Below are 69,662 nucleotides of genomic sequence, written 5' to 3'. Positions count from 1 at the left end.
GCTGTGCCTACACCAGTGGGATGCTATGACATCCCTGGGGCTGGCCTAGGAGTTCCCAAAGCAGGCCCAGCAGCCCAGGCTGCCGCTGGCTCAGGATGATTACACAAGTCCCCCAGATTTCTTCATTCTTGTTTCAAAAGCAGTCGCTCGGCAAGCAAAATGCTGTGAAGAGCAGGGAAGCTGTGTGGCACTGAACAGACAGTGAGTGCCATCACAGGGGTCACACAGGCTGCGTTTCACTTTCTGCTTCTCAGAGAACATCGAACTGCTCAACCCTTGTGGTTTCCCCTTTGGCCAAGTGCCCTTGTTCTCAGGCATCCAATGGGGAGAGCCGTGCAAGGAAAGTCGGCTGCACTGCAAGGAACAGAGGGGCAGCATAGCAACAGATTATTAAAAAAAGGACTGCCCAGATTAACCTTTAATCCAGCCAACACATGCATGCAAAAGGACAAGCTGTTTCTAGTACCAGCCAGCCTCTGCAGCTTTGGCAGAGGTAGGAAGACACAATCTCCAGAGCAGGCTTTCCCGGAACTCTGCACTGCAGTTTCTTACAACTTCACCTGACCCACTAGCTGCTGCCAGAAAGTAAGTGGCTGGCTGGAGTCCTGCTCTGATGCCATCACTCAAGTCCAGCTTCCCTGGCTCAAGGCAAGCATGCTGACGGCCCTTTGGTAACACAGGCAAGACCTAACCACACTGCCTTCAGCCAGGACTGACTCAGGAAACTCACCCCATCCCCCTCTGCTTTTGCTCCACTTGTTTTTGTGATTGATGCCATAGCTGCATTCAGGTGCAGGGCTCACCCTCACATTACATCTATTAGAGGTATCTCAGACAGCCCCCTTCTCTTGGCCAGGTACCTTGATAAACACCTGGCCTCCCCCTCCACAGGGGATGGAGTGGGACACACCTTGAAGGAGCAAACCAGGCACCCAAGTGAGCTAAATAACATTTGGGATTTCCTCCGTGCACTATCAGCAGTTCCAGGACTCGAGCTCCTTGGCTAATTGGCTTATTGTTTCTGAGGTGAACTGGGGGCCAAACTGTACCCAGGAGCAGCTGTGCTCCTAAAGAGGTCCCTGGAAGCCTTGCTGGCCAAACCACTGGAGGCTTTGGCTTGGAGAGAACTGCTGTCCTGCTGGCAAGCACTGCAGAGCATGCTTGGCAACCCAGGCCTCACCTCAGACTTTCTGCATTCCAATGAGATGCGGGATATGGGGCCCACCAGCACTCTCCTGGTGCTGGCAGAGCTGTCCTGGCACTGCAGTCTCATGCAAGGATGTAGAGAACTCCCTAAACCCACAGCAACAGCCACCCTGCCATCAGTGCTCTCCTCTTCAAATTATAGTCCATCAAAGACCAGTCATCCCAGGTCACCCCCGGACAGCTCTAACTTACCCAGTGGGTTAAAAATTCATAAAAACTTGACCTCCTCCAATCAAAGTAACGAGTAATGTCAGAAGCAGCCTTTTACAGGCTCCATTCTTCATCAGTCCTTCTTTACTGATCTTCCCCATGCACACAGGCATGTTTTCCATTCTTTTTCCAGCTGCACTGCATGTTTATACACCAATAGTTGTGACTGTTGGAAAACAATTTAGCTATAGAATTCAAAGAAAGGGGGGGTAAATGACCACACAAACATACCATGAGGTAAATGTCAGTTCTCATATTTAATATTTTAATAATTTTGTTTGCAACATTTACCACATAAATCATCTAAATAAATAGATGCTGTACAGTCTCTTATCCATATCAGTACAAAAATAAAACCACACTTTGTGTCAAATTATACTTGAGCCTGCCCTCCCTTTGCTATTACAATCTCCTTTTACAGCACATACTTGCTCAGAAAAGGCATTATACTCTGATTGGTTTGTTTGGGATTGGTTTACTCCCTATGTCCCCCCCTCCCCAAATACATTCAATTAGTCTGTACAAAAGCTAGAAGCTCATTCTGTGCAAAAGGAAGCTTTCTGTGTGCAAAGACTCCAATACTCTAGCGTGCTGACGGGAACAACAGCAACAACTGAAGAGACAGGAACAAAAAGAATCAGGAACCCTCCCCTCTAACTGACCCCACTGTCCCCCATCTTCCCCCTGCAACAGAAAGGGAGCACACCAAATCAGGTGAGTCAGTGTGCAAAAGCGTTCTTAGGATGTGCGTCCACTGAGGGAAAAGGCTGGTGCTGAAAACCCAGCGAGAGATCTGGGGTGTTGACCCCCATGCTGTAGAGCTGACTAGGTGAGGGAAAAGGGCTCTCTGCCCTAAACCTGCTCAAAAGGTTCTTGAGATACACAGAACAAAAGCTTCATCTAAATTATTTTAGCTCTTTTGTTGCTGATCTGTTGGAGATGAGGTGAGGAAACAGCCTCTGGAAAAATCCAGCAGCTACTGAAGACAGCTCCTGGTTCACCCTCCCTTCCTCTTCCCCACTCCCTGCAGAAGGACAGACATCTCCTCGTTCCTCAACTAAGCTAATAAGGTGCAATTTTTCAGACAGGAAACTCTATAAAAATGTCTCCAGAGCTGGAAGAAACAAACATTGTTCCAGACTAGGACCACTCACTGAAACTCAACTTCATTTTCCCTTTCCTCGATCAAAGGAGGTGGGGAGGGAGGGAGCCAACCTGTGCCCCAAACGCAAGCAAAGGATTTAGCAGGTCTCCTCTTCTCCCTTAGGGAACCCTCTGCTCCTGGCATGGTGCAGTACACTCTCCCCCATGGGAGGGAGGCAAAGGGATGGGTGGCAGCTCTGGAAAAATGAGAAGGAGCAGCCAGCGGCCTGAAACAGATACATCTTTTGCTTTGCAAATGCCACTTTTAGACAGACGATAAGGAGTACTTAGCACTCCTAGTGCTTTGCATTTCCAAAGTGCTTCAAAACATACTTCAGATTTAAAAGCAAAAAAAAAGCTGCTTAACATTTTGACAGATTTGCAAAAAGCTTCTTTGTGCTGACACTACATTTTCTGGTTAAAAACCAACAATAATAATAAAAAAAGGTTTTCCACCTCCTCCTCCTCCAAAATTCCCCTCCCAGCCAAAACTTTGATATCCCAGTAATGAGATAAACTGTGATGGAGGTTCGAATTCTTAGGAATTCTACCCCATCCCAACTTTGTAGCAATCCACAGCAGCCCCAATGCTCTCACCACAGTTAATTAGGGATCATCTCCTGCACGTTCCCTGCACTTCAAGAAGTTAAGAGGGAAAGAGGTGGAAGGGAAAAAGGGGTCATCACTACAGGAAGTGCTAGTTACAGGAAAGAATTTGAAGGTTCTGAATTCCATTTTAAGTGATTGCTTCTCTCTCCTTCCAATTGTCCTGGGGCTGTTTTATAAGCCTTCCTATCTTGACCACCTTTGTGTGTGCAGTCCAGGTGGTTTGACACCCAGAAACTCACACTTTCTCTGAGAAGACAGTAAGTTCAGGCACAGGACATATGTTGATCATAAGCTACTATCTCAAAACAAGCTTATCATGCCCTTGGGGAAAACCTTTACAACAGGCATGGCAAAAGCAATGTGTTCCAATGCTATACATTTTCATGTAGCAATTACCCTATGCAAGTTGTCAACGTACACATCTCCCTTGCATTCCCAAATGGCAGAAGACTGAGACATAAATGCAGCACTCCCCTCTTTGCAGGCCCATTCAGAACTCACGGATGCAAGGGATCAGTTTCACTACAAGTTCTTTGCTTATAACACACCTTCTCTCTCAACTGCCAGCTGACCCAAAAGCCCCTCCTCAACCACCTAGTGAGAGCAGTTCTGAGGCAACTCTGTCCCTCCCCTCTCCTCCCAGTATTTGTCTCTATTATTTTCCCAGAAAGGCCCACCACCCTCTTCTTCCTAGGCTGCAGGAAAACGAGGGAGGAACAGAAGATGGGTAGATACCAACTCACTTTAGAAAAGGAGGTTTTTGTACTTTCCCTACTTCTGAAAACAAAAGCTCAAAGCTTGAGAGGAGAGGAAGAGGTGGAGAGGTGGTGGCAGACTTTGCTTTGCTTAATACATAGATGTGGCTGGCAGCCCCCACTGCCTTCCACACCCCGGCCTCTGTTGTGGCTACCTTGGAGGGACTTGCCTGAGCTACCCTGCTTATTTTTGACCTGTGTGAGGCCTCCCTTCTCTATTCCAGTGAAACCATCAAGCAGCACTAGCTGGCGTACAGCATGAAACAGTACTGGGACCGAGGGCCCCCTGTGAGGTGAACAAACAATTTTATACATCCAGTCACAAAACACCAGAAGAACAATTCTGGACAGTTTCACAACACTAATAACAAAAAAAGCCATTCATTTCTCAATAAGCTTCTCTATGTCTGAGCTCTGACATAAACAAGAGTCAATTCACTAACAAATTTGGGCTTATTTTGGCAAATGGAACTGTTTCTGAGTGTTCTCACAACAATATCCTGGTCTTGCTTTGAAAAAAAATAAGATAAAGAGGAAAAAAAAAATCACCTTAGTCTGACTTCACAAGCAGAAGGGCCCCTGAGCAAATGCAAGACAATAAGGAGCATGCAGGAGGCTACTTAATGCCACTATTTACGTGTTAAAACTTGCTGTTCCAAGGCATCACTTGTATATCAGAGCAGTAACATCTAGTTTATAACCATCCAGGAACAGAGGCAGCTCTTTCCACACAGATTTTTTTTTTTAAACACAGTGTTAACAAAAAAGGCTTTCCAGTCTCATGAAGTCCCTCAGGTCTATCACACATACAGTGAATTCACTGCAAGATCTATGAAATAAACACTCTGTCTCCCAACACTGCTGGTAAATTTTCACATGGAAACAGTTCTAAGAATGACTATTAGAGCAGTTCTCTGAGAAGGTTGTTTCTTGTGTACAGTTCAGTAATTTCCACTGGCTGAAGTTTATTTTTCTTGTTTACAGCCATGGAGCCAAACAAGGTATGGGAGAGTTAGCCCATTTCTATTCTCGGCTTGTGCTTCAAATAGAATTATTAAACTCAGCTTCAGCTGGATGCTATTTTGGCTCTTCTAATCAAACGGAATGCTTAACAAAGATCCAAACACAGCATCTGATTTTCATGATATGTTAGCACAGGAGGTCCCAATTCAACTGCCAGGTTTTGGGTTGAACTGGCAGGTGGACAGTACTGGGGAGAAGAGACAAACCCAGACAACCTGTCTTTCCATCACTAGTAAAACCCTCTCCACACCTGCAGAAGTGGAATAAAGCTAATTTTAAAGTCCCTGAAGACCAGCTCTACCAAGGAAGTTTACAGTGATATGTCAGCAGACAATGTGGAACAGAGCCACATTTTAAAAAGATCAGGATAAAAATCTTCTTGAAAAGTTCTTTGAGATAAACAAGAATTCATGAATGTCAAAAAAGAAAGTCCACGCCAACGAAGTAACTGCTTAGTTTTCTACCACAAACTCCTCTTCACACCCTCCCCTCCAAACCCACGCACATGCAGCTTGTTGTGTCTTAACCCCATTATGGTGAGCTCCTCATTGACACAAAGCAGCATGGCAGCCAGGTATTTTGTTCTACACTTTGTGTAGCAAGATGATTAGTCACCAGCAGAACACTAGATAGCCTGATCCAAAAAAATGATTAAGATATGAAGCTGTGGGTGGATCTTCTTTGAAAGACCACCACAGGTCTTTGAAAACTCCACTTCAAGAAAAAGAAAATACGTTTAAAGAAAAATGCCAAAACAAAGTGTTGAGAAGTGTCAGGTGAAGAGTGGAGAGAAAAGGAGAGGATGGAAATCTAGTTTATTAGGACAAGCTCTTTCCTGCTGCAGGATTGATACTGCTTCCAATGTCAGCCAAAGCCAGGAACTTAGTAAATAGGAAGCTTTTTTTGGTGCATTTGTACACTGAGATGAAGACATGACAAAGGCAGCAGTTGCTGCATTAGAATAAAGAAAACAGATCCTAAAAATGCCATGAAGATTTAGCAGGATGAGCTGCAGTTCAAGACTTTTTTAAAAATAAGCTAAAACACTATGCTTTTGCAACCATCACTACCTGACCTGCTCCAACCCACAAGAGTGGACTGGGCCACATGGTGTGTCCACTGGTCACAACAAAAGAGAGATGCAGGTATTCAGCATATTTGGCAGGTGTCAGGAAGAGGGGGTGTGTGGGTGATGGTAACAACACTGTCTGACCCCACATCCTGCAAAAAAGGCTGCAACTCCAGACACAGAAGCCTCGCTCTGGACACCCACGTTCAACAAACATCCTGCGCCTGCATGCTTACCTCATCAGCTTGCCCTTGCTAGCTATTGCAAGCTTCTTTCCCACTCACTCTTCCTCCCACCACATAATTCCCCCCACCCCAGCTTCCACTTCTCACCCTCTCAGATTTCTCCACAATAAAACTCCCATCTTCTTTGAAAGACAAAAGGTCAGTCCAGAAATTCAAGATCTTCCCAGCGATCCTGAATCTGCTCTGACGGCATGAAAGACAGACCTGCTTCAACAGCTCTGAGATGGAAGGGAAAATCCTAAATCTACACTGAGCTGCCATATCCTAAATGAGGTAAATGCTTCTGGTAAAAACCCATAGTGGCAGTCCAAGTACTTCATAATAAGTAGATATTTGGAGGACCAGAAACCCTAGAGCTCCCAAATTCTGCAGGCCAGGAGTCAAGCCCCTCAAACAAACACATTGAGGATTTCCACAGGTGTCTTTACCTCAGAGCTAAGAAGGCCCATGGCTTCATTTTGAATAAATACAGCAGATAAGAGATGCTTCAGGTGGGGTGGAGTAAGGAAACATAATATTTGAGGACAGTAATCATGACAGTAGCCAATGTTACCCTGCAGCATTCTGACCTGCAATTCCCACTTTAGACTACCTCAATTTTCTTGCTTTCTGTTGGAAAAGGTCTGTATTTAAAAAATTAAGTTACTTAAATAAAATTTGCTTTTAAAAATGGAAGAGAACATGCATGTGCAAGAACAGATGCTATGCTAAACTACCAACTCAAAATACAGCAATTCTTCAAAAACCTCAAAGTGTCACAGGCAGTCCAGCACAAGGCATTTTTAGTGCAAGATCAGACGGGTCTATTGAAATGCAGACCACTTTCCTTGGCAAAGATTTTTAAGCCTTCCAAGGGGAAGTTCCTATCAGTAAAGTAGTACAGGATCACAGATACTGTGAGGATACTGGAGTCATGGAAGAGTATCACTCAGGCAGCACAATCCAAGAATTCTCATTACTAAGAATCAGGAATTTTTCCCCTCCTCAGATCTAATACATGCCTTCCCCACATGTTTATTTTGGATCTCTCTATGGGATCCAAGAACAGAATTTGCTACTAATCAAGGTCCATTTCTAGCTCAGTTCTGTCCAATTCCTGTGTCCTGGACCTGTGCCAGTATCTTGGATATCTCTGTAGTACCAGGCAATGCTTCAGTTGTCCTATTAGTCCCTCCTCCCAGGGGAGAGGAGTCAGTTTTCAACGAACTTATTACCACAGATTCAGGGCAGGATTTGTTATTAATATTGAATTTGGCAAAGGGTAAGAAGACCCCGCTTTCCATAACGCATTCCTCACGCAGCAGAGCCAAGCCTGCAAATCCTGTTTAGCATATAGAGAATGGTATGTCTCCACTATGCTGGCTTTCTGAGCTTTTAATGAGGGCAAATTGAATTTGTGTTGCCAGTTTGGATTTCAGAGATGCACTGCAGTCTTTCCGCATGATCAACAATCAAAGGGAGAAAGCTCTGCTGTCTATATGGACCCACACTGCAAAGACTGACTTACCACAGACAGGCAAAGTACGCTTCTGAAGTCCTGACAGCAGGCCACAGGGAAAACAGCACTGGAGAGAAAGTCTGAACAGGCTGCAGTTATCTACACAGGTAGGATGCATCGCCTCTCACTGCTGCAGGAAGAGAGGGAGGAGGAAGGTGGGAAGAGCAATGTACAGAGATGTATCTTTATCCAAGGGATATCAATTGCAGAACAAGGCGGCAGGCTAGAGATCCAGCTCTCTTTCCACCTCCACATGCCCTCTCCCCACAAATGCAGCTGCTGCCACTTAACAGGATAAAAGGAGAATTGTTCAGCTTGCTGCTTTCACATCAAGGAGGGGAGTCTTTGCCAGGGAAAGGGCTGTCAGTTTTTCAGCTGGACAAAGCAATGACAAATACATACCCCCTACACTGCCATTTTTTGCGTATCTGAAAGGGGAAAAGGAGAAATAAAAAGGGTCTCTGTAAACATTTTAAGAGGAGACATTTTGAATGTTTTTCTCTTAAGGGATAACGTAAGCCTTCCCTAGCCCCACCCTAAAAGCACTGGTTTTGGGGAGCACTGCAAACACAGATTCAGAACTGTGCACTCCGGTCTCGAAAGAAGCCCTCAGCCACTTGTGCTTCTCTGAAAGTGACGGTGATGGAGTTTGCCGTGATGTCTGTCACTGTCACTTCGCTGGGGGGCACAGTGGGGATCCAAGGGAGACTGGCCTCCACTTCTGCTGCAGGAAGAAAGGCACATAAGAGCATGTTAGTGAAACAGAGAAGGTGAGGGAGAAGAAAGGAGGAAGGGGAGAGGGAAAGGAAGGATGGAAAAAGGTTCTCCCTTCTGACAAACCATAGGTGAAATCAGCCTGTACTGAATCTGTAAGTACAGAGCAAGAAAGAACATGTGCAAGCCCTACCCTAGAGGCTAAGGGAAAATGGAGAATCAGGTGTCCAGATACATAGTAGCATCACAGCAGCCTACACAGAGGTCAAAAGACCCTGTAAAACCACTGAGTTCATCTAGCCATCCACAATTCCCCCACATCCCTCATCCCATCTCAGCCCCTAATTTGGTTTTCTGTCAGCAAAGCACACTCACCCTGGTTTGAGCTCACTGTATTCTAAACACCCTACCCTGCTGAAAAGGCAAAAATTAAAATCTCTTACATACACTCTTCAGATACTCCTAGGGGAGTCAAAGGGAGACAAAATGGAGTACAAATGCCTTATACTGCACCTGCAACACAGTCTAGGTGTGATGCTCTCAAAAATCCCTCAGTAGTGCTCCACGGAGCTGCTCTTCCTTTCTCATATGCCTCCTTTGCTCCCAGACAGCTCCATACAAGAAACCCAAGCACCCCTGCACTTTCTCACTGTCAGCCCCTCTGCCACCCAAAGGCTCACTGCCCCACAGCCCCCAGAGACTGCCACATAAAGAGAGAGGAAGGAAAACCTTCTTACCCTCTCCCTGTCACTCTACCTGTCCACTCTGTACCTTGCTGTCCCAACCTGAGCAAAGAACAAGACCCCCTTTAGAGTGTATTTCCTGCCTTCTGTCTCAAACACCAGGGGTATCTCCTTTCCCCCAGAAAGAGTCCAATTCCCCCTAACAGTAACTGGGATTCCACACAGGTCGTATGTCAAGGGGAGAACAAAAACAGTTTTATAATTCTGTAGTGCCACTCACTCTTCTGATCCCCAAGTGCCTTAGTGTCACATGCTTCTGGGGAGAACAGCCCCACACATTTCCTCACTGCCAGGATGTAACACTGGGTTCCTCTGTGCTACTCCCACTGCTGCCTCCCTGGATTCTGAGCACCATTCCAGTCTCTCTCAGAAAGGAGGGAATAGCACTGATTCCCAGAATACAGCCTTCTCCCTAAGATCCTGCCTAATCCAGCCTGGCTAACAGCTACTCCTAGCAAGGAGTAACAGGATTCCCTTAGCTACTACAAGCAGCACAAGCCCCAGTTTTCCACTCCTCAGGAAAGCTACGCCTTCAGAAGCTCTAATAATGCAGGAATAGAGTTTCCCTGGTAACTGAGAGCAACACACACATCCCACAACCCTCCTGCACAAGACACTGGTATATTTCCCCAAAATGCCAAATGTGCTTGGACATCTCCCATGCCTACACTCATGCTGCCTACTCAGTGGGATCAGGTAGGAGTTACCATCCTCACCATCCTCACTTCATCTTTCTCCCTTTCTCACATAGCTCTATAGCAAGAGGCTTTAGAGGGGTGTGGAGAGGAAAGGGAAGGAGGGGGCAGGGAGTATATTGTGAGTTCCTAGCAGCATTCCTGTATGCTTCTTAAAGCAACACTATGAGAAGAGTGCCACTGTCCAAGCTTGTCCACGGCCACCAAAAGTTCTTTGAGCCAAGCAGCAGGATGAGCACATGTGGTTAATTTGGACAGAGGCAGAGTTCATCTGTCACCTTGGGTGTCACCTCTGCTGGGAGGAAATTTTAAGAGGAGGAAAACTTCTGCACGTTTTCTAACACTGGGAGGGGTATCAGGGATGTAAGACTACATAGAGCCAACAGGACCCCCAAAAAAAATTAATTAATCTGTCCTCTTCAAACGAAAAAGAAACCTGCAAACAAGAGGGACATGCTATGGGCCTGACCTAAACCACAATCCCAGGAGGATGTAACCAAGGTGGAAGGATGCAGAACATCCTTCACATGCCCCAGAACTTCACCAAAGGGTGACTAGCTTTACCTTCTTTGCTGGTGTTCTGCGTGGCCTCCCAGTCCTCAGGGCTCTGCCTGGCCTCTAGGCCCACTGCATCATTCAGGAAGAACTCATGCCTGCAGTTTCGGTTCTCCAGACTTGCCATGCGCGGGAACTTCTTCCGTGACAGTCGAAGGTACTTCTGGTTTTTGCGTTGCTTCCGGAGAGAGAATGGCAGGACTGCACCCCCAGTCTTCTCGGGGAACTCTGCCTGCCCTGTCTTGGCCCCTGGCAGGCTACTGTCTCCTCCAAACCTCCGTGCAAGAGAGAAGCACAGCTTCTCCTTTCCCTTGTGAGCACTCCTCAAGTCCATGCCATACAGCCGCTGCCAAGACACCAACGCAGCAAGGGTCAGAGCAGACATCTGATCATGCAGTGAGGGCTCCCCACTGGGAACCAGGAAAATATTCTTTGCTCAGTCTCCGAACCTCTAGATGAGCTAGGATAAGGTGTGCTGCTTCTACAAGACTGTTTCTCTCCCCTCTTCAACTGCCTTCTAAGCTTTTCCTAACATCTGCTTCCTAGGATTGGCTGCTTTGCTTGGCAACAGTAAAAGCATGCTGAAACTCCACTTCCAGCTATGGGCTACCTTTGACTTGATGGAAAATCCAAGTTCAACATGAAATTAAAAGAACACACAAACCAGGTAACCTGAAGCTACCCAGGCCCACATTTTGTAAAATCCTAGTTCAGAGAGAAAGAGCTGTTGTTTTATTTTGTTTTCCTTTTTTAAAGACAAATTAGCTAGCTCTTCAGCTAACAGGTTAAAACTATCTGCCTAAACACTGATTTCGTGCTATTATGTGAACTTGTTGCCTCCAGTTTTGTCCATGCAACAGCAAACAGACAGTTACCACCTCACTGAGAGCAGGGGAGCAGCACAGCAGCTGAGGAGTTAGAAATACACAGAAGAGCAAGAGGCTACCTGCAGCAGGAGGCGCTTTGGTTTGGGGCCTCTTTTCCTGTACCCTGATGCACGGTCTCTCTCTTCCCTGTGAAAGAGGAATACAAATCAAACTGAGTACTAAATACCACAGCATAAAACCTAGTTGGGACTTCAATCTTTTGCAGCATAGCTCCCTCCATTTCATTCAATAAAACCCAATGATGACCAGTGTGAGCTTGGAAAACATCCCAGAATTGCTTTCTGTAGGAGTGAAACCCTTGCAATAGGGGAATTTCTCTGACACAGCTAATCAAGGATGGGTTAGAGAAACTTCCCATCTCACATCACTCCAGTCCAGCACTGGACATGATTAAAACCTGACTCTGATTGTTCTCTGGCTCAGTGCTGCCTGTTCTTGGCCTCATTTCCTGAACAGTGCCAAGCAAAGCTGCTTTAACCCTGTCTTCTCCATCTCAATCAACACCAGGGTACAAAAATCAAGCAGGATTCATTGCTATACATCTCATCTTTGACTGAAGTAGGGACAACAGGGGCACTTTATGCATACAATGAAATAAAGACACTATTTCTTTTCCTGTGTCCAGGGAGAGAAAGAACATGTGTCCTTACTTTTCTTCATAAGCCACTACCAGGCGAGGATCCAAGATATGATCCTCTGGCTCCCATGTGCTGTATCTGAAGAAAAACATAAGGAATAAAAAGTAAACAATATTTTAATGAAACATTCTCTCTGCAGGCCTGCTACCAGTGTGCTGCAGCCCTGGATACTGTCTTCACAAGGGTCGGTGGGGCCTGCCACAACATTGCGAGAGCTCTGAGGAATCCCAGCCATTCCCTCCCCAGCTTCCCACAGACACCACCTCCCCTTCCCAAAACAGGCAGGGCCAAGCATCAAGCAGCTCTTTGTAGGAAAACGGGGAAGGCTTTCCTCCCCAGGGCCCCTCCACACTGTGTGCAAAGCCTGTGCAGACACTCACAAACTGTTTTTAAGTCCATGCCTAAACAGGTCTCATCTCCAGCACTCCCTCAAATCCCACAAACCCCATGGAACGGTCTGATACATCTTTCTGAAAAATAGGTCTCTCTTAATTTAGAGTGCTCGAAGAGTAAGTACGCTTTCTTACCTGCATTATTAATTACTTCTAATCACTGAGGCTGAAAGGATTAATTTAAGAATTTAATTTTTTTCCACTGATGCCGTTCAACCAAACATGTTGGGAGCTGGGCCCTGGGGCAAGCTGATGGCCACTTGCCAAGGCCTCCTGCTCCTGCTCGGCTCCCCCTACAGGTTGTTCCTGTAGAGTGGAACTCATCGATACCAAGTACCCCAACCGCACTGCGGGCAGGGCCACTGACACTGCTCTGAAGGGGCTTCACGCTCCCAAAGTAACCTGGGAACAGTCACTCACTGCCCCAGCTCCCTCCTCGACAGCCAGACAGCTGTGACAGGAATCAGATGCTCAGGAAAGAACTGAACCCACCTAGCAGGCAACTCCAAAACCGGTTCCCAAAGAGCACAGATGCACTTAGCACTAGGGAGAAACAGGAAAAAGCTCCCACTGTGGAAGCTGAAAGAATCACAGAGTGGTCCTTGGGGCATGTTTACTTCTTAGGGGTCATGCTTGCCCAGAAAAGGTGAGTGTTGTCTCTCTACCATACAAACTCTAAGGCAAGAAAGCAAATCTGAATCCTCAAACGCCTCAGAACCCTAACTTTCCTGAAATGTGAGATCCAGGCCTGGAGGCAGAGCTCATCCCAGGCCCTGGGGAGGAGGACCAGAGAGGAGTCACATGCAGGTGCAAAGGGGTGCATTTGTATCTGTGCCTTTAAACAGCAAGAAAGCATTTTAGGATGTTTACATTTCCGGATGAAGCACAGACTGCGTGTTAGGACACGGGGTACATGGGGTACACAAGGGAGGTGGTTTGGGAATGCTTTCCCCTTTTATCTCTTCATTAGAGAGAAGAAAAATACTGTAATACAGGAACAATACTGGAGGATGGGTCTAGAAATTAAAATAAAATTCTTTTACAAAAGAGAGAAATAAAAATATAACATTCAGATATCCCAAGGTACATTGCACATCACAGAGTTAAGGACAGACATGTCTTCATAACCAGCTGATCCCTCCCTCTCTCCCTCCCTCCTTTGCTCATGCCTCCTGCAGCAACCTGACTGTGAGCCGTCAAAACCAAGATACTGTTTGAAAAGAGGAAGGTTTCCTCCCAGCTGCAGGAATTCTGGCACTCATCCTACAAATTTAAGAAAAATAACACCACAAGGGGGAAAAAAAGTCATTGGATTGCTTTTCATAGGCAGGAGAAGAAAAGGCATTTGCTTAAAAAAAACACCCTGGTGGGTGTTGCCTTCTTCTCTGCAGCTCAGATTCTGGCTTCGCTGCAGTGGCAAAACACTGCATATAAAAAAAAACCCATGGTCGAGTTTGCCACGCGCGCGCGCACACGGAGCTTTCTATATGGGTACACACAGCCCGGGCTGCAGCAAACTGCAGAGAGCAGGCACTCTGGAAAACACAGATCATATGATCTTCCTTCCCCCTCCTTCTACTCCTCCTCTTCCCCCTCCTTTTAACTCCAACACAAGTTGTAAACAAGCTTGTAGCTAGAATCAGATTGTCACTGCTCCATTCCCTGACTCCAGCAGTGCAATCCATAAATCTGAGGTGTAGGGCATGAATAAGAATTTTTTATTAAGAAGAGGGGGAAAAAAAGTGAAATATGAATTGCACGTGAAAGCAGTAAACTACTGACCTATCCTTATTCTCTTCATGATACTTTCAATGGGAATGATGGGACAATAGGTACAGAGATTACAAAAAGCAATGCAACAAGGTTGGTAATTAAGGAAGGGAATGATGTGGAATGAGGAAACAGACACAAAGATACAAACAGCTTGTGGTGCTGCATGCCAACAGGAGTATAAGCATGTTTAGAAACAAGGCACAGAGACTGCTAGTGGGATGAAAGTGACTCTGATGCTCTGAGCATCCCGAGTTTAAGTAATTCAAACCACTGAGGCAACAGTTAAAGTGGAGGAAGGAAAAAAAACCAATCAACAGTCTTCAGATTTGGAGTCTGGGGGAAGAGGGAAGATGCTTGGACATGCCATACAACAAAATAAGAGAACTCTGACATCAACTTGCACCCAGGGGAACTGTGCTTTAAATTCCCAAAAGTCTTTCTGTCTCCCCCAGTATTCCAAGGCACAGGACAAGGAAAGGCAGCAGTTAAGAATAAGGCTTGCACTGTCCAAGAAGCATTACGCCATGCCTCAGCCCACCTTCTTGGCAAGGGACTTTACAAGAGAAGGACTTCAATGCGTTTGTTGAAAGGAGAATGGGATAAACATCAGTATTCTGGCCAAGAGGGGATGAGGTCTTGCAGGCACCAAATACATATCCCACCCTCTATCAGGGATTAAGTAAGACTTGGCTATTTGAGGCTGAAGCAGTCCAACAAGTGACCCAAGCTACATGGCAGCTGGTGCTCAACAAGTGCACGAGTTACACTCTGACAGCAGAACTCTCAAGAATAAAGTCACCCTCTCCCACCACGACCAGAGAGGGGAAGCTGCTTACCTTCACACACGGCCTATAATCGTAAGGATTAGGCACCCAAGAAGACGTTTCAGCCTCTTGGATACCAGGTACAGCCTGACAGAACCATCCTGGGGGGCCCCACTTTGCAGCTGCGAGGATGAACCCACACCAAGCAGCTCCCTTTGCTTAGCAACACGCGGAGCAACTGCGTGTGCAGCACTGCTGTGCCCACACACACTGTGTATGTACACACACGGGCACCAACAGAAAAGCAAAGACAGGGCCCCAGATGGGCTGGCCAGGAGGCTGCTCTACTAGACTGCTAGCTGACATAGTAATATTCTCCAGTTGCCTAATCCTTTTAATCTCAAAGCATTTCACAGACTGCTTAAGCACAGAGAAATTGCTCTTCTTCAGGAGCAGCTGCATTTTAATGAGAGAAGTGTCTGTAAACAGTGCACAGCAATGCTGAAAAAAACCCAAACTTTTCTTCCTTTTTGCAACGGAGCAGCCAAAGCAAAAGCAGAAAAGGCACTCAAAGTAACAGGAGGTTTCAGACAAGGAAATGAAGGCATGGCGGTAATTTTCAAGGGACAAAGATCACCTGCATTTGGCTACAATCAATAAATCTGAAACATTGCCCCTTTCCGTTGGTGAATTGCAGAGGGGAAGCAGTAGGAGAGGAAGACAAGACCATCAACACGTTTTCTATTTTAAAAGACTGCAGACAGCTCCAAAAATAAAGTGGGGTCCTCTTGGTGCTGACTCAGAAAAGCAGGAGCCATTCCAAGTTCAGAAGAATCTGGGTTCTTTGTTGAACTCAAAAGGAATTTAAAAACATTTGTATCTAGAAAGTATCTCAATGAAATATTTCAGTGATGGCAAAACCCAGTCAGAATAGACTGGCACGCAGTTTGTATTCCTTAGCTGCCAATTCACAAACAGATTTGGGTTTGGTTTGTGGCTCTTTGGTTTTGTTTATTGTTGTTGAAATGAGTGACAAGCCATTATCCATTATGAATGAAATGCTCAATTGCAGAGACACAGTGCAAGCTATTAAGGAATATTAAAGAAAAAACAGACAAGTAAACACAACTTACTTTGGGGGCCATCCTTTCCACTTCACCAAGTATTCTACTTTACCCTGAGGGTGGAAAAAGGCAGAAGAAAACAGGTGAACTATGGAACCAAATATGGGCTACAGTACAAGATGCAACCAATCAACAGACAGAACTGTGCAGTGAAAAACCTTGTTTCCCATCACTTTATTTTCAAAACATAGCCACTTCCCCATTCAGCTACACTTGCTTTACATTTTTCTCCAAAAATTGGGCACACAGGGGTGTTTAAGCATGCTTGTACTACCATCAGCTTGGAGCATAGCTTTGCAGAAGGCTTGCAGGCAGAACACTAAAAGCCAACCAGAGAGCAAGACTGAACCATTCACACATGCACAGGCAAACCTACGAGAAGTCAGCACACATAAATGCAGGAAGGAGATGTATGCCAGGAGCAAATGTCAGATGAATTTTTTTTTTAAGCAGAGAGAAGAAACGCAGTATATCAGAACCTATGAAGCATCTGTGGCATGTTCTTTTCCATTTGCTACACGTTCTACTCAAACACACTTCCATCCATCACAGGCACTCATCCTTTCGACCCAAGCAATCAGCAGCTCACAGCTGAAGTTCAGAGCTTTTTTTCCCACTCTGAGATTAAAAAAAAAAAAAAAAGTGTAGTGATTGGAAACTGCATTCAAAGGCTCTGCAAGCAACACGAACAACTATCAAAATATTTAATGTTATACTGAGAGGTTTGTTAAGCGCTGCCCAAAACATGGCAAAGGCCTTGTGCATGCAGGACAACCACTCTCCAAGAGCCGCTGCTGCAGCCACAGACACCTTCACAGGAGGGCAGAGCAAGGGAAGAGCTCGGGAACTTGAGGCAGAGAAGCACTTTCATTTTCCTCTTGGGGGGTTCATCGGCTCCCCAGGCTTGGAAAACACTGCCCTATAAGGAACTTTCCACCGGCGGGTCTCTACACACTGCATGCTTACAGGTTAATCCTTGCAACACTCTGCGGGGACGGGAGCGCTCCCACGGCTGGGGAAACTGAGTCACGGGAGCTTTCCCGAGCGCACTCCGGTTTGGGCTCTCCCGTTTGGTGTCACCAGCACTCACCCTGCGGAGAGGCTGAACCCCAGCAGCGACAGCCCCCCCTCGGCCCCGCACGGGAACACGTGTGTCCCCCGCCGCCAGCCCGGGCAGGTGCCGGTGCCTCCCCGCGGCTGTGAGGGGACGGGGACCGGGGGACAGCGACGGGGACCGGGCGGCCGCGCGGGCGCCCACCGCGCCTCCCCCTTCCCGGTGCGCGGCGGGAGGGGCCGGGGGTGTCCCGGTGCGCTCCCCCCGCCCCGCCCCGCTCCGCTCCGCCGCTGCCCACCTTCCGCACGCGCTTCTTGCGGATGCTCTCCACGGCGAACACCTGCTCGCCGATGGCCGACACAGCGCCGTGAGGGAGCGCGGCCCGCCGCCGCCGAGCCGCCGCGTTCACGGGCGTTTTCCGCCCGAACACGGCCCCCGGCGGTCGCTGCCGGCTGGGGAAGCGGCGAGCGGCGCAGCGCTGCGGCGGAGCAAAGCCAGCGGCTCCGCTGGCCGGGCAGCCGCCGCAGGTGCCTCAGCGCCAGGTGCCTGCCACGGCCCGCCCTCAAGGGCAGGGAAGCAGCCGGGAGGCGTCAACGCGCGCGGAGGAAAACAGCGACGAAAAGTCCGGGGGCCCGCAAACGATCAGAAAGTTTTACTAGTAAATTAGACACTTGGTAAATTGGTGTGTTAGTCCCTGACCTACTGTATAAGCACACGGCGGTGGGTTTTGGAAAACGGGGTAAGATGAAAAGGAAAAGAGAAAAGATGTATTAAGTGGCATGGGGGGATGCGGGGCAGATGAGAGAGAGAGAAAGAAAGAGAGAAAACGCGGGAAAAGAGAGAAAGAGGGATCACCAGTCCTGGTTCCAGTGTCAGTCCGGCTGACGGGATGTCAGTCCTGGTTTCAGCGTTGATCCAGTTGATAATCCTGGTTTCAGCGCTGGTCCAGCTGCATCCTCGCGGCCGATGAGATGTGCTGGGTCCTGGGGCTGCCTGTGCGCCTCTGCCAGCGCGCAGGGGCTCTGTGAACGCAGCGCACTCATCACCGTCACTCATCGTGCAGCAAGCACGACCTCAGGCCACCTCTGCAAGGCTTTCCTGGGTGAGGCACGAGAAAACAGGGACATCATGAGCAGGCATTCAGGTATCCAGGCTCCCTCGCACACCAGTCTGCAGAAACGTCCCAACCACTGCTTCCAACAACAGACTGAGTTTTTTTCCTTTGAAGTCTCCTAGGAAACTTTTTACATCAGAGCAGGGACTTATTTCTACATATGCAACTACCTACTCTCCCACAAGTGTGCTCAGTTGCTGCTCTGCTGTGGCTGAATGTCACTGGGTGCAGTTTGCACGCCAAGTCTGAGACAGGACAAGCCTTGCTGTGGAAATGGCAAACACACGGTGTGAATGTGTTAATCTCAGTCGTTTGTTCTGCATGTGCTCTTTTGCACACTACATACTGTGTCCACAGGTATGGATTGGGTGACTGGCAGAGTGCTTGCCCTTGCTGAAGCCATCTAAGGACTCAAAGTGCACTGTCAGGGAATGCTGACCTCGGATAATCATTAGGCAGGACTAGCAGTTTATAACAGGATTTTGGTATTTAATAGCTGTTGCTTACTCAAGACGTTTATACTATATTACAAAATAATGGTTAATAATAGTAATTTAAAAAAGCTTTGATCTTCTTTTTAGTTCTTCCTTTCTCGTATTCTGTGTCTGTGTTTTAGACAGAATAGGGAAAATATTTAAGGTAAAATTTTCTTTGTTTCTCAAAATTAAGACCTTCAGGAAAAGTAGACACAAAAGAACAGAACATTTCTCTGAATTGCAAGGATCTGCTTGTATTCCTTTCCCTCACATTGGAATCCATTTGCTGAGGTGTCAGACTGGAAAAATGAAAAAGGAAGAAACTATGCTCCAATGATCACGTTAGAATAAAATAAAAGAAAGATTGAAACCCAACAAACTTTCAGTTATTATTATTTCAAATCTTGATAGACTTTTGTACTTCTTAGTCCAGGACGTTTACAGCTCGTTATTTAATATATGTCTCCTTAAGACCAATAATACATATAGATATATTAACTTTGCTAATGGATACCAAAGAGGTTCTCAAAAACAAATTGACCTGCATTTTGATCACAAGCTCTAATAGTCTTCTTAGAGACAGATAAAAAGAACCCACATGCTTGGTATTATCAGTGTAATTTCCATGTGATTATTCCCGTCTTTCTTTCTGCTTTTCCCACACCAGCAACTGACCCAAGAGAAGTTTAAGCAGTATTTGCACCAGTTATGTCACAGCTTTCAGAAAAGCACTCCTTTGCCCGAAAGTACTTGTCACAAAATGCTAGAGTGCCTCACTGCCCTTGGTCTGGGGTTTGCCTTTGCCTGGGGTTTATTTTGCAACATTTTGGACAAAACATTACCTTTAAAAGCTGTTCCACCACAGTTACTTTACATTCTACTATGTTATAATGTCATTTCAGTACGGTTGTTGTTTTTTGGTTTTTTTTTTTCTTTGTATTGGTAACCAAAACCCGAGCACATAAGGCAAAAAAGAAAGATTGAAACCCAACAAACTTTCAGTTATTATTATTTCAAATCTTGATAGACTTTTGTACTTCTTAGTCCAGGACGTTTACAGCTCGTTATTTAATATATGTCTCCTTAAGACCAATAATACATATAGATATATTAACTTTGCTAATGGATACCAAAGAGGTTCTCAAAAACAAATTGACCTGCATTTTGATCACAAGCTCTAATAGTCTTCTTAGAGACAGATAAAAAGAACCCACATGCTTGGTATTATCAGTGTAATTTCCATGTGATTATTCCCGTCTTTCTTTCTGCTTTTCCCACACCAGCAACTGACCCAAGAGAAGTTTAAGCAGTATTTGCACCAGTTATGTCACAGCTTTCAGAAAAGCACTCCTTTGCCCGAAAGTACTTGTCACAAAATGCTAGAGTGCCTCACTGCCCTTGGTCTGGGGTTTGCCTTTGCCTGGGGTTTATTTTGCAACATTTTGGACAAAACATTACCTTTAAAAGCTGTTCCACCACAGTTACTTTACATTCCACTATGTTATAATGTCATTTCAGTACAGTTGTTGTTTTGTTTTGTTTTTTTTCTTTGTATTGGTAACCAAAACCCGAGCACATAAGGCAAAGATCAGGAACATTTCCCATCCTCCCACCCCATCCAAGTTCTGAGTTACCGTTAAGTGAATTTTGCTAAGCCATTCGTTGGGGCTAGAAATAATTAAGACAAACAATTTAATCAATCGAGGTTTTCAGATCTTACAGCCTGTTTTAGCAGTACTTTAAAAGCCATTCTGTGATAAAAGACCTTTTCTGAAGTATATCAAGAACTAGATTACAGAAATCTTTATTGGAGTTGTTCTTGTTACCACTAATTGTACAGTCGCACTAATATATTGCAGTGAACTCCATGTGCAGAAAACCAAAGCAAATATTGAACCTTCCTTAGTACAAATTCAGAGACCCAGATCCAGGAGGCTTTAATCAAAATTCCAATTAACTTCAAAGAGTTTTACTTGAGTAAAAATTGCAAGCAGAATCTAGTACAGAAAAAAAAATTACCATTTTAATTGCTGCTAGCCTGATTAAGTGATTCAGCTTTCAGTTGATACAAGCACTTACATTAACACTAAAAATTTATTAATGGTCATTTATATTCTACAAAGCCTAATCCTGCCAAAGATTTTTTTTTTTTTATTCCCCAGAAGACTGCAGCAAAAATCAGCATAGCTTCAAAACCACCCAGCACATCCCGAAGAAACGCTGCTTGGTGAAGCTTCAAGAAAGGACCTTGCAGCAGAAGGCAGCGCTGGCATCCCCGTGATGTCCCGGGGCTGGCAGCCCCGAGGAGCCCGACTGTCCATGCCCGAGGTGTCGCTGATCCGGGGGTGAGCCGGCCTCTCTGCTGTGTGTCTGTCCAGCAGCAGGTGGCTCTCAGCCCCGTCTGCCCCATGGGAGCAGGGAAGGCCACGCAGGATGCGCTGAGTACCAGCGCAGTCAAGCCCAAGGGCACCAGGAACCTACCCCGTCGCTATGCTCGCATCAATTAGTATTTTTAATGTTAGTTTCTTAAAACGCGTGGAAGGAATGCAGCCGCCCCCTGCTGCCAGCTGGCAGCTCTTCGGCTTACCCGGAGCCCTCAGCACCAGCAGCCAGCGTGCTTAAATCTGGGCTGCCGTGTGTTCCTCACCTGGCCCCGATCTGCTCCCAGCACAAGGACTGCCCCACGCGGGATGGCCAGTGACCCCAGCCCAAAGCAGTGCCCTGCCTCCCGGTGTTACACAGCAGACACAGGGGAAACCAACGCGGCAAGTCCCCCAGCCTTGCCAAAGGACAGGGTCCTAGAGGGTGGAGGAATGATCATCTTGCCCAAGCAGAGGCTCCCCTGAGAGCTCTGGTTGAGGTCTGTCATGGTTTCTGTGTAATTTTGTTCCATCCGTAACCACTTTTTGCCCAGCATGGGGTTTCTGTGCTCCTTACCCAGCATACAGCACAGCTGTTAACTGCAGCCTTCCATCCTCTTCAGATGTGAGCACCCAGCACTTCTCTTGAAACGTGGCCATGCCTTGGATGCACATCTGAGGCCCTTAGAGGACCATTTTAGTGGCATGGTAAGCCAGAATCCCAGACTGTGTTCCTCTCAATCCAACACAGCTGGCACTCATCCTTTAGGCTTAGATCAACCTGGTGGGCAGCAGTTTTCCACTGCACCCTCTCTCACAGCCAGGTGTGGCTGGGAACCACCAGGAAGGTGTTTCTTCCCAGACTTCCTTGAAGAGCTCAGCTACTTCCCAGAGCAGGTTCAGTGCAAAAAATAGCAGCTACTGCAGCTGCAAATGCCACCAGAAGAGGGTTTGTTGTTTTCCTACCTTTTAAATGATAGTTCAGCAATTATTGCACAAACCCGGTAGTGTTGGTAGTCAAGGTCCTGTCCCTCCTTTGTCTTCAGAGCTATAAAATCCCACCTTCTGGGAGACTGCCCCCAAACACCAGATTATTCTCTTTTTCAAGAGCAAGGGCAATACATGTTCACCCACTGAACCCCTTGTTCAGTGCAAGACAAATTCAGAGTTCACTGGGCCATGAAGCAGCTATGGCACGGTGCTTTTCCTGGGCAAGATGAGATTTGTGTCCCGACCACAACTCCTGGCTGTGTGTACATGTCATCCACTGCCTGACTCATGCAAAATTCCTAAACATGTCCTAGGGAAGGTGCTGAAACACTGATTTCTGCTTTCCAAGATAAACACTTAGCTAGAAATCAGTCTTCCTTCTCTCCCTGCCACTTTGACTGTCACAGCAAGAGGGAACCTTGCTGGTTTGGTACACAAAATACACACTTGAGATAAATTCCTCTACAGGAAGCTGTAGTAGGATTTTCATTGCTCTGTAGCCTAGACTAGAAGTGTGGGTGGGCAAGAGAAAATAAGTGCTTTTGTGGTTTGTTTTCTTTAAAAATATTTTTGTGGTTTCAATGAAATTGGGTTTTGTTGTTTCAATTAATTTGAGTTTTGTTGTTTTAGTGAAAGCCTGCCCATCTGTGGACATATGATATGTCTTTGAAAAGCCTTGGCTCCCACATGCTCTGTGGAAACTTCTTCAGCTGTTCATTGCTTAAAACTTCCAAAGACTCCCACTCTCATGTATGATCTTCTTCTGGCACCGCCTGTTTGTAGAGCATCCAGCCCTAAAAATGTTTCTTTCCACGGAGGACTATTTGCATGTGAGACAGTGTATGTCCCCTGTTCCTTCCTTTGTGAAGGGCCAGAGTGGCAGTACTCACTTCCATCACCCCTGAAGCACTCTGAAAATTTTGAAAGATTTCAAAACCAGCTGTGGGGCTTGAGCCTGTTTCACACTTCGCTCAGGGTTCAGCATCTGTGCAGTCATGACATGACTGGCATTTGTGGTGCCAGAATCAGGCTCCCAGCCCTTACACCAAGACATGTCTGGGTTATGCCCTTGGGATGCTGAACGTGGGAGGTGCTCTCCACCCGTGCTACAGACCTACCACACTAAACCATGCCCTGCCATGCCATGCTGTGTGGGGTGGAGCAGCTGGAAGGCTGCTGGAAGGAGTGTGTTACAGTCCCTGCAGGCTGAGGAGAATGCTGAACTCAGCGCCTCCATTTCTGGGCAAGGGCTCTGACCACACTGCTGCCATTCACACACGTGCTGCCCTCTGTGACAGCACCTTTACAGGGGCCTCTGCTCTGCTGGGTGCCTGACCTGAGATCACTACAGAAAAGGTGGAGGGAGAAAGAAGAATGCAGAGCCCTAACTCCTAAGCTCCAGGGAGAGACTGAACTCCCCGCGCTGCCTGCCTGCTGCCTCAAGGCAGCTCCCTGTCCTGGGTGGTGTTTTGTCCCCTGGGATGCCTCCTTGTATCAGCAGAAGCCAGAAACCAGAACACAGTCCTGGGAGGCACCTCAGTGTCCTGCTCTCTGGATCTGAGAAGGCAGGTGGTGTTACCAGCATGAAGCTTACACTTTGTGTGGAATATTTGTTCTTCTTGAGAATGTCCTATGTAAAAGCCAGCCAGCAGCTGTTTTTTTCCTAAGGGAATGTCCTTTAGCACCTCGTGCCTGACCACCATCCTCACAAACCAAACAGAACTAAGCTTCTGCCTCCTGAAAGATGGGAGTTCATGGCTCATCACCCAGCTGGGTCCTGTTGGTGCATGACAAACAAGGCAGTGAGTCCCAGGAGAAGAGTGCAAATTGCAACAATGCACCGTGTCACTGCTTTACCCTGTCCCTTGGAAGCACTATTTCCAAAATTACATGGAACGAGGAGTTAACTCTCATTTGTTACTCAACTACTCCTGGCTTGTTTTGTATATTTGTGTTTATGTATTTGGGCTCAGCAAAAAGCTGCTCCTCAACTTATTCACAGAACAGGATTATTATTATCTGCTGCCTGACAGCAGGGTTGTGAGAATGGAATAAGTAGTTTTTGAGGCACTGGGAGAGGGATGAAAGGCATTCGAGAGCAATGAAGTGCTCTACCAAGTGCCTTTGCCTGATTTCCCTGCACACAGCAGCATCCATGTGGGCTCTGAGCTGCGCCTGTTCATTAGGTGGCACTACAGGCCCAAAATTCCACATGTGAGAGCGGTCTCCAGAGGGCTCTGCTGGGTCTGGACAGGGCTTTGTGGGCTCGGACACTTTGCTACCCTATTGGCATATATTTTTCCTGGGGAAACATGCTGTCCTGACAAATAGTGGAAGAGCACAGGCTTGGTATTGCAAGTGCAAAGCAGCAGGGACTGAGACTTCTGCTACAGCTGTCCGGGATTGAAGCCTCAAAGAACTGCAGGGGGAGCCTGTAATTGCCTGGGGTAAATCCCATACCAGGGGCCTGCAGCCCACCCTGCTCACCCTGGTTGCACCAAGGCAGTGCAACGGGGCTGCTGCTTTCCTCTGAACTGGGAGACAGCAGTCAGTCCTCTCAAAGACCTCATCCAATCTCCATTTGCTTGTGGAGAGGTCTCAAAGATGATCCAGAGACACATGGTCTTCAAGGAGAGAGCACCATGCCACTGTGCCTGCTCCTTTTGCCTCTGCTGCAGGGCTGGCAGCGGTGTCTGGCACCTGCCCCGGGGCCTGGAGCCTCCTGTGCTTTTGAGTAAAAAATACACAACACATCACAGGTTGTGCCTTTCCCACTGAAACATCCTGAGCTGAACTCAAATTGGGAAAGTGCCTATGTTCCCTTACAACCCTTCCAGCCACCTTCTTCCTCACCTTGATTTCCTTGGCATTTCCCTGGTTAAATGTTTACACAAGTCTTCAAAGCCAGGGAGTGTGCGGGCAAGATCTGGGAGTGCTTCCCTTGAACAATTTGGTTTGAGGTGTTTTAACTCCCTCCTCCCATGCTGCCAGTTTTTCCTGGCCTGGCACAGTCCTGGCTCTGCTAGGGCACACCTGACTTGGCTGACAACTGACACAGCTGTTCCCATCCCAGTGCTCCACTAGAGCTGAGCCTGGGCTCCTCCATTCCAGCTGGCAGCTTAGTCATTCTCTAGCCCTGGGTCAGTAACCTGCAGTCTACTCAGTGCCCCTCTGTCTGAAGCTGAGAGATAAATGCCCTTGAAATCTGAAGTAACCACGATAATTTTATTTTGAACAGGAAAATGGACTGTTTTTTCCCCTTATCTAATTGATTAGGAATGTCAAATATTCTTTTCTGTACACTGTGCATGCCTCTTACTTATGTAGGAAGCAGCTGGTCTAGGGAAAGAGCCAAATGCTTTTTTTAACTAGAAAAAATTGAGCTTTCTTTTGGGACTTGGGGGGCTGTCACTGTATTTCATCGTGAGTTGACAGATAGAATCCATCTCTCTGCTTTTCCTTCTGCGTCCTGACATGTCTCTGGGAAATGCCTGCCATGTCCCTGCTTCAAAGAAAACTGCAGGTGTCTGGGAGAATGGAGGTGAGGAGGGGTCGCTGGGGCAGTCAGGCCAATGGGATGTTCACACCTCAGGAGCCACGTCTGGGCACCTGACTGACATTAGAAAAAAAATCTTGGCTTTTGTCTGGGTGGATTTCTGTCTACTTCTATTTTTGCACATTGCTGAGCAGTACTAGATGCAGCAGTTACTATCTAGAGGATGATATTAGCTTTGCATCCGCGTGACTTTCTAATTCTTTCTGTAATGGGCTTAAAATGGAGTGTATGTTCCCGTTTTTCTCAGTAGACAGTTATGCTTCCCATCTGAAATTATTCAGCCTTACACTGCACTTCGGAAAACCTTTCTTAGGAAGAGTCTGAAACTGCAGCGTAGGTAGATTTTTTTCTGAGGAAAACTGTTGCTTCAGCAAGATTGACAGGTACAGCACTGTCTACTTTCAAAACCCAATAGAAAGATGGTTCTTGGCACAGTTTGACCAAATGAGTGATTGAACCCCCTTAAAATATGTAGGACTCTGTAAGATCACTAATTATTATAACCCTGGAAATTCAGGGTGAGAGAGCTGCCAATGAATAGAATTATTTTGTAGAATAACTTGTAAAAAATAAAGAACAAGTAGATAGTGTTAGAGATGTCACTGTAAATCTGTCACTAAGCATGTGCCTCACCCCAAAGCAGACTGCTGCAGCTCCCCATGACCAAGGCCAGTGGTATTCATAGAATCCTAGAATGGTTTGAGTTGGAAGCAACCTTTAAAGACCATCTAGTCTAACCCCCTTGCAATGAGCAGGGACATTTTCAACTAAATGAACCTGCCCAGGGACCTGTTCAAGCTAATGATGACTGTTTCCAAGGATATGTCATGTACCACCTCTCTAGGCAACTTTTCCCAGTGTTTCACCACCTCACAAAGCCTTCTATCTAATCTGAATAGATCCTCCTCTAGTGCTGGGAGTTGGTAGTTTGTTATGAGGGGATGTGCAAAAGACATGGTAATGAAAACATTAAGAAGTAATTTTATCTCCAGTAACATCGCTGTTCACCAAAGGAGAGAGGAGCAAGTGGTCATGCACTGGTGGATCATTGAGCCACTGGGGTTGGCATCATTTGCAGGAGGTTTGTACCTGAGTGAAGGGAGCAAGGAGATACCAAACAGATGGGGTAGTGTCCTACATCTCCTTTTAGAAATGTTCATGTGACTTCTCAGCCTTGGCTGATGTCACCACCATTGCTTCCGACTTTCTGTGATACAGATGAGCTTGGCATTCAGATGAACATCATGCATCCCAGATGTGTACCTGGTACAAGTAGGGGACAAAATAGAGCTAGGGATGGACTTTCCCAGTCAAAATAGCACACATTCCACGTCACAGGTTGCTATGGAAGTGATCATTCTGACAGTCACCTTGAAAATGCCTCAGTTTGGTCAGTTGTCATGGCACTGACACAGCCCTGAACAGGCTCACACGTGAGGTGACCAGCAAAACCCGTCACTTATCTACACAGACCTCCAAGTCTGGGTCCTGAGAAACACTAAAAATGGTTTAAAGAGCACATACACAGCCTGATCTGAATATACTTCTTTCATATTCTTGTTGTCTGGTGCTTCCAAGTGCCCTTTGAAACGTGGATTCATGGTTGTTATTGGGGCTGTGGCCAGAATGACTCTCTTAAAGCTGAATATTCAGCAGTAACTGAGCTGCTGAATGCTGCTTGATGATCTTGTAAGAAACAGGGAGCTGAAAATCTTGATTTCACCTGGTCTGGCAGAAAACACTGGGATTTATTTAATCAGCTAGCCAAACAACCTTCAGCATCCCTTAATAGAAGAGGCCAAGCAACAAACTTTTATTTGTGGATAAAAGTTTCCAGCAAGGTCTCAAGGGCAAAGGGGAGATCTGCCAGCAGTGCTGCCCTTTGTCACTGAGACCTGGTGTCCAGGGGCTGCCCTGGACATAGGGGCAAGTATGGACAACCTGGTTGTTCCCACCAGGCACGAGGACCCCTGTTTGTGCACAGTAATTTGGCCTAAGTGTTTGGATTTGTCTTTTCCAGGTTTTTACTTGTGTTTTCAGGAGCTGGTGAATTGCCAAAAGTTTGGCAGCTGATAAAAACAAGTGCCATGCCAGATCCAGGGAAAACCCCACTCTCAGATGTGAGTTGCTAGCCCCAGCAACTCTTTCCTGTGTTTTGAGGTCCCTGAGGGACGTATTCTTTGACAGCACTGTTGAAGGACAAGGCATACTCTGCATGTTGAGCAAGATGCATTTTGCTGAGACAGTGGTTCCCATGATCAAGTTTAAGCAATAACTGTAGCTGTTAAATAAATCAAGAGAGGAGCTCTGCTCCTGGACTTGCTGCTGCTTGTCGTACACTGGTACATTGTACTCCTGAGGTGGGATTCACTGTTCTTGGCATTTGCCAGCGAAAATTTAAGCACCTTAAATTGAACTGAGTGAAAATGAAGCAGTCAAACACTAACAGCCTTTGTCTCCTTCTCTAGACAAAAGAGAGCGTTGAGCACTGCCACAGCATGATTCATCCCAAGCTTAAAAAGTTTAAGCCAGGGCATCAAGTTCTTTTTCTGGACATGCCCATCTCACTCTGTAGATCATTGGGGGAGATGACACAGCTGGCTGAGACTTCAGAGCCAGTGGTTAGACATCTGTTGTAAGGTGAATCCCACTGATGTCCACCACACAAATTTGGGAATTCATAGAGGGCACAGCAAACACAGGGGCAGTACAAACACTCAGACTTCTGCAGGGCTGCATGCTATGTTCTTGCTCTGCCCCAATTTCCTACCTAACTCCTGCTAATCCATCTCCAGCACCTCTTTGACACAGTTAACTTTGTTCAGAAATCATCTTTCACTGACCAGCCTCTTGCTGATGTGACTGACCACATACACCCTTGTAGCAGTGGACAGGCTCATCTTCTGATAGGAGAAGAACAGACCAAAACAGTGCCAAGAAGATCTCACCTGGGCATCTGTTTCTGCCCAGAACACAAATCCTTACTCAGAGTCAGAAACTGACGTTTGAGCCCAGACAATGCAGGTAGGTGGGACCTTGGATCTGGCTCTCTGGATTGCCTCAGGAACATCAGTGCGCAAAGTCAGTCCTTGAAACAAATGAGTTTGCTCAACTTCAAGTGTCAGTGGGCAAGTACACCAAATACCTACCAGACCTGCCACGTGCTGCTCCACTGCTGCATCCGTCCCTCTTGCCTTGTGCCAGGACAAGGCTGGCCAGTTGAGCAAGCTGTTGACTGAGGCAGGTCCATTTTGCCCAGCAGCCTGGGTCCTCATGTAAGAAAGTAGAAATCTGAGGAGACACACGTACAGCTGAAGTGATGTCATTTTGTGTGCCAAGGCCTCAGTTTGGTTTAAAGAAGGACAACTCCTTTCTTTCTTGCACCTGTTATTTAATCAGCAATCCCAATAATCCTCAGACAAAAGAGATATGGATCTGATCAGCCCCTTTGAGACTGTTGATTGACACTGCCAACAAAGAGGGGTGTGGTATCTCAGATGTTAAATTTTTCAGGAAAGAAGAATAAACAAACCTAGTTTTACTTGGATTTTTCCACAACACAGACATTTAAATACAGTCAGTTGGGTGCCAGTGACACTGTCATTGGGAAGAGAAATCCCAAAGGAAAGAAAACTGACCACAAGCCAAATGAAAACTGAAGAGCCAAGGTGCAAGTAACAGGGGTTCCCCTCATCCCAGTCTGGAAGCCTGAAATGTCATGAAGCTGTTCATCCCCATGTAATGTACATTGTGCTCTTATTCTGTTATATTTAATCTGGCAATAAATCAGAATGTGTGATATGGCTGCTGTGATTAGCTGGGTATGGATGCCTTGGTAGCCTGAGAATAGTTACACAGCAGTGCTTTGGGATGGCTGCCTAGCTTCCCTGGAGATGTTATCCTGCAAAGTGGTGGGAGAGGTCAGGAGAAGTGCTCAAGAGCCTGCTGCTGCCCACCAGAAAGCAGAGGGGGAGGCGAGCAGCCCAACCCCAGGGCCCCCACTCCTGTGCAGTGCTGGGAATGGGCAATCCATGGCAGGGGATGAGCAGCAGCCCCGCAGTGCCGATGCTCCCGGGAGCCATTTGCGCTGACCGACCCCCACACAGCAGGGCCGAAAAACAAAAACCAGCCCAGGAGGGCCTTGTTGTGAGAAGGAAGTATTATTTAACGTACATTGTGTTGGGAAAGGAAAACAAGGGTCCTGGCACTGAGCCAGGTCCATTGGCCTCTTTTTTTTTTTTTTTTTCTCTTTTCTATTCTTCTGGGCAATTGTTCCAGTGAGGACAATTTTTTTTTTTGGTTGTTTTTTTGCTTTGTTTTGTTTTCTTTGGTGTTTTTGGAGTTGACAATGCACGGGGTAATTTCTTGGTGCTTTTCCTGTGTTTTGGCACAGGGACTGCCCGAACGCTTGGCCGGGTTTCCTGTGGCAGAGCCGCCACTGCCAGGTCCACTGGCACCAGCACCAGCACCGGTCCATGGGTTGCATCATCAGTTTTTTTTTTGGTTGTTTTTTTGCTTTGTTTTGTTTTCTTTGGTGTTTTTGGAGTTGACAATGCACGGGGTAATTTCTTGGTGCTTTTCCTGTGTTTTGGCACAGGGACTGCCCGAACGCTTGGCCGGGTTTCCTGTGGCAGAGCCGCCACTGCCAGGTTTACTGGCACCAGCACCAGCACCATCCATGGGTTGCATCATCAGCCAAAGAGGGGCTTCTCGACTGCCCCAGAGCTGGGGGGCAGGAGGGAAAGGCAGAAGTGTGGGCAGAGAGGTGAGTCAGTGTGGAAAGGCAGCACACATTTCTGCAGGGTGACTCACCAGCCCTTAGGAAGAAAAAAAATAATAAAAAAAAATTCCAGCCAAATTCTTTCAGGGAGGTAAACAAGGTCACACAGCGCGGCGAGATCCTGTTTACCTGACACAGGACGTCTTTGCAGAGCCTGGGCTGGAAGCAGGGACGTGTTGACATGACTGAGGGTGGCAAACACAGGGAAATGGGGATGGGGGCCACTCTCAGCCTGAAGACCTCACCTTCACCACAGCAAGGAGAGGGTGAAACCTTGCACTGGGGTGGATGCCGTGCTCTGTAGAGGCTCTCCCTGCCACCCTGTGGCTCTGCTAGGACGGAGAGCAGGAGGAAAGGGACCACTGGGGGTGATGGCAGGGCTGTGCTGGCACTCAGTGCTCACCTCCAGCCTTTGCCATGCTGGTGGCCTTGGAAGACCTGACCCACTGTTGCCCACTTGCCCCTATCCCATCATGAGTGAGTGCTTTCCCCACGGCCCCACGGGGAAGTGCCGGTGGCCACACAGTTAATGAGAGCCCATTCCAGACGCTGACTGAGTGTTTTTTCCTGATAACAAGACGTGTGTGAGTGTATGTCGCTGTCGCTCGGGTGAATATCCTGTTCTTGCGACGGGCCAGGGAAGCCGGGGGCAGCGCGGGGGACGGACGGGACATTTCTGCAGGGTGACTCACCAGCCCTTAGGAAGAAAAAAAATAATAAAAAAAAATTCCAGCCAAATTCTTTCAGGGAGGTAAACAAGGTCACACAGCGCGGCGAGATCCTGTTTACCTGACACAGGACGTCTTTGCAGAGCCTGGGCTGGAAGCAGGGACGTGTTGACATGACTGAGGGTGGCAAACACAAGGAAATGGGGCTGGGGGCCGCTCTCAGCCTGAAGACCCCACCTTCACCACAGCAAGGAGAGGGTGAAACCTTGCACTGGGGTGGATGCCGTGCTCTGTAGAGGCTCTCCCTGCCACCCTGTGGCTCTGCTAGGACGGAGAGCAGGAGGAAAGGGACCACTGGGGTGATGGCAGGGCTGTGCTGGCACTCAGTGCTCACCTCCAGCCTTTGCCATGCTGGTGGCCTTGGAAGACCTGGCCCACCGTTGCCCACTTGCCCCTATCCCATCATGAGTGAGTGCTTTCCCCACGGCCCCACGGGGAAGTGCCGGTGGCCACACAGTTAATGAGAGCCCATTCCAGACGCTGACTGAGTGTTTTTTCCTGATAACAAGACGTGTGTGAGTGTATGTCGCTGTCGCTCGGGTGAATATCCTGTTCTTGCGACGGGCCAGGGAAGCGGGGGGCAGCGCGGGGGACGGACGGGACGGGACACAGGGCAGTGTGCCGGGATTTCGCATTCCTGGCATTCCTCTCTTGGCCTGCAACTGCAAAACAGCCCAGTGGGAAGAACAGGGCACCCACTGGATGGGAAAGCCCAGCTCTCTTTCCCAGCAGAGCCAGGTATATACAGGAGCAGATGTTCCCGTGGTGTGAGCACTTGAATTCAGCTCACAATGATAATTTTCTGTTGTTCCTTCCCCTTCCACAACCTGCAACTCATCAGCCAAACTGCACTTCTCACCGTATCCCGACAAGTGAAGGATGGATAGTTGGCATTTCCCCTACTCCAGGTGGCTGTTGGGAACCACTGTGGTGGTGGAGGACACCACTCTCTTTCTCTCAGCATTGCTTCAGCTCTTGGGGGTGCAGGAAAGCCCCCACAGCCCTGCTTCATTCCTAAAGAGAGCACAGAGCCCAAGAGTGCTGCTTTGCTGGCTGCCTCAACCTGCTCCCAGCTCCTCCACCCTTGCAGAGGTGAGCCAGGATCAGCAATTCAGATATTTCAAGACCTCTTTTCTTTCTTTCTTTCTGCCTTTTTTTTTGCCTTTTTTTTTTCACTGACACGCCAAACCAAACAAGGCAAGTGCTGACCTTCGGCCAAAGCTATGTCATGATGGTTTTGTCCCACAGTCAAATCACAATCTTCGGGTCTTGCACAACCAGGTACTTGGAAAAAAAGAAAGAGTTCTTTCTTCTTTTAGAGCACACCCTTGTTCCACCTACTCCAGCTTCCCACTTTCCCTTTTCACAGCCCTCTGTGCTTTGGTACCTTTCTCAATGAAACAGGCACATGTCATAGCCCCATTGACTACTGAAAAAGAAGGAGAAGGAGACTCCCTGGCTCCCACCACCAGCTGCACACACGTGTTGTTACTGGAAGGGGAAGGGACCCCAGGGAGGACAGAGGACAGTGCCTTTGGTCACATGCAGAACACTGGTTTTGAGGAATTGAAAGCATGTTATGTCTGCAAAATTGCAAAAAAAACCCCAAAACCAAGGATGCTTCTACATTTTAGGAAGTGGCCAGCACAGCCATTCCTAGGCCTGGACAGGCTTTTGGGAAGCTCTCTAGGGAGTCCTGGTGACAGACTTCCCTGCAGCCATGGGAAGAAAACCTGCCATGTGCAGTTTCCATACCCAGGCTGGGCATGCAGCAGGGATCTCAGCCTCACCCTGAGCCTGGTGCCTCTGCCCTGGCACTGCTGGGGGAAGAGCTGGCGAGGTTTGGGGTTTGTTTGTGGCTTGGCTGGGGTTGCACACTTGCCACAAGCACTGTGATTTTGGTCTGTGTGTTTCTTTGCTGCATTGCTGGTGGAGGAATCCCTGCAATAGCAGGTCAGGGGATCTGTGGCGACTGCAGTCAGCCCCAGCTAAGGTGCCTTTGCTCAGCAGGGAGGCAGGTGCTTGCTGTTTCAGGGCCTGTTTCTGTAGGGAAGAGCTGCTGTGCATCAATCCCAATTCCTTCCCAGCATGGAAGGACTTTTTACCCCTCCCTGGGAGGGGACTAAGCTGTGCTGCAGAACAGCACTGAGTGCAGGACGAGGCAAATGGGGCTTCTGCACTTGGAACTCAGCCTCCAGTGCTGCACAGAGCCTCCCTCCAGAGCTGTTTATTCCTAAATCCATTACATGCAACTTCTTTGAAATGCCTTTCACACCTGCAGCTGAGGAGAGCCCTGTTATTGGGGAAAGGCAGGGAGATTTTGGACATCATGTTGACAAGTGCCTTAAAAGCATATTTGGGTCTGTAGGAGAAATGGTGTCAAGGTCTGACACTTGCTGGCAAAGTCAGTCCCATTCTCAGAATTGCCTGGGACGGGGTGTGCATGTGTCCTGTACTGCCCAGAGAAAAGGTCCAAAGATCAGGAGCTTAATCAGAGGCACAAAAGCTCCAGTCACTCAAGGATTTCAGCCCAGCCCAGAGCTCCCAGGCAATCCAGCTCCTTGGGAATGGGAAAACCCCAGGAGGGATTCGCTGGACTCTCAGAGGATTACAGTGTGAATGACTAAACCTGTTAGGTCACTCGAATGATCTGATTCCTTTTATGGTCAAAATCAAGTGTCAGAAACACAGATTTCCTCTTTCCTTAGAACTGGGTTTTCTCAGTACCACAAATCAGAGGATGCAATGCTAAAATTAAGTGTCTGAAAGCACATGCATAGTGTTGCAATCGTGCTGCCTTGCCCACTGGTCTGTGTAATGCATGAGTTGGGTAACAAACAATAGAGGTTGGAAATAGCCAGGACGGAGATTTCCTCTTTCAGCTGGAGAATTGTTTCCTTGACTGGTGCGTGCATAAGCCAGGTGGCAAAATGCTTGCCCCGACCAAGTTTCCTGGCAATCAGGAGGGGTCTTTGGGTGAGGGGTGGAAAGGAGTGAAAGAAAAAGTTCCCAAAAAAGCAAATCCTTCCTTTGGGCTTTACCTTCATCCTCCCACTCCTTTACAAGTCCACTGTGTCTCTCCATAACTGGTTCTGGCAGCTCCTCACACACTCCTCAGGTCCTTTCTGAACCTGTGGATGGGAGTTCTGGGCATCCCATACCAGCCATGGAGAGCTGAGATATCCAAGGACCTCTGCCAACTGCCAAAACCTGGCACTGTGACCTCTGCCATGCAGTGGCACGTTCCCCAGGGAGCCAGGTCCTTCCAGCACTGGGGAGCAGCAGACCTTGCTGCTCTGCCCAGTCCAAGCAGTGCAGTGATCTCCTCTCTTAGCCTGCACAGGGGCCAGGTGGAACCTGCTCTGGCTGAGCACAGCCATCCAGCCCTCACCTGGCCCTTTTTCCCTCTGCTCCGGTTCCATGAGGACTGATCACAGCTGAAATTCAGGACCCAACCACCTTACTCCCAGCTCACACTGGTGACACTTTGGATTTGTGGCCACAAGGGTTCCACATGCCAGGGGCACCTCCAGCAGCTATGATCCTTCCCCATCTGCACCACAGCACAGACAATGCACCACAGTGGGCACAGCAGCTCCGTGCCAGCTCCCAGCCTTTGCTGCCCCAGGGCCTCCATTTCCTGGATGGGTGTGCACATGCACCCAGATTCCTTGGAGGATTTTTTAATCCAAGCTTGTAAATATTCACGTTTTCCAGCTAGGAAAAAAAAAATCCCCTGTTGTTGGTTATCCTTCTTCAGGGCTAAATGGTGTCTGGCATCAGCAAGTCTCCAAGCACCCAGAGCTTCTCCTACACCCTTCCACTCAACCCTGGTCTTTCCCCAAAAAGAGAAGCATCTCCTTAACCCAAACCACTCCAATCAGCTAACCTCTTGTTTGAGAAAAACCACACAGGATGAACTTGCAATGAAATATTCCACTTTCTAGGTTAGGGAAGGGAACAGGGTTCAGTCCTGCATTTGGGGGTGGCACCTGGCTTCTCATCTGTGTTCAAAGTGGGAAACTGGAGCAGATTCTGTGTCCCACATGGCAACAGCATCTGGCTGCTCCTTCCTGGCCATGAGCTTTGAAATCATCTACAATAAATAAATAAGTACAACAATAGGTCACAGCATACCCGGTGGGACTACCCATGGAAAAGGGAAAATACGTATCATGGGGAAAAAAACTGCAGATCCTGTTCAGCTGCTCCTTTCTGTTTCATTTAACACACTTGAAGGTGGCCATGCTGGGAAAATGCCTTATTCCATTACTGGGCTGTTCACACCTGCTTCAGTAGAGCCAGGAGAGCCTCATCCAGCCAATCCTGAGTGCAAGGAACATTTCAGCCCTTTCACAGCCATCTGGCTGCATCCCACTGCAGCTGGGGAGGTGCTCTGATGTGCAAAGCACCCCCACCCCTCCCAGGGGACAACCTGCACCACTGGCTGTCACCTCGCTGCAGCAGGCACTGGTCCTGCCCCTCACGGACCAAGAGCCTCATCTGGATTTGTGCATCCTTCTGGGAGGGAGCTGCTCCTCATCCAGCCTGGGATGCTGGAAGCAGGGTCCCCTGCGAGTGAGAGGTGTGCTCTGCTTCACTCCACTGGCCAGAACTGCCTCAAACTTTCCAGGGCAAGGCTGTGCTGTGATTGTGGTGTTTTGTCCATGGCTACCAGGTTTATGGGACACCAGGGAGACCCCCTTTTCCTCCCATCCCCCTCCCACTGCAAGCATTTTGTTTTTCTTCTTAATTAGTGGAAAAAATTCCTGAACCTGTTAGAGGAAAGGAAGGTCTCTCTTTCTCTCTCTCTCTCTCTCTCAATCTCTGTGTGTCTCTCCTCGGTCAATTACTGAAATACAAACAATATCATGGTCATGGTGAAACATTTTTTCCACCTAAATGTCACCTCTGCAGATTTTAAAGGCGCAGGCCACTTTGCACAGTCCCTCAGCATGAGAGATGCCCAGGAGGCATTGCAGGCACCCTGCAGAAACGCAGGCACTTCCCAGAACTGTTCCTCACAGACATCAATCAGTGTACCCTCCCAGCCTGCTGATAGCCATGAATCCTGCTGATCCCCACCCGAGGCCTGGGGAGTCCTGGAATCCCCTCCGTGGGGGGGATGCAGGTGAGGAAGGGCTTCTTTCTGGGAGCACGCCTCGGTTCAGCCATCAGCACTTTTCCTGTGCTGACCTCATTTACTTTTGTCTCTGATGTTGCTGCCCACAGCTGAAGAGACCAGCAGTAGCTGACACCATCTCCTCTGCTCTCCCCTGGGTCTGTGCCGAGATTCCTGCTGAAAAATCATTTCTTTTCATGCAGAAAACAGCCAAGCAGGGTCTGGGTTTGGGGACCAGGGCCTGCCTTCACTGACTGCACCAGTCACCTTTGCCAGGGCCAAAGTTCAGGATATTTGGGAACTTGGGAGTTTCCAAAGCTGCCGGGACAAGACCTAAGGCCAAGCTGCTTGCCTGGTAGTTCTGCACCATCCATTGAATTTCTGCAGCATGTGCAAAAAAAATTCACAGCAAACATTTTGAAAAGTGCATCGACTGTCAAACCACAAACCTCCCTGCTGCTGGGTCCCTGCCGTGTTTGGGTTGCTGCTTAATCCCTTGCAAACAGCTTTATTGAGATAGAAATAACAAAGTAATAAAAAAGGGGGTTGTTTCCCTTGGGGCTGCCTTTGCTCCAGACTTTGCTGTGAATCCAAGGCAGTCCATCATGCCAGAGTCCTATGTGGAATCTGCCTGACTGTGGGAGGAAAAATAGTACGTGAGCCCTGCCATAATTTTATATTTTGGTGTCTTTAATCTCCTGGCTCCTCTGCCAAGAGCTTCACGGATCCACTGTTAACTCCTTGTGCTACCCAGTGTCTGCACTCCCTGCAGGGAGGCCACAGCGTTTGGGGTTACCTCCTGTTCCTCTTAGCACTCAGGTTTTCACTCTGCCCTGCCACAAAATCCACAAACAGCTGAGGCTGCCTGGCTTCCCTGCAGTGTCTTTTAAGATGGGAAATTCCCAAGCCTGCAACAAGTTCACTTGGTCACGGGCAGCTCGTGGATCAGGGAGGGGCAGCACCCTTTGGTCACGGGCTGGCTGAAGGCGACTGAGGAACAGCTGCATGCTCAGGCAACGAGGTTTTGTTGTGGGGTTTTTTTCCAAAATAGCTTTCAATTCTTCGTATTTTCCTCCTTCTTTGTACCCTGCTTTTCCCTTGGCATGGCTGGCTTCTCCATCCCTGGGGCCTGCCAGGTATTGGTGCATGGACAATGAGATGGGGCCACACTCCAACACATCCTTATCCCACCCTGGGATAAAGAGGAAAAGCACTGCTCTCCACGGAGCTGTCTCCAGCCAGGTCTGGATCCTGGGCAGGGGAGGCAGCAGGACACGGTGGCTGTCAGGGTGGGGGACAGCTCGTGCCAGGGAGGCAGGAGCTGAGCACAGGGAGGAGAACGCCTGCGTGGGCTTTGTGCCACATGGCTGGGCTGGAGAAGGCTCTTCCTTCCAGCCACAGCCAGGTGTGCAGAGAGTTTAAGCTCTTTGTATTCCTGAGTACCAACAAAATAAGCAGTCAAGGGTTTTCCCAGGTCTGTTCTTGCAAACAGATTTTTCACTTCATTTACCCATGAGACAGATTTAGTGTTGCAAACTGTCAATGCTAAAAACCAGGAAGTCTGGCTCTAGAACACAAGGGTTTTCTCCTTGTGCCTGAATAACCCCCAGCCTTGCTCTCCCATCTGTGTGCTGCTTTCAGGAGCTGTGCTATCACAGGGGGATCCATTGCTGCAGCCTCCCTCCCCTGCCTGGAAGGCTGGATGTGTTTCCTCCACCAAAAGATGAACCTCCTGTTGGATGACAAATGCCAAGACTGGGCCTTTAGGTAAAGTAGCAGTTGGGCAATTAAACCAGACACAGCTGCCAAAACTCAGTTGCATCTCTGAGATCACCTGTAGCAGTGGGTTCATCAAGCTGCAGGAGAGTTTCCAACAGCATGCTGCCAGGATTTATTTCCTGGCTATATTAAAATTTATTTCCGGGATTTATTAAAGCCTGGCTTTGTGGGGCGGGTGTAAACCACCTGCTCCACCCTTGAGAAGCAGCACAGGTCCCTCCTTCCTGAGCTCCACGCTGGGCTGTGCTGAATGTGCACCAGGGTGCTGGGGCAAGCAAGCAGCACCTCAGCAAGCCCCTGGAAAAGCCCCTGGACAAACCCCTGGACAAGCAGCTTCCAGGAATTAGGAACCTGGCTCCAGGTGCCAGGGCTCACAGCCTCTCAGCACCAGTTCATTCTGAGCTGTTAAAAGCACAGGCTGCACTTGGGGTTGCCTGGGGACCTCCATGGGTCGGGACTGTGCTGGAGCCTGGGACACCAAGCCCTTCCTCCCACTCCCCAGTCCAGGATGATGCTCCCATGTTTCCTTTGCCTCGTACCCCTCTTTGCACACTTCTTTTCTCAAAGTCCCTGCTGACAGACCCTCAAGCCCAAAGAAGTCTCATGCCAAATATCTTTCTTTCCACTGAATTATCCTCTGAAAATCATCAAAGTGGGGATTGTGATTTTGCCTGTGTTTTCATTCTTTGGGGCAGATAGAGCTCACTGTTACTCCCTCCCTTTGGGGAATCTGAGAAAACAGGTCACAACCCCAAAATGATCCAGCAAGGTGCACACGTGTGAGCATCGAGCTTGTCCTTTAAGGACATCCTGGATTACTCCTGCACGCTGCTGTCCCAGGTTCACCACTGCAGCACAAGTCTCTGCTTGTGTCTCCTCACAGCTGAGCCATGGACTGAGGGTGCTGCACATGTGCCAGGGGGATGCCAAAATTGAGGCACAGGGCAGCACCTGCCTTTGCTCCCCACAGCATGGCACCCAAATCCAGGTGTGTGACACCTCCCTCGCCGGGAGGAAAGGGAAATGCAGCAGCCTTTCTGGCCAAGGGAAGCGCTGCTGCTGTCTAGACGAGGTGACTAAGGAGGGAAGGGGCCAACTGTTTGTACAGCTTTGGGAAGTGTAAACAGCACCGACTGTCCTGAGCCCTTCAAAGCAGAGGAATCCGGAGATGGGATGAAAGCACAGGGAAATTCTGGCCGGGTGTCCTAGCAGAGCAGCTGAGGAGAAGGGGGCCTCTTCAAGACAAAAATCCCAGCACCTGAGGGATTTCAAACCAGCCCAAGTGAGGAAGGAGGAGCGCGGCATGGCTGGCCATGGGCAGGGCTGAGCGTGGGCTCTCAGGACTTTCCCAGCTTTGGTTGCTTCTCTCTGCAATCTCAGAACAAGTGTCCTGAAAAGGAAACTTGAGGCCCTGAAAATCCTGCTGTGCCCTGCAGTGAGGCTGGTTTGGCCTCTGCTTTTCATTCAGCTCACAAAAGAAAGAGAAAATGCTGTTCAAGAGGTGATTTCCTTTTTTTTTTTTTTTTTACAACTTTAAATACAGTACTGAGTATAAATTAATCTTACATTAAAAAAAAAGGCAAAAAATTTAAAATAAAATAAAACAAAACCTCACCATATTTACAAACCAAAAGAAACAGATTTTTTTGGAACAGGGTAAGAAAGTGTCTTAAGACTTGAGGGCTTGGGGCTGGAGGGAAAAAAAAAAGGCAAAAAATTTAAAATAAAATAAAACAAAACCTCACCATATTTACAAACCAAAAGAAACAGATTTTTTTGGAACAGGGTAAGAAAGTGTCTTAAGACTTGAGGGCTTGGGGCTGGAGGGAGGGAGGGAGCAACGTGCTGCTTTGGCAGTGGTACGAGAAGTGCTCTGGGCTTGCAGGAGGTGAGGAATGGCTCCCTCCACAACTCGTAACAGCTCCCAGGCTGTGCCTTTGGCTACTTTCCCCATGTCCCTCCAGAGCTGTATCCCACAGCAGGGGTGTGTGCGAGGGGAGAAGTGCCATGTGATTGCTCCGGGCAGGCATTTTCTTCATGTATGCAGCACCCAGCACAGCACAATCCAAGACCCCGACTCCAAGGTGATGCTGGGAATGCCCATCACATGTAACAGTTCTGCTAATGGTTACTGACTATTACCTGTGCAAAACCAGCCCTTGCCCACACAGTCCTGCTCCCTCCTCAAAGACAGGCAGTGGCCCGGGAGTGACTCTGCAACTGACCCTCCAGATGTTCTATGGGTCCTCCTCACTCAGAAGAGCTCATTTCTGTCTCAGGTGGCTCCTGCCACCTGTGAAGACCATCCTCATTTCTTTCTCTATACCTACACAGAGCTGTCCCCATCATGGATCAACTTCCAAGCTCAGTGGGTTGGCAACATTGGCAGGGAAAGATTAGTGGGGGCATAGAGTGCAGGACACCCACGAAGGGGTTAAAAACCTCATGGGAATGACATGATTCTGCTTTCAAGACCACAGAGCAGGCAAGGACAGCTCACTGAGATTAAGTCATGCTTCTAAGTTTGGCTGTCCTTGGTCTTGTTGTGGTGCCACTTCACCTCCTGCAAGGAAGTTGTGCTGGGGAGGGGGGGTTGGTGCAGAGTGGGAGAAAAGGGTAACAAGAAAGAGAGAGATCAGATGATGCCTCTGCCTGCCCCGTCCCGGCCTCGCAGGCACGTTGCAGTAACAGTGTGCTTTTCTGCCAGCCCAGCGAAGCCGATGCACACACGTGCCTCTGAGCTTCCTGCCACCGGGGAATGAAATCCATTTAAGAACATATATATATATATTTTTTATATATGTATGTATAAATACACATACACACGCACACACATGCACACGTATATATATATATATATATACACACACACACATATACACACGCACACATCCAGAGTGAATTTAAAAAATAATTTGAGTCCAAGCCTGGAAAGTTGAATTCTCCACCAGCATGTGCAAAGATGGCTCTCCTTGGCAGGGGCCGGGGGCGTGGAGACGATTCTGCCACCTTGTGCTCCTTCCCCACGATCCAAACACCTTCCAGTCAGCACCAGGAGCAGGGAAAAGAGGGAGTGGGGGAATGCATTTGGCTTCTTTGTTTTGTTTCTTTGCTTGTTTGTTCTGTTCCCCGAGATGTTGTATACCTTAGTGGTTTTGGTTTTTCTTTTTAAAAATAAAATATACACACGCACGTTAAAAATATATCTCTGTCCAGGTAGGGCGATGAAAGTCCTTAGTGCATTTTCCATCATTGGTCGCCGCTCGCAATCTGAGATTTGCCTGTTGCCAAAAGGTAGGTCCAGTGCAAGAGTAGATCTCAGCTGGGCCCTCCCAGCCTTACCAGAAGCATGAGGGAAAGGGAGAATATTCCCCTTCTGGCCTCTGTCCATCTGTTTTTCTCCTTTTCTCGGAAGAAATTGGACCTGCTTTCCTTTTCACATTTTCCATCCTGTCCTCCGCAGCAGGGAAGGAATTGTCCTGTTCTCATCGCAAGCTGTGGCTGTTGGCATTCACGCTTTTATTTGTACTTTGTTCTTCTCTCATATATATATATATATGTAGGTCATCCTTGTCCTTTTGTGTGTGTGTGTGTGTTAAACTTTAAAATGAGGCTAATAAATGAAAGGGAGGCTTTGGTGGGAGAAGGTCCACTGATGGAAAGGGAAGCACCAATTGCCGTCTGAATCAGACGTCGAGGCAGATGGACAGAGAGGAAAAGTTATCATTCCAAGGACCCCATGGGGGCTATACAGCAAATATATTAAATAAACCTGGAAGTGAAACAAAACCAGACATAGCATTAGAACATGTAACCTTTTGCCCCCTGCAACTCCCCTCCTATCCCCTTTTCTCCTCTGGAAATATTTGTGCCAAAGGGCTGGATTAGAAGCCTGGGAGGACTTTTGACCTCTATTTTTTTCCCCTGAACAGCTTGAGCCAGAGCTGAGATTTGCATGGGTTTGCATCATTTTTACCCTGGGAACTTTAGGCTGGCCAGGAGAATCCTGGGATAATAAGAGCCCTCTTAGTGGTAAGCGTGGGAATCCCAGTCTCAAGACACTGCTCGGTGCCCCTTGTCCCCAGCTCCTGAAATGTCACACACGGAAGCCTGCTGTCCCCTCTCCCGGGGTGAGGGGAAGTGAATGTGAAGTGGTGGCCCGGGCTTATTCAAGTGGCTGTAGCAGAGCTGGAACTGCTGAGCTGTGGGCCAGGGCTCTGCCTGTTAAGCTGTGTCACAATTCAGCTCCCACCAATCTGCACCCCGGCTACTCTTTCCCTCTTTTCTGCACCTTTTCCTCTGATGGGGAACCAAGGCTTAGCCTCCTTCACTTGTACCAGTGAAATTCTTCTGATGATGAGGGAATTACTCCTGTTTACACAAGTCATGGAGAGAAGAATCAGACCCAGCCTGACAAAGTCCAGATCTCTTGACAGAGATTCCAGTTCTCCTTTTCCCTGGTATGACCTTTCTCATGCACACAGGCTTCCCTATAGGAAAGTGATGAACTAAAAGTGTTGCTGCTTTTCAGTCTTTCTGCCAACTCAAGTAAGGAAATATAAAAGGAAAAGGGATCCCTAGAGCAACATTAATTCTCTGTTTTCAATGGAGAACCAACAGAGAAACTAGAACAGGAGTTGCTCCACAGACGAGATGAATTACCTGGACCCCGAGGGGATTTAGGTGTAGGGAGAAGTCAGGCTTGCTCTCTGCCTGACAGGGAGGCAGGGAAAGGAGAGGGCGGGGCCTGAGAGCAAGGATGGCTGCAGCATGATCATTCCAACTTTGCAAAGAGCCTTAATTCCATAAATAGAATGCACTTGTTGGCACCCAACCTAGTTCTTCCTCCTCCTTCAGCCCAGGTTTTGTACTGCAGCAGCCCCACACTGAACGAGTGGCCAGTGGAGTGGGAAGGGTCCAAGATGCCATGTCCCAGGAGGACATCTCTCCTGAATGGAAAAGCAGCTCGCTGTTACCTGCCTTGTGCTCTCTCTCCCCTGCCAGCACTTCTATGCTATGAGGATTTCTTTCAGCACTTTCTTATCGTTGACATGCTTGTACTTCTTATGTTTCCTCTTCTGTGCCGGCGGCCGGCGCACTCGCCGCCTCTGTGAGACAGCGGCTGTGGTGAACGCCGGGGACAAGCCTGCCAAAACAGAGGGGAGAATGTCTGTACAGCCAGGGGCAGACGGCTCCTGTTGAAATATCCCTCTCCACACACTGTCAACAAAGAGCTCTGCAACAGCAGGACCACAAGGCCTCTTTCTGTTCTTGTGTTCCTTGTCCTCTGTTCTCCGCAATCTCTGCCCTCTCCCTTTTCCCACCGTGCCCTTCCCCTCACCTCTCACCTTCCCCTCCTTCTTTTCCCTCTGTTTCAGCCCCTTCCTGGCAGACAGACATCCTGGGAAAGGTCCCTCAGCTGGTATAAACCAGCGAAGGCCCTTGGCATTCACTGGAGCTAAGCAGATTGAAACCAGTGGAGGTCTCTTTTCTCTCTCCCCAGCCCCTCTTCTCACACCTCCCTTCACTCTACTGAAGCCAGGATCCTTACGTCTCTGTTCACGTGGCCCGGGCCGGATGTTCCTGGGGGGTGGTCGGAACACGGCTTCACACCGACACTGCACGTGGTCCTCCAAAGGCACAACGACTTTTGTGAACTTTGGCTTCCTCTGGACAAATTCGATCTTGTTCACCTATTTGCAAGAGGAAGGCAAGAAAAAGATTAGTACATCCACGGCTCCCACTCTGTAAAATTAGTCAGTGTCAGTGGACTTTAGTCCTGGCTTTCTTCCTAAAGGATCAGAAGGCACCTTACAGAGCCCTGTTCAAACTCAAAACCCAAACTCGAAACTCAGACTTAGGGGTGGTGTGTATGGGAGATAATTCTAAACGTGGGAGATAATTCTGAAGATGGCAGCAGAGCAGATCCAGACCAGGCAAGTTTGGATGTCTCTGGTTGGCTCCCCTGATCCTAACTATTGCCAGAGCTTAAGCAGGATGGCTGGTTGGTCAGGGAGAGAAACATGGAACATGCAGTCTGTTTCTGACAGATGCCATGGCAGAGACCTGGGGCAACCGGGATAATTCCCACAAGAACCTACAGGAAGGGCAAAAGGAGAAGACCTCAGGTCTGAAGCAAGCTAACGCAGCCTCACCAGCTCTGCTGAGGCCTGTCTGAATTTGTCTCAAGCTCTTTAATGACTCGCAGGGCTGAAGCCCTCAGCTCCTCATAGGAAAGGCGGTGCTCTGGAAATTCCCCCGGACTCTCCACCAGTGCTGACTCAGAGGGAAGACTCATTGCTCCACATCCCACCACAGGGCACAAGCTTTCTAGGGGGTCCTCCCACTCCATCAGCAGCCAGGCCTGACCCCACTCAGCTTATCTAACAGTTCTGCGGTCCCTGAAGTGCTCCACAAGCTATAAATACTCACTCTGCTCTGCATCTGGGATGGAATTCCTCTAAACCCACTGCCCCCAGCAGCATCCCTCAGCCAGTGCCAAAGCAGCCAGGCTGTTTATCTTTCCTTGAAAGCCCACTCCACACGCTTCAGACCACACGCTGCCTGCTAGACAAACACTTCCAGCCAAACAATAGAGAGACCTCTGTCCTCAAAGAAACCATTTCCAGGTCACTTTTTCAGGCTGGCTTTTGACCTCTCACTTGTTTTTTTCCAGAAAAACAACTCCTGCTCCCCCCCATTTTTTCCTCGTTCAGCCTGGCTTTTCTGAGAAAGGAATTTCCTGATGAAAAGGGCTGTGTGTGAATACAATCTCTCCCAGCCAACCTCTGCTGCCTGCCTGGGGGAGTCTCTTATGGCTCAGGCAGAGGATTAGTACGAGAGGAATATTATTTTTAAATAAGCTGTCTAGGAGGAAGCTGTGAGGAGATCACTGGTAGCTGTGAGGGGAGGATCAGAGCAAGAGGTTAGCTGTCAGGTGTCTGCTGGCTGATGGAGCAGGTCAGGAGGTAACTGTGTGCTGAGAAAGAGAAGCTGTTCCAGCGCACATCTCGGAAAGAAGCTCCAGCAGCAGTGGAGGGATGGAGACTGACACTGCAAACCCTTCTCTTTTTGCATCAAAACCGGTCCCCGTGATGAAAGCACCCTGTTTCTTCTGCTCTAACACAGCAGACAAGCTGCCTCAAGCTACAGGAAGGGCCTTAGAGTGGAGCTGCAGATGGGGGCAGTGCCCTGTAGCTCTGCCTGGGGACAGTTCCCAGCTGCTGGACAGCACCAGCCCTTCCAGCAGCTGGCAGGGACATCACCCACGCCAGCGGCTGCAGCTCTGCATGGCCAGCGCAGAGGGGACAGACGGCTGAGTGACCCCGGCACCTGAGACCTGCCCGAGTTTGGCTCTGGGCACAGGGATGGACGAGGGCAGCAGGAGGAGGGAGCAGTGATGTCCCTCACCTGGACGTGCCGCACGCGGATCTGCGTGGGGCGGCACTGCACGTTGCGGTTGTTGCAGCAGCCGGAGCAGCGCTGCACCTCCACGCAGGGCGGCCACACCACGAAGTTGGCGTTGGTGCTGTCCACCATGTTGCGGGAGATTTCGAAGACCACCTCCCGTGTCTTGCACTCGGCCAGGACTGCTGTCTCTGCTGCTGCCAGAGCATCTACGGATGGCCAAGAGAGAAACAGGGGATGAAATGGGCTTTGCAGCTGCCACCAACCCGCCACAGCCACCTCTGGTGCAAGTGACAGACCCCACACAGCTCTCAGGTGCACAAGCACACACAAATGCTCTTTCTCTTTCTCCCACCCTCCAGCTCTCTCCCTGTACAGAGCCATGCCCTGTGGAGGAAGCCCCAGTACAGTGATGCTTCTCACTGCAGCCCAGACAGCAGCTGACACCTTAGAGCAAACAAACACCATCAGGATTTAAGGCAGAGCAGTGCACAGAAGTCCAGACTCCCTCTCCTGCCCTCCCAGGATGAAGCACCCAGCTCCCACTCCAGGCCCAGACCCTCATTTTTATGTCTCCACACACACAGGTGCACTACAACCTCTACCCCTACATCTGTAGCTCAGACACGTATCTGGACCACCCATAGCTGCTCACCCGTGGCTGCTCCCCAGAAATCACAAGGTGCAAGACCCCCAGCTCACCTAGGCTTCGTCGCTCTCGAGACAGGGCCACAGGGTTTTGATCAGGCTGAGATGCATTCAGGCTCAGGCTCGAGCTGTCCTGCTCTGCAAAAGGGAAGACATGACCCAATAGCACCAGGCAGAGGCAGGAGAAGACAGCAGGCACTTGTGCTCAGATCACCAGGCAAAGTGCAGGGACACGGGATAAGCCACGGACCCAGGACGTCATGCTAGGTGTAAATCCACAAACAAGGTCACAGCTGTTCTGGGGCACGGACACTCTTTGCTCAAACTAGGCAGCTCAGAGCAACATGCCTATCACGAAAGAGGGGATCCAGTCAGGTCTTGGAGAGGAAAACTCCAGCTCAAGAAAGATAAGGCTCATGTCAGGACTTTCTGGTGTCAGAGAGGAGTTGCAGAGGGATCCAGATTGGCCAGCTGAGACCAGGATAACAACAAGGAGTATCAAAGACCAGACAGAACAAGCAGAACACTTGGTATTTAACACTGAGGTGCCTTGCTGGGATGGCTTGGAACTGGGAGAATTGGGAGGTGAGAGGGCAGGTGAAGGGGGGGATGGGTGGTAGGTGGGGTGCTTGCTTTCTCTCTCCCAGCTCACTTCAGCTGCTCTATCTTAGAGCAGTTTTATGGCAGAAGAACAGAAAAATGAAGTTAAAATGACTTTCCCTCTAGACTGCTCTAAGGTAAGAGGCAGGATCTGGAGGTGGTTCAGTCGGCGATGGGAGAGGAAGACCGATAGCATTCAGGCCAGCCCTGAGCAGTTCCCTCCCACCCCACTGCTTTTTCCCATAGGAAGTGCTGAATAGAGAAATGCCCATAATCCCCATGGAGCACTCCAACACGCAGCCCCTCCTGAGCTCGGGACAATGGCTGCGCTCGAAGATAGCTCCCACCCAGCCACAGCTCTTTCCTTCTCTAACCTGCTTTAGCAGCTGAAGGAAACTGAGTGGACGTCAGCATCAAGGGAGCAATTTTCTTAAAGGGAATTAGGGGCCGGTGGAAGATCTCTGTTTATCAGATGTGTGGTGGAGCAGACTTCCCTTACCTATCGTGTCCCATTCCTCTTCCTCAGCCCTGCCCTAGTGCAGCCCTCTCATAAAGGGAAGCAGGGACTTTGCTCCCTGCTCAGGTCTCAAGCAGTTGCTGACAGATTTGGAGTGGGTGCACAGAGGCTGCATTCAGGAGACAGGAATCATGTGCCTGTCAATGAGCAGTCAACATCTAAGTGTGAGGTGGACAGACAGACACTCTTTAAAGTGGCTGGAAAGGTGTGATCAATTCTAGGCACCATTCGTCTCACCCTCAGGCAAACTCCCAAATGAGAACTGGTGGATCACACTTTAGAAGAGCCTGTAGTTCTCTTTGGACTAGAGAAGGTGTCTGGATGACTGGTTTACATGGGCAGCCACTGCTTTGTGGGCAACCACAGTTAAGGAGACGACTCCCACTCTCCACACTTCTGTTGCTGGGTCTGCAGCAGTGCCCAAGGTCAGGAGAGCACTTTCTCAGCCCATCTGCCTCCTGGAGCTGCCTCATTCTGGCTCCTCGTGCAGCCAGCGAAGGGAAGCAGCTGTGACACACTCAGGGTGCACAGACAGCACAGGGAATAGCTCCAGCCACTTTGGGATTATTTTGCTCGCACACTAATTTGCTAATTCCTCACAGGGCAAGAGAATGTCTATGCTCCTCAGTCAGTACCTGGGAACAGATGAGAGCCACGGGGTGGAACAAAGAAGCAGCTTCACAGCACCACTTTTTGTTTCTCTGACCAGCCTTTCCTATCTGGAACCTGAAGTGAAACCAGTGACTCAAAGCTCTGCAGCCTTCTCTCATACCCTTGGGCTTCTGGAGCCAACCAGATAAGCCCTTTTTATTTCTTAATCATGAGGTTGGTTAATAGCCATGATAGAGATGTTCCTTAGACACTGGGCCATGCCAGATTGGATGCATCTTCTCAGCTGCTCCTTGCCCACCCCTCCATCCTGTGGCATTTCACCAAATGAATGTGGGGGCTGCCTTTGGTGCACAAGTTGAGTTTGATGGGAGGAGAGAAATGGGGGCAAAAAACTAGCAACAACTGTTGACTCAAAACAAATCTGTTGAGAATCACGTCCCTCCCTCTTCTAGGTTGTCCTTCTACACCCTGGATCAGTACTGAAGACATTTGGGGTGGGGGAACCAGCACGGGACAATCCAGCAGGGCTAATTTTGGAAGTTGCCCCATTGTGTGGCTCGTGGACAAGGAGGAGGGAACTGGTGAGGGCAGGGAGCGGCCCTGGCAGTGGTGGGGAGCCTCGTCGCCTCTTTCTAAGACAAACAATAGCTGAACGCAGCTGGTGCCCTCCCCCTCGCTTTCCCCCCTGCCCCTCCAGGGCCGTTTTGAAAGGCAGCGGGAATGCTTTTGAGACTGCGCCAGTGGTTGGACTGGCATAGGAAACAAAAGCAGGAAATTCTGTTCCCCCGTAGATAGTGTCTCGGCAAGGATTACAAAGCTCAAAACAGACAAAACACGAGAGAGAAGTCGAGCTGGGGGGGCTGGGGGACGACGGGCGGGAGCAGGGTTAGAATAGAAAGGAATTTGCTCTGAAGAGACCGTTTATAAATAAATTCCTGGGCCAGCCCAGCCGCCGCGGCGCGTGCTCCAGTTCCCACACGTGCCGACCCCTCCACGCTTCGCTGCTCCTGCTGCTCCCTGCAGTCAGCCCTGGCCAAGTGACCCCGGGGCCCTGCAGCCCCCGGAGCTCTTATCTACGGGCAGGAGGTGAAGCGACGCTACCCTGGCTTAGCCCCTGCCCCGTAGCTCACCCACGGACACGTGCTCTGCTGCTCTCATCCCAAGGGCCTCTGGGAGCCCGCGGCCTTTTGTGGATGCCAGACCTGGAAACCCACTCGGCCTTTTCCTCCTCTGTCACCCTATTTCCACCTCCCATTTTGCTGCCTCCTAAACTTATCCTTGTCCAATTCAAGCCCTGCTTACTGAGCTTCTCCCAGGGTGAAGAACGGGAATCTCAGTTTCTTGCACTCACCTTGCCCATCTCATTGCACCATGTTTGGAAGCCAGTGTCCAGACAGTTAGGAGATCTAAAAATGCATCTAGTTGCCTCTAACTCCTGTAAGTTTCAGGGGGATTAAGTCTGTAAGCAGCCAGGTTTTGGCTCCTGAATGGTTCCTGTATTTATAATGAAGTCTATTGATAGTGTGCCCACTGAAAAACAGAATATCCCCTCCCAGCCCCCCCAAAGACTTAATTAAAAATAGAGGAGTGTTTGGTGAAGAGGAGATTTACCTACGGAGTCTATCCGCAGGGCGCGCTGGAGGTCACTGATGGAGCGCACTGAGCTGCCACCCAAAATCTCATAAATGTCTTCGGGTATGGGGTCCCCCTGCCAGACGACAAAAACAAAAGAAGGGGAGAAACAAGCATTAGAGACACAATCTGCAGGTACTGGCTGTGTCACGGAGCAGGAGCAGGGAGTCAAGCACAGGGGGGACATGACAGAATCAGCAAAACTCCAAGACGTGCGTTGTCTTGAGTTGCCTTTGAAACCTTGAGGGCTTTATTCCTCATGAAGACATGAACCTGAAACCTAAGCAAAATCAAGAGAGACCCTCTTGCTGTCTCTTGCAAAGCTGTCAGGACACTAAAAAAGCACAAAAATTCCCCAGGCTGTGCAGCAGAGCCCTGGACACCACGCAAGCAGCCAGCAAGGCTTCCTTCTCCGGTGGTGTATGACTTCTCCAGGTGGCTTCTCATTCCTGCTGCCTGCAGTAAAGGCGTTTTAACAGACTTCCCCTACACTATCAGATAAAACCTTCCTAATATTTCCCTCCGTTATGAAACTCCTTCACGGGCTTTGTCAGTTATCGTGTGTATGTGCGTGTGCGAGCGCGTGTGTTTCCAAACCACAGAGGCCCAATAATATACATCATTTGCATACTCTTTTTTAAGTAAAAAAAAAAGCCAGGGGGTGGAGATGAAGGTTGACCTTCGTGGCTGAGGCTGCCCCAGCATGAGCCTGCGGTGAAATCACAAAAGCTGCAGGGAGGTGATGGGCTGAGGAGATGATTTGGAGGAAGAAACATATGGGAGTTTGGATGTCGTTGCACACCAGCACAAAAAAACCTTAAGTAAGCAGGTTTAGCAACATCAGACAATGGGCCAAATACAGAGTTTGTGCAGGCAGGTGCAATGCCATCAGTCTCTTGGGAATTTTACTCTGGCACTAGGATAGAGCGGGCCCCAGTGACAGCACTTAATAAGAGTACAAAGGAGTGGTGTGGGAAAGCAAGTGCTGATTAAAACATGCTTCCGAAAGACTAGAAAAAGACAGAGGAAAGTACTGGCCGAAGTGTTTGCTTAGCTCCCAGCTCTCTTCATTCAGAGCTACTCAAGTGGAAAAGCTGCTCTTTCAGCCGGGTGCTGGACGACGTCTGAGGCACAGCCCTCCACATGTCCCTGTAACTGAGAGGAGAGCTTGGCTTGTGTGCCTGTGAAACAGGGCAGGGATTTTCGTGTGGGTTTTTGTGGACAGTTGGTGGCATGTGTGTGGTCCTCCTACTGTACAGCTATTCCCTCCCTGTCTGCGTTCAGTGCAGAACATTTTCCTTCCGTTCGCAGCAGAGAAAAGCCACCAGGCAGGTGGCTAAATGTTGGCTTTAAACCTTGAGGGCTTTGGCCCAAACCTGCAGCCACTTTTGGATGGCTGCTTGAGCCTGGCACTCTCTCACACGTGCCTGTCCTTGGCCACCCACTGTTTGCTTCCACAGCAGGACAACAGGAGCGCTCCCTCCTCAGCCCTGCCAGACCACCCTCTAATACTATAACTTTAACTGGGATGCAGTGATGTGAAGGTTGCTGCAGCCCAGGGAGGTTCAGAAACCTCCTGAAGAGAGCTGCAGAGCAGACAGCATCAGAGTCCTAAGCCTCCCACAGCCAGATCCACCAGACAGCTTCAGTCAGACCGAGCTTTCCTGCCCCGCTCCATCCCTGTCAGTGCCACATCTCACCACAGACCTGGCTGTCCGCCCGCAGCAAAAAGCAGATATTACATCCCCAGGCATTACTTCCTCAGTCTCTGAGGGAGGGGGAAGCAGCATCAGTGATGAATGCACAGCGAGAGAGAGACTTGTATAATTCAGGGATCACTGAATAGCTGTGAAATGAAGATGCCTTCTGACATCTCCTGCTGCGTGAGGAAGAGAGGGACCAACAGCCCAGTGCTGGAGAGGCTCTGCAGCACTTCCCTGCCTTGTGCCACACACATTTACTGGAAGAGGGATCATTTGCAATTCCCAGTACTTGCAGTCAGAGCTCAGTGCTGGGTGGTGAAATTGCAGGCTTTCAATGTTTGCACCTGTCAGCCAAACGCGTTTGTGTACAAATGCTGCTCTGCACGGATGCCTCTGGACCTTCCTGACACTTAATACACGTAGGAAATGGAACTTTATTTTAAACTCTGGCACTTGTTGGGGGGAGAGCGTGGGCAGGTGTTACGAGACTCAGACTCGGTGACTTTGGAAGCGAGCTGGGAGGTGTCACCTTGCTAACTGAGCAGGAGGAACAGATCTGAATCAGGGACTGAAAATGCAGGCCCTCAGGAGCTGTACTTCTGGTGACTGCCTGTAGCAATAAGCTCCACTCCCTGCTCACGGCAGCAGTTTTAGATGCCAATTTTTTCTTCTTGCAGATACTACCAGCATGGCTATGGTGTAACACCAGCCCACACAGCTCATAATCCTGTCCTCCTCCCCCATCTTTGTAAGGCAACTCTGCCAACGACAACTGCAAGCCTGTGAAGCTCCTTACCTTACCCTTGTAAACCAAGGCCAAGGCTGGCCTAAGAGCAGCAACAAACCTGAGCTGAATGCCTTGTCCCTGCTCCCTCTGGGGTCTATCACTGGGAACAGCCATGCCCCTGGCCCCAGCCCTGTGCCTGGGAGGCTCTGAGATGGAGCACTGCACACACCCAGGCTGGGGCGCTTGTGGGATGAGACACAGGGAAGCAGAGGTCCATCAATCACCTCCACCTAGTCCCACGGGGTCAGAAGGTAGAGCAGCATTGAGAGAGGTGGGATCCCCAAGAGACCAGCCCAAGCAGCTGGTGCTTTTCCTGCTCAGCAGCTCCTCTGGAGTTATTTGTCTAACACAGGTTAACAATCTCCTTTTTTAACTGTGCGGCAGATCAAAGAAGACTTTTGTCTCAATGGACTCTTGGCTGGCTGTCAAGTGCCCCAAGGCCTGGCCTCGTATTCCTGCGAGGCCCTGAATTCTTAGAAGAAAGCTTGTTCTTCCCTCCCTCCTTCTGCTCCCCAGTTCCTGACTCTGACTCTCCCCTGAGTGGCAAGGGCACCCCCCAATCTGCCAATCCTTGGCAGGGACATTCACTTCCCTTTCTTGTGCTGGTTGCTGGTGCTTGAGGGGCCATGGCACATCTGACAGAAGGCAGCAGAGCAGCTGCTGCCTGCACTGGGGCTGTTGCACTGGGGCCTCTCAGCACACCAGCCTTGCTCCCCTCCTCCAGATGTCCAGCAGCACTGTTTGGCCACTGCAAATAAATGCAGGTGCAGCAGTTCCCCTGTTCCCGCTCCCCACACATGCACTTTCCCAAAATCTGCCTCGTCCTTAGCCCCACCACCTCTTGCTCTGGGAGTTTTCCCCCAGCTCATGCTTTTGAGCACCAGGGATGCTGAAAGGTCCCCTTGCCAGCAGAAGCTGCCGAGCTGGTGCAGGGGATAGGCAGTGCTGTGGTCTGCTCGCTCTGGGAGGGTTTCACAGTCTTGCCTGAAGGTGTGTCTCTTGCTAGGTACAGAGGAGGAGGAGGGAGCAAAGATTGTGCAACCAGCAGGGAAGGCAGACCCTCAGGGCTCAAAGAAATCAGACAGGGATACTCCCAAGGTTAGGACTCCTCCAGTTCCTTTTTCCAAGCTGGTGTGACTGCACACAGAAGGACAGAATGGTGTCAGCAGCACCAGTTTGTGAAGGGCAGGGAAACACCCACCTATTCTCTCCTCTTCCCAGGAGAGGAGGACTTTCTGAGCACCTCCACCCCAACCATGGCAAGGGATCAGGTGATCAGCCAGGCAAAAACCCCAAACAAACAGCATTTTTTAATTCCCTCTGAAGCTGATGTGTGGACCCTGAGGGGAAACTCCACTGCATTCCCTGGCAGAGGGCAAGACCAGCAGCACCTGCCACCAGCACTCCCCTGGCACAGGGCTTCCACCCTCCCAGCACCACTCCTGGCTACAGGGGGACCCTGACAAAAGCCTGCCAGAGTGCTCTGCAGCAGGTACAACCCTCTCCACATGAACCCCTTCCACCTGGAGCCACGGCTTATGTTTCCCCCCCTTAAAATAATCAAACAACGTTTGATCTAGTCCGTGTTCCTAAAATACAGCCAGACCTACCCACGCTTCTCCCATTTCAAGGGGGACTCCACTGCTCCTCCAGACTCCCCCCACAGCTCCCCTGCAAGGGCTGGAGGCATTTCCACCCCCGGGGCTGGTTGTGTACCAGCAGCACTGGAAAGAGCGCAGGAGCCCTGTCATTCCCTCCTGCTGCTGCACATCAGCTGACAGTGAGAGGGAGGCAGGGACAGCTCGCCCGGCTCCTTCAACAAGCTCACCCCAGACGTGTCATCCATCCCAGCTTCCACTGCTTTGTCCTTGTCACTGCCTCGTGCTAGGAGGACTAGGGGAGAACGCCGGAGCCTTGCAGCAGGAAGAGGCAGTGGGGAGCTGGGTCGAGGCTATAAGCAAGAGCCCAGCCGCACCCCATTCCTTGGGAATTCCAGAAAGCGCTGCCAGTGGGGCTTCACCCCGGCACAACCACGGCTGGCTCAGCCCATCTCTGTAAATGTTGCAAGGCAACTATTAGAGCCCGTGGGGCAAATGCAAATAGGTTTAGCATCCTCGCTTCCCAACTGGCAAATACCTTCCCGCTGAGGCTTGCACTCCCTCCGGCTGGAAGAGCTCCAGGGCCCTCCAGCTCCAGATGGGTGTGATCAAAGAGGGAGAGGGACTCAGGAGGCTCCATCTCTTTGCTCAGGGCCTCTGCTGATCTGGGGAGCTACTGCTCCTCGTGCACTTTCTCTGGCACGGCTGGGGAGGAGCTGCAAGGCCAGGCAGAGGATGACTCTGGTTCAGCAGCCTGGTGGGAGCTGAGCTGCCTGTGCCCGGTGCAGAGGGTGCAACACTCTGCCCTCAAAGTGGCTGTGAGCACTGGCTGCAGGCTGAAGCATCTGCCCAAGAGGAAACCTTCTTGGTTCTCCTGTCATGCAGTGACAAATACCACAATTCCTCCCATGAAGGGGCCAGAATTACCAAACTCTAACTCTACTAGGCTGTTGTAGAGGTGTGCAGTATTTCAATCTGATTATGGCAACTGAGTAACAGCGACTTGGGATCAGACACTTCCATCTTCACCCTTCCCCAGTGCCAAGCCTAGCTGATGTTTCGTGCTGGATGGAAGAGATCTGAGCCATCCACAGAGGAAATACCATCCTCTGCCCGAAACAAGCATGACCACTGGGTAGCCCACAGCTCTGACTGCTTCCTTTTGTGGCTGGGGCAAGGGCGAAATGGGCCCACGGTGAGGTGACGTGATGCTTTGCACCCAGCCTCTTCCTTGCCATCTCACAAGGGGTGCACCCACTTACCCTGCCCAAAAATGAGGAAGGAAAAGAGAAAAATGATGCAAAGAAGGGAAAGTTTTGGCGGAAGGATATTTCCTGCCCCTGACAATCAAGCTGCAGATCCAACCCACAGTTTTGCCATCTTGGGCAGAGCTGAAGTGGGAACCCAGCGCTGTGTGGGAATGTTAGGGGCTTTCTGCTCCCCTCAATCTGCATGCAATCAGATGATGAACTGTGACAGCAGAGGTCAAAGGATTTGGGGGTTTGGGGTTCCTTTTCCTCAACCAGGGCTGGGGAGGAGGATTCAATTTCCACACAGGGAAACTGAAATGGGTAGGGGTGTTTGTTCAAATCCACCACCCGGCCCTTACCCTCTGCTCAGCTTCTTCCTAAGCAGCACGTTCAGGGCTGCTGGGCATGATGTTTGTGTGACTGTGGAAGCCCAGCAGACACTCACCTCCTGCCCCTTTCCCAGCCGGGCACACACCTTGCTGAATAACCATGCCACTCGGTGTGCCTCTACTGGCACCGTCCTCTTCCTCCCGCTTTCCAAAGCCCCACGCCCTTTCTCCACTGCCTCTTGGCAATGCCAGGGTGGATTTCACACCGTGCGTTATTCCAGAGGCGTCAAGAGGGCCCCGGTCCCTGCTGCACCCGCACTGCCGTGATGCCAAAATCACGGGGTGGGGTGAGAGGCTCGAGGAGCTGGCACCCGCCCCGGGGCGACAGCCCTGGGCGAGGCAGGGCAGGAAGCTGCGGGTTCCCCGGGGCTCGCCAGCAGCATCCCTGCTGCCACATTAACCGGGCCGCTTCAGCCGGGTCTCCCCTGCCCCTGCGGCCGCGGGCAAACACGGGGGTGGGTGGATTCCCAGGCGAGCCCCCCTCGGCTCCAGAGGGGCGTTCACTCCAGAGGGGTGCTCACTCCAGAGGGGTGTTCATTCCAGAGGAGTGCTCACTCCAGAGGGGTGTTCATTCCAGAGGAGTGCTCACTCCAGAGGGGTGCTCACTCCAGGGGGGTGCTCACTCCAGAGGGGTGCTCACTCCAGGGGGGTGTTCACTCTAGAGGGGTGCTCACTCCAGGGGGGTCTCACTCCAGAGGGGTGTTCACTCCAGAGGGGTGCTCACTCCAGAGGGGTGTTCACTCCAGAGGGGTGCTCACTCCAGGGGGGTGCTCACTCCAGGGGCGTGCCCATTTCAGAGGGGTGCCCGCTCCGGAGCGGTGTTCACTCCAGGGCGGTGCCCGCTCCCGAGGGGTGCCCGCTCCAGCGGGCGCTGCCCTTCGTGGGGGCGGCGGTCGCTGCCCGCCATTAGCGCGGCCGGCCCCGCCGCAGCCCTTCCCGCGGAGCGGGGCCGGCTCCTCTCCCCGGGCTCCGCTCCCCCCGGCTCCGCTTCCCGGGCTCCTCTCCCCCGGCTCCGCTCCCCCGGGCTCCGCTCCCCGGGCCCCGCTCCCCGCCGTCCCGGGCTGTGCCCGCCGCACCTGCGGCCGGAGCGCCGGCGGCTCTCGCCCGGCTCGGGGCTGGCAGCTCGGCAGCACCGCCCGCTGCCCGCGGCGGAAACTCACCTCCATGCGGGCCAGGGGCAGCGAGAGGATGAACGCGAAGACCACGCCGAAATTCATCCCGACTCCAGGCCCCGCCGGCTGCGGGCACATGGACGGCGAGCCCCGGGAGGGAAGCGCTTCCCGCAGACAGCCCCGCGGCCGCCCGGCCTCAGGCATCGAGGGCGCTGCGCGTTCCCATGTCCCCTGCCAGCCGGGAGGAGGTGGGAGAGTCGCAGGAGCCCTTGGAAGAGGACGTGGAGGAGGTGGTGGTGGTGGTGAGGGGAGACAGAAGTAATTCTCGGTGACTCGCCTGCCTCTGCGCTATCTCATAAGCCCGGTGGGAAAAAAATGCAGTCCCTCGGAATTATACACATCCAGAGTCTGGGTCCCCCTTGCCGCAAGGGATGCTTCAGTGGTGCCTCTGGCTAGGTGGTCCACATGCTATTCTTCCTCTTGGTTTTCTTCCCTTTAAAAAAAAATGTCTATCTGTAAAAGCTTTTACATGCAGGCAACAATGTCTCAATGTTCTTAAAAGAAGGTGCACAGAATAGTAACTAAAAGGAAAAAAAAAACTTTTCCAAAGTTTGGTGTGAAATCCAAATAATGAAATCTTCTTCCTTAAGTTGTCCTCTTAAAATGCTCCTTTCCTTCCTTTTTGCCACTTGCTTTTTAGAGAAAAGTTGCCAGTGTGCACTGAATTTCTTCCCCTTACATTAGATTCTGGCTCGGGTGCCTTCTCGTTCCAAGTGCTGGCAGTTTGCTTGGACAGGAGGTTTGCTTTGGGTTTGGAGACAGGTGAGAGCAAATGTTTTTGCTCTGGGTTGAGAGTGTGTGTTTGTGTGCGTGCGCTGAGCCTTGACAAGCCTCGAAGTGGAGCCACTGGTGATGCCTCCTGCACTCTGTTGCAAAAAGAAAGGAAAAATAAAAAAAAGGCAGAAAAGGTAAAATTGCAGGAGAGGCGAGTGAGCCGACAGGTCTTTATTTTCTGCGAGCTGCAAGAGAGACTAAGCTGGCACTCGGGGCTGCTCCTTTTATGAAGGAGAGGAGATGGGTGGAGCATAACTTGCCATCCTCCTCTTTGGCTGGGTATCAAGGAACAAATCTAGTGAGGGAGTAGCAGTTCATTGCTGACAAAATAAAAAGTGTGTTAATTTAAAAGATAAATTAATTAAAAATGACTAATGCTGCAGCAACCTGTATAATGTGGCTTTAATATCGCGTGAGGAATGGGGACAGAAATTCCTGCCTCCTCGGCAGGAGATAAGAAGAGAGGAGTTCCCGGCACGGTAGTTTGTTATTTTTTTTGGCCCCAGTTTCTCGCTGTTTCAGTCTGGAGCCCATTCCTCTAAGCTGCACTCGCTGCCTTCCCTGCCCTGCTACACCACTAGCTCCAGGGAGAGAGATGACTTTAATATCTCACATCTCTTTGTGTGCAGGGGAAAAAAAGAAGCCAGAGAAATTTACACGTCGCTATAAGACAATCTGGTGTTGCTCGTGGCACCCGGAGGTATTTTGCTGCATGATTATCTCCTCGATGTAATAAACATCTGAAGGGAAATTAAGCCAGCAGATATTTGCTGTGGGGGGAGAGGGATGGGGAGGGGAAGGCTGCTAACAGGTGAGTTCAAGAAAGAGTCATATCCTCTTGAAAAAAACACCCTCTCCCGTACACGCGAGCGATCTGGTGGCGCCGGCTCGCAGAGCGCACTCCAGGCACGACCAGGAGGGATCTCTGCACCATCTTTGTGCAGGCTCGCATCCACAGAGACATTCCTGCACCGTCATGCACCGCAGGCGCTCGCTCGCTCGCTCGCTCTGAATCCCAAGCATCTCTCCCCTGCTTTTCCTATGCTACGCACACGCTTCTGCTCGAGCCGCTCGCATGCACAGCTACGTGCAAATTTTGTCTCATTCACACATCCCTGGGCATCCATGTGTTCTCCTTCAGTCTCCCCCTCTCTCTCCCTTTCTCACATGCATACACCCACTGGCGTAGCGGTGGCCTCATCTCACAGCATCACACATGCTCCCTTAGACTCTCTGGGTGCCTGAAAGTCTCCAGCAGCCAAGCCTCCCTAAAACACATGGTCTGGCACCAGCACTCCCATATGCACCCTCCAAAGTGCCCGGGTGCAGGAGGAGCAGCCCCTGGAACTGAGCAGCAGGCAGCCCCCCAAATGCTCCTCTGCAGCAGGCACCTGGCAGCACATCCCAGCTTGGCTGGCTATGCCCCTGGACCTGGTTTTGGTCTCATGGATTTGGGTGTTGGTCAGGAAGCACAGGGACACAAGGAATCCTCCATAGAGCTAGCTTAAAATAGCCTGGGTGCTCTGGGGCAGCACGTCAAGGTGCTCTTGGGTCACAAGGGATCACCTTCACTCACCCTAACCCAGCAGAAGAGTGGGCAGATTTCTCCCAGGTGGGGAGTGGGCCAGAGCCGTGTCAGCTCCAAAGCCCAGGCCATCTGAGGTGCATGAGTGCAGGGATAAGGAGGGTCCTGGGACTCCCTCAAACCGAGTCTCAAGTGGCTCGGTTCCAATATTGGAGCTCAAGGGGGAGGAAGTAGAAATGCAAGGCATACCTTTGCTGATTTCCACCGCCAGAGACCTTAACAAGACTTTATCTTAGATGCTCCAGCCATGATAGCCCCGTCCCACCCCAAATTCCTCAGGACGCTCTTAGAATTCCCCTCATTCTCCATCCTGGCCCGCCAGCATGGTACCAGCCATTTCAAGTGATGGTAATGGAGCTGCAACCCTGGGTGCTGAAACACCTTTAGAAATCTGTAGAGGGCTTCAAACAAATGGTTTTAAAAGGGCCTCAGTCCATTTCACCTCTTTCCAAATGGCACCAGCCAGAGAAACGCTGTCGCCTTGGCTCCTTAGCAGTCAGCAGGGGGAAAGGTGAGCATTTGAGAAGTCCTTCCATCTCTGTAGAGGGCTCTGGGGACAACTGGGTCCTGAATTTCCATGACCTCTTTATGTATTGAAGGTTCCCAAGGGGTCAGTGGAGGCCCAGGTGCCTTTTGAGGATCTCTGTCCCCAAATAAGCTGGCGTGGCTCCACCACCTTCGTGCCACCTGTGTGGGGAGTCCCTCACGCTGTAGTGGCTTCCTGGCCAGGACAGAACAGCCTGCGTGTGGGAGGGCTGATCAAATTCCTCAGCAGAGAGAGATATTGCTGCCAGAGAGGAGAAGGTCTCAGCAGAAAGCTAGCAGGGACTGCTGCAAATTTCTCACTTGGTAGCAACAAGAGCTGCTGCAGGGCCTGATTTTGGGGGAGATATGGTGTGCTTTTTTTTTTTTTTTTTGAATATCCGGCTCTATTACATGCTAGATGGGATAGAAATAGAGTTATTTATTTTCATGTGGATGATGCTGGGCAGTTTTTAGAAGCTCGACATCAGAAACAAAAAGCTAATCCCTGTTGAACCTCCAGACAGCAAGGAAGAGGATGTTTGGAATTTGACTAATCATCTACCTATGACCCTGCCTGGAAATAGAGCAAAGTGATACTCAAGCTGCTCAGGCTTCAGCAGTTTTTCTGTTTTTAAGACAGGGACAGATTTTTCTCTAGTGATGTCTTTAGACTGGCTGGGTCAGTCTCACTGGCACTGAGTTTGATAGGGGTGCATGCACCTACATCTGCTGTACCTTGAGCCTTCTGGGGGCTCCCTTGATTCTCTTACTTCTGTGAAATTAGTTTGGCATCTGTCCCACAAACCCCTAAAACCAATGGGGATAACTGGATCTCCCTCTCACCTGGCCTGTGGGGCTACTGGTGTCCCAGATGTCACAGGTTAAGGGATTGGAACCACCAGGGCATATATTGGGAAGGTATTTTGAGGCTACATGAAGCATCTGGACCATAAAAATGCCCCATTAGAGCACCAGGACTTGACAAGATCTGGTTGCAACTGTGCTAGCTGGCAGTGGCCCCGCAGACAAACCACAACAAAACAAGGTTTCCTAAGAGCCTGCACCAGGATTTCTTATTAAAACACTTTCACCACCACTACAGCTCTCAAACCTGCAAACAGCTGAACTCTTCTCCCTGGTTATTCTCTTATCACTAGGGAGGAGAGCCACACGTGTCTGAGGACAATAGGCAGTTCCTTGCTGCAAGGCTGCTCTCCCCTCATCTCGTGTTGATGGAAAAAATGATCGTGCTAGCCACCATCCACAGCAGCGTGGAGTGAGGGGTGACTTCTTTTTTTTTTTTAATTTATTACCCATTTTATTTCAGAGGGGGTAGGTAGAGAATTATGAAACAACAGGAAGAAAAACAGGGCTTACAATGGAAAGCAAGACTCAGTCTGAACAGCTGAGGTGTCTCAGCCTCTCCATGATGAGTCCTATTTTGAAAACAATCAATGGAAAGAAATTAGGAGGTGTTGACAGCCAACGTGTAGTCAGCCCTCCCACTCAAGGTATCTCGGCTAGGTGCTGCTGCTGCTCCGGTCCCGGAGTTCAGGAGCAGGATGAGCAATCCCTGCGCCTACGCCGTGGGGCTGCCGCCAGTGGAGGGGGACAAGCGAGAAACCTGGAGCAAGTTTTACACCTCCTTTACACCCGGAGCTCCCTTCTGTGGGCCAGCTGGGGTTTATCCCGGCTGAGCAGGGTTTATCCCGACTATCCCAGGGATAGGGCAGGGTTCCTGCGGGGAGCTCACGCTGTGTTCCACAGCCTGTGCCCCAGGGGTGCTCGCATGCGAGCTGCCCGACTCCCCAAGGACTGAGTCCGGTTTGGTGGAGGAGGAAAGGGGAAGAGAGACCAAAAGAAGGAGACAGAGACAAGCAAGGAGCTCGGTGTTTGTATTTGAGGCTGGAGAAAGGCACAGCCTCAGGGTACACAGGGCTTGCATAATTTGTCTTCCCGCCCCTGGCACTGGCAGGGAAAATGCTTTCCAAGGATGAGTAAAACCCTGACAGAGCCAGCGGCTCCAGGGGAAAGGGAAGGTGTCACCTGGGGAGCAGGCGTTTGATGGGACCTGCCAGGCTTTCCCTGGGAACCACCCCCTCTGCCTGCCTCTCTCCGTCAGAGGGATTCCCCCAGCCCCTCACCACCGCCCTCATCTCACCCATTCCTGGCAGGAGCCTGGCAGAGAGGAGAGGATGGGGAAGGGGGGCAGGACAAGCATGCAGACACATGCAGAGGGCAGAGCCCAGCCCCTGACAACGGCAGAGGGAGAGGTCTGTGCCTTCCTGCCCCTGCTTTGAGATGAAGGAGAAGGCAAAGGCATATCACATCTCTGCGGATGTGCAGCTCCAGCAGGATTCAAAGGAAAAAGGCAAGGCTGGGGGGCACTGATTTCCCAGCACTTTCCCGTGTGCACACACGCTCCTGCATCAAGTGGGGAGGAGGGATGCAGCCTTCTCTGATCATACTGCCATATATTTCTCCCCCACCCCAACCCCCAAGTTTAGGGTAGAAGGGAACAATTTCCTTGCACTGGCAACCATCCATTATGTCTATGGATCTGCTCCCCACCCCATTCCCCCTCTCTTTCCTGTTTTGATGAAAGGAAAAAATGTTCTGCTTTCCTTCTTTATTTTTCCAGACTGGTGAATAGCACTCGAAAGGAATTTCTCTCCCTCCCCCCTTCCCCTCTCCCAGTATAATAAATATATACGTATGTGTGTGAATACACCACACATCGCAGGTCATCTGCTGTTTTTCAAAAGCCATGTACTATTTTTGTTTCCAAATTGATTAGGTGGGCAGCGGTCCCCCTTTCCACTGACACCACCCCAAACACTGCTTCCCCTGCCCTCGCCCTCTCCACTCACCACGTCCCCATCCTTTGCCCCCGGCTCCGCAGCGAGCGGCGGCGGCAGCAGCGAGAAGGAAGCTTTGCTGAGCCGGAGTAAAAATAGCCCCAGCAGTTACTCAGCTCAGAACGTAACATGACTCATGTGAAACGAGGATGAGGGTCAAAAACCCAAAGCAAGCGGCTCTCCCCCCCGGCCCCCGCCACCTGCTGTTGCTGCTCACGTCACAGAGCAAAACCCACTCAAAGTGCTCCTCGCTGGGGGCCAGGGCATGGGCCAAGACGGAAAGCCCCGCTTGTGCTACCTGCGAGAGCTGCTCCTCTTGCCTGCACCCACCCGGTGGTACTGGCACCGGCAGCAGCAGGGTTTGGTGATGCTGCAGCCGGCTTGCAGCTCGTTAAGGGAGGTTACCCTCAAACTGCAGGCCCTGAGCAAAACCGACATCCCGCTGACTCAGTGGGACCAAACGCTGCGCAGAGCACCCTGTACCAGCTGCACAGCAGCACAAGTGCAGCCAGGCACCCCAGTTTGCTGTGCCTGAGCCTGCAGGGACCAGCGAGGTGGTGCCCACCCTGCACCCCACCCCTGTCATGGCAGGGTGCCCCCCATGCCGTGTGGCAGAGCAGCAGCACGCCTGGCCTGGCAGGAGGCAGGCTGCCGCTATCTCCTGGCCTGTGTGATAAAGGAGGGAGGTTAAAAATAGACTTTGAGCTGCGGTGCCGGAAAGGCAGCGAGACGTATAGAGCGGGTGTGTGTTTGTCCTGCACGCCCTGTGCCTGACGCCCGCTGCCAGGGCACCTGCCCCAGAGCAGGGCACTGCTCACTGCTGCCTGCCTGGCCGAGAACAGCGGCCTCAGGGCAGCCCTGGGCTCTGCTCACAGCTGCCAGGGCTGCTCACAGCTGCCCACCCACCACCCCACCCCACAGCCGTTTGGAAATGTGGGACATGCACCTCTCCCCCATGGCAGACCATCATGATGTGTCCTCCACCCCCGTGCATCCAGACAAAGTGGCATCTCTCAGGACAAAGCCTTTCAATAGATCCCCTGCCCTCTGCCCTCTCCTGAACAATGAGAAATCAAGGAATATTGTCCGAGCTGAATAAAAAGATCTAAATTTAGAGTGTCTGATGTGTTCTTGGTTTCCTGCCATAACTCCCCTCCTCCCCGTCCTCCCTCTTCATTGCTTGCTTAGCCTTATGCACAGAAAGGTTTCTGATGGGGTGAGATCACCACCAAGACCCTGTCTCCCCAGTGATGAGACAGAGGGGAATTCCAAGTTTGACTCTAGTCTCTGTTTTTGTAAGACAGGGAGGAGGGGAGCACACTGGTTTTTTCCTCACCAGCTTAGATGTGCAGAAAAGGGCGGGAAACCTAAGATCAGGAGAGAGGAAACTTTCTCTCCCACTTCAGCCTCCTCGTGTCACGGCCCTGACCTGCCCTGAGCACTGTCCATATGTTTCCATCTGCTCCTGGCATCCCCTCCCACAGCTCTGCCACAGCAATCCTCAGAGCAGCGCTGCCCCTGTGCTGTTCCAGCCCAGAAGCTCAAGCCTGTAAGACCCTCACTGTCCTCCCACTTTCTCCAAGTGGGCCTGGCCAGAAGCAAGAAGCTCAGAAAGAACAAATAAAGGCAGAAAAAAGCTTGACACAACCCCCAGAAATGCCCAGAGGGGAGGGAGAGGAGGGGTGTTATCCAGCAATGTACTCCCGATGTTTAAACAAGGGACTCCCTTGGGTTCCTGCCTGATAAGTCTGGGTGTCAGGGGAATCTATTCATTTGTTTTCTTTTTTAAACAAAAAGGCCTTCCCACAACCACAGCGAGGAGGGAGCCAACACCTCTTGACAAACAGTCATCTCTTAAGTGCACACATGGGAATCCTTTCAGCCTTGCTCCTGGAGAGGAAAAAAGCCTAGACTGCGTTCTGACCACATTGCTCGGTGTCAGTGGAAAGGGAAGCATGGGCCAGCTGCGTTTTCTGCACAAAGATGGACACCAGCAGCTAACTCGAGCTTGCCAGCATGTCTGTGGGGTGTCTGGAGGTGCACAGATCTTTTCCAGTAGTGGAATCCAGGCAGGTGGGCTGGGACACTGACTCAAAAGCAAGGAAAACTTTTCTCATCCTCCTTTGGCTGCAAACAGTGTCTCCTGAGAGCTTCCTCTGACCCTCCCCAGCTTGGTCACTGAGTTGACAAGCAGGTGGAATGGGACTTTGAGGCCAGCCAGGCTCTCCCTGCTTTGCTCTCTTTCCCTGGCTGCATAATGTGTCTGGGAGAATTATGAGTATTTTTTATTACTATTATTGCTAATTTCCCTTTTGCCAAGCATTCAGGGACAAGGTCTTCAGAATGACAGCACACCGAGTGTGCCAGAGGCACTGCTGGGACAGGAGAGGGGAAGGAGCAGCACTGGGTGCTCACAGGGAAGGGGAGAGCATCCACAGCCCAGCCAATGTAGTCTGAGCTGCAGAGAAGCCAAGCAGGGCAGAGAGAAATGCTCCCCTTGCTTCCCTCTCAGAAAAAGTGAGCAGCACAGGGGGTCAGGAAGTGAGAGGCAGAGCTGGGACCCCTTTGCTGCTGGAGACTGAGTTCAGTGCCCGTTCCCAGCTCGGAGGGATTGGCAGCGCTGGAGGCTGGGGAATGGAAAAGTTCAGGTCTCCAGTTCCATGTGCAGCTGCTGCCAGAAAGCATCAGACTAATGGATGCAGCAGGGTGGGAAGGGAAAAACCAGCACCAAGGCCCCTGAGAGGAGGCTCCCTACCATGGTCTGGCTTGTCACCAGCAAGAAGAGGGCTGTTCCACAAGAGGGGACACTCCAGGTGTGACCCCTGGTCCAGGTATGGTCCAATGGTGCCTAAGCAGAGCCAGAGATGAGGCTGGAGATGAGGTGAGCCACAAAGCAGGTGCTGAGTCTGTCTGGGAAACTGGTCAGGAAGCCAGGACAGCCAGGGACAGGAACAGGCATGGATGTGCCTCCACACAGCTGGGCTAAATGGAGCGTGACATCAAGGTGTGTTCTCACACCTCGTGGAGGGCTGGGCTCCGTGGATGGCTCCTTGGGAAATGTTGGATAACACACAGCAGGGTCATGGAACGAGGTGAGGATGGTGGCACAGGACCAGTTGAAGGTCACAGTGCAGGGACAGGGAACTTGGAGCCAGGTGGGGATCATAACTTGGAAGCAGTGCAGGCACATGGATGTGCTTCAGAGACACAGAGATTAAAAAAGGCTCCCAGAGGCAGGCAGACATGGGGAGGGGTGCCAAGGCCCCGCTGTGGAGAGCCAGAGAGTGGGAGGGGACATGGGAAAACCAGTGTTGAGAAGCCATAGGGATAGAAAAAGGGATGCAGTAGTACTCTGAGATCATTAAGGAAGCAGTGGGGTGCAAGGTCCATGGTCTTCCCCCAAAAAGAAGGTGTGGGTCCAGGTCACACCTAGCCCAGGACCAGGATCCAGCACAGCCTGGGGCTGAGGAGAGCTCAGCTCAGGCCAAGCACAACCCCACAGGTGATCAGCACCACCAGGGTGACAACATGGACAAATTCCAGTCCCAGACTTAGGCAAGTGAAGATACTGTCAGGAGCAGCAGGAGACAGGGCTGCAGCACAGCTCCAAGGGGCATCCTGGACACCAGACTACCACCAGCTAAAGACTGGAGTCCACTTGGAACAACCAGTCGGGAAAGCAGGACAGCTGAGGACAAGGCTGGGCACAGATACACCTACAGCAGAGCTCAGGCCAGGAGCAGGTACCTGGACCCGAGCTGAAATGGAGCATGTATGGGGTGAGGGTCCCAGGTGAGCCTGCCTGTGCTTGTGGCACTGCCAAGCATGGGCCGTCCCCACGGCAGGTTATTTCCAGCCTCTTTAGGGTGTGGGACCTGTAAATCTGTCCCTGGTGAGGCTCACCATCTGGGCAGGATGTTGATTACCTAAACCAGCCAGAGGGAAAAGAGGCTCAAAAGCCAAGACACACCTGAGCAACACGTAGTCATGCTGAACTATCCTTGCCTGGCCTCATCCTTCTTTCCCTCGCTCTCCCTTACTCTCTGGTATGACAATGCAAGATACTGCCTCCATCTCTGAAACCTATGCCAAGAAACTTTTATTTTTAAATTCACAAACAATGACCTAGCAGCTGGTCCAAGGCTTTTTTTTCCCCTTGCTCACAGAGTGGAAATTATATATATATTTAATTAGCTCATCGGAGCTAAATTTCCCTTCCCACCATTCTTCATTAAAGGCAGATGTAAAATGACCCCCGACTCCAACCTCTATTGAAGGGGGTGTGACCCCTCGCCATCTAACAGAACTTTCCAGAAAGCCAGTTTCTCCCATCCTGCCTCTTTGCTTTGTCCAATTGTTGGTAGAGGGAGCCAAGAGTTTAAAATGCCATTTTGGCTGCCTCTCCATTATCTTGGGCAGACAGAGGGTTGAGATACCTCAGAGAATGGAAAAATCCCGATAAAGGGCTGTGGTACAGATATACCCTCACGTCTCACCAGCCCTTGGACCCAGCTGGGATCCAAAGATGCTTTCTTGCTGTTAAAAAAAAAAAAAAAAAAAAAAAAAAAAACGACCAAAAAAACAAACCCACCTTTTTTTTTTAAATACCAGCCATCTCAAGTTCTGGCTGGACTTGAAGTAAAGCCCAGCCTGAAGGCCTTTAGCTTCTGCACCCAAATATTAGCCCTTCCCCATGCACTCACTGGCCATGTGCCATTCCAGGCAACTCTCCTGACCTCAGGAGAGGGGGCTGCCTGCCACCTTCACACACACCACGCTGCCACCAGTGCCACCAGTGCCAGCAGAGGACCGTGGTCACTGCACGAGGGCTGTCCAACACAGGTGCATGCATTCAGCCACCTGAGGCACGGCAAGGGGATCAGGATTCTCCTCACACCTCTGAAAAGTGTGTTGAGACCTGAAAAACCCTGTGTTTTCTTCAAGGACCGTGGTCACTGCACGAGGGCTGTCCAACACAGGTGCATGCATTCAGCCACCTGAGGCACGGCAAGGGGATTCTCTTCACACCTCTAAAAGTTGTGTTGAGACCTGTAAAACCCTGTGTTTTCTTTGTGTTCCTCCTGAAGATATTCCCTGAAGGCATTGTTTTTCTTCTTGTGGCATCTTTTTTAGGAAAGGTACTGGGCTGACTGCCCTGGTCCCTGAAGTCTGGAACTGGCGAAAGGAGCACACGTCCCCTTTTTCTGCCCTTGCCAACCTGCCCAGATATTTGTGTGAGCAGCAGCAGAGAGAATCCATAGCAACACATCCTGAACAACCACTGCTCCTCACCTCGAGAAGGGCCTTGTGCTCCAAGGTTCAACAAGGCCACCTCCTTTCCACTGAAGCGGCCAACCAGAGATACCTGAAATGAGGATTTTGGTACCTTTGCTATGTCTCAACCTTTCTGCCATCCTTCTTCTCATTCCCTCCCCTCTCCCAGCAATTATTTACGACCTGGATCTGGAATTGTCTTAACTAAGCAGAAAATAATAGCATGATGGCTGCTTCTGGCACGTTTGGGTGCCACAGTGGCCTGGGCTTGACTCCGAGCCATTGGTGGTGGTTGGCTCTTGCTTGGAGAAGATTTGGGATGAGCAGTCCCTGGATGCACGTGCTGTGGGTTAGACACCCCCAGGCTTCCCAGGCTCCCCAGTCAATCTGCCTGGCATGACAGATGGGCTGTTTTGGACCTGGCAGCAATCTGGGCTTTTCTGCATCGCTGTGGACCCATACTGGGAATGCCTCAAAGTTTGGGAGTTGTTTGATCACTGCCATAATCTCCTTCAGTGTTTGAGCCACAATAGAAGGTCAAGACAGACGTAAAGGCCGGCTCCTGCTGCTGCTCCGGAGTGACTGCGAATAGGTCAGACTTATCTCAAGAAAACACAGCTTGAGGAATGGCACAGACCCTCTTGTCCACCTGTCTGGCCTCTCCTTCTCCCTCACTCCCTCCCTCCAGGACTCTCTGCAGGGCTGCCAGGGCCGCAGGAATCTCAGCAATGTTGGTCACACAAAGCCCTCTCCAGTGACAATAGCTCCTTCCTTCCTTCCCCCATTCCTCCTTCCTTCCTCTATTCCTTCTTGCACCTCTGCAGCTCTCACACATTCCCAAAGTTGCTCCCAGGGGTTTCCAGAAGCTCCTGAGCAAAACGCCCTTCCTGCCCTCCTCCCCGAGCAGGGCAGGCCGCAGCCATGCAGGGCAGCCAGGGGGGTGATTTTGGGGAGGAGGACTGTCCCCACCACACAGCTCTGCTTGGGAACAGACATATTTACATCTCTGTCTGTGACTGAGGGTGTGGTTTCAAAAACTGGCACCAGTCACTTGGAAAAAAGCTTCTGGAGAAAGCAGCCCTCCTGCCTTCTCCCCTCTCCTTCCAGCTGTGCATTCTCTTTTTTTTTATTTTTTTTAAATAATGTTTTTCCCCTGGTTCATCCATTTTGCAGGGATTGTTTTCAGCCTGATCAGCTCCAATTTGCCACCCTGCCACCTGCTCACTCACATTGACATGGGAAGCTGGAGAAGGCATGGCTAGGCTGGAGGAACCAGCCCCTTTGCTGCCAGCAGAAGCCAATCCTAAAAACACTTGCTCCCAGTCCTTCTCTCTTCATACTGGGAAGTATCCCCACAGTTATGTGGGATATATGTACCTGTGTCAAATTTTTTTTTTTGTTTAAAAAAAAAAAAAAAAAAAAAAAAAAAAAAAAAAAACGACCAAAAAAACAAACCCACCTTTTTTTTTTAAATACCAGCCATCTCAAGTTCTGGCTGGACTTGAAGTAAAGCCCAGCCTGAAGGCCTTTAGCTTCTGCACCCAAATATTAGCCCTTCCCCATGCACTCACTGGCCATGTGCCATTCCAGGCAACTCTCCTGACCTCAGGAGAGGGGGCTGCCTGCCACCTTCACACACACCACGCTGCCACCAGTGCCACCAGTGCCAGCAGAGGACCGTGGTCACTGCACGAGGGCTGTCCAACACAGGTGCATGCATTCAGCCACCTGAGGCACGGCAAGGGGATTCTCTTCACACCTCTAAAAGTTGTGTTGAGACCTGTAAAACCCTGTGTTTTCTTTGTGTTCCTCCTGAAGATATTCCCTGAAGGCATTGTTTTTCTTCTTGTGGCATCTTTTTTAGGAAAGGTACTGGGCTGACTGCCCTGGTCCCTGAAGTCTGGAACTGGCGAAAGGAGCACACGTCCCCTTTTTCTGCCCTTGCCAACCTGCCCAGATATTTGTGTGAGCAGCAGCAGAGAGAATCCATAGCAACACATCCTGAACAACCACTGCTCCTCACCTCAAGAAGGGCCTTGTGCTCCAAGGTTCAACAAGGCCACCTCCTTTCCACTGAAGCGGCCAACCAGAGATACCTGAAATGAGGATTTTGGTACCTTTGCTATGTCTCAACCTTTCTGCCATCCTTCTTCTCATTCCCTCCCCTCTCCCAGCAATTATTTACGACCTGGATCTGGAATTGTCTTAACTAAGCAGAAAATAATAGCGTGATGGCTGCTTCTGTCACGTTTGGGTGCCACAGTGGCCTGGGCTTGACTCCGAGCCATTGGTGGTGGTTGGCTCTTGCTTGGAGAAGATTTGGGATGAG

At 50.3% G+C, this 69,662-nt stretch overlaps 2 protein-coding genes across 6 annotated transcripts; both read right to left on the bottom strand.

Annotated features, from left to right (window-relative positions):
• Positions 1-1,654: 1,654 nt before the first annotated feature.
• Positions 1,655-18,240, bottom strand: CBX7 (chromobox 7). Of its 3 annotated transcripts, none has more exons than XM_039725326.1 (6): positions 17,953-18,240; positions 16,053-16,096; positions 12,003-12,068; positions 11,412-11,478; positions 10,475-10,643; positions 1,655-8,482 (listed from the first exon to the last, which is right to left on the bottom strand). In XM_039725326.1, the coding sequence occupies exons 1-6, from the start codon at positions 18,151-18,153 to the stop codon at positions 8,334-8,336; spliced, it is 696 nt and encodes a 231-aa protein (XP_039581260.1). In that variant the 5' UTR covers positions 18,154-18,240; the 3' UTR covers positions 1,655-8,333. The 3 variants fall into 3 exon arrangements, with proteins under 3 accessions (XP_039581260.1, XP_039581259.1, XP_039581258.1); XM_039725325.1 differs by having other exon boundaries at positions 1,655-8,479; positions 10,475-10,811; positions 17,953-18,232; XM_039725324.1 differs by having other exon boundaries at positions 10,475-10,811; positions 17,953-18,228.
• A 21,466-nt stretch (positions 18,241-39,706) lies between these two features.
• Positions 39,707-62,125, bottom strand: PDGFB (platelet derived growth factor subunit B). Of its 3 annotated transcripts, XM_039725482.1 has the most exons (8): positions 62,072-62,125; positions 56,306-57,183; positions 49,398-49,494; positions 46,112-46,195; positions 45,413-45,618; positions 43,554-43,695; positions 42,979-43,148; positions 41,596-41,774 (listed from the first exon to the last, which is right to left on the bottom strand). In XM_039725482.1, exons 2-7 carry the CDS (start codon positions 56,459-56,461, stop codon positions 43,012-43,014), a joined length of 822 nt encoding a protein of 273 aa, XP_039581416.1. In that variant the 5' UTR covers positions 56,462-57,183; positions 62,072-62,125; the 3' UTR covers positions 41,596-41,774; positions 42,979-43,011. The 3 variants fall into 3 exon arrangements, with proteins under 3 accessions (XP_039581417.1, XP_039581416.1, XP_039581415.1); XM_039725483.1 differs by lacking the exon at positions 62,072-62,125 and having other exon boundaries at positions 39,707-41,774; positions 42,983-43,148; positions 56,306-56,461; XM_039725481.1 differs by lacking the exon at positions 62,072-62,125 and having other exon boundaries at positions 56,306-57,270.
• Positions 62,126-69,662: the final 7,537 nt, after the last annotated feature.

Source organism: Passer montanus, unplaced genomic scaffold (assembly GCF_014805655.1).
Source record: "Passer montanus isolate IOZ18808 unplaced genomic scaffold, ASM1480565v1 scaffold55, whole genome shotgun sequence".
Taxonomy (NCBI): domain Eukaryota; kingdom Metazoa; phylum Chordata; class Aves; order Passeriformes; family Passeridae; genus Passer; species Passer montanus.
Note: the sequence above shows the minus strand (reverse complement) of the source record. Positions and strands in the feature narration are given on the sequence as shown.

Excerpts from the sequence above, each read along its gene's own strand:
- CBX7 (XM_039725324.1), bottom strand. The coding sequence starts at position 18,153 with ATGAGTGACGGTGATGAGTGCGCTGCGTTCACAGAGCCCCTGCGCGCT. Across the intron at positions 16,097-17,952 it reads TGACACTGGAACCAGGACTG|GGTAAAGTAGAATACTTGGT; the intron begins GTGATCCCTCTT and ends TTCCACCCTCAG. Across the intron at positions 11,479-12,002 it reads GTAGTGGCTTATGAAGAAAA|GGAAGAGAGAGACCGTGCAT; the intron begins GTAAGGACACAT and ends CCTCTTTCACAG.
- PDGFB (XM_039725482.1), bottom strand. The coding sequence starts at position 56,461 with ATGCCTGAGGCCGGGCGGCCGCGGGGCTGTCTGCGGGAAGCGCTTCCC. Across the intron at positions 46,196-49,397 it reads CCTGCGGATAGACTCCGTAG|AGCAGGACAGCTCGAGCCTG; the intron begins GTAAATCTCCTC and ends TCCCTTTTGCAG. Across the intron at positions 43,696-45,412 it reads TCCGCGTGCGGCACGTCCAG|GTGAACAAGATCGAATTTGT; the intron begins GTGAGGGACATC and ends TCTTGCAAATAG.